The sequence below is a fragment of the Bidens hawaiensis genome, unplaced genomic scaffold, assembly GCF_021521415.1.
Source record: "Bidens hawaiensis isolate Kalapana, Puna unplaced genomic scaffold, B.hawaiensis_p1.1 tig00035109_1, whole genome shotgun sequence".
In the NCBI taxonomy this organism is placed as follows: Eukaryota; Viridiplantae; Streptophyta; class Magnoliopsida; order Asterales; family Asteraceae; genus Bidens; species Bidens hawaiensis.
The window spans coordinates 2,218-74,306 of record NW_027496113.1 but is presented as its reverse complement, the minus strand read 5'-3'; positions in this window follow the sequence as shown (position 1 = coordinate 74,306).

Below are 72,089 nucleotides of genomic sequence, written 5' to 3'. Positions count from 1 at the left end.
ACTTTATGTTTGCTAACTTGTGTATAGGTAAGCATGTCAAGATCACGAAGTTTATCGGTAGAGGAGGACCCGGAGGAGGCCAGTTCCGGGGACTCTAGGAGTGTGCGCTTAGCTTCCAGCACCGAGCCTACTGAGACTAGCCATAGGAGTGCTAGCTTGTCCTCCCCTGCTAGGGTTACCAGATCTCCCACCCCACCCGCACCACAGGTCACCCTTGCCCCTCCCAGACCCGGTCCCCGCCTCACGGCGCGGATCAGTGACCCGTATGTCCCACCTACCTTTACCCCACCCAGATCCACTTACTACAGGGGCGAGTCCTCCCGCCCCCAGCCCGGGTTTGTGCCTCCACCCGTGTGGGGTACCCCCAGGCCGGTGAGGGATGAGCGTCCCTCTGCCGAGGCTGCGTGGCTCCGAGTGCTCACCGAGCAGATGAATGAGCACACCACCGCCTTGACAGTGGGTATTCAGAGGAGAAATCACTTGGCGGATTGCATACTGGACAGCCAGCATGCGATCGCGCAGCTGAGGAGGGAGGACGCCTCTCCCAGTGGATGATGGACCGGATGGAAACACGGATCCGGGGTTTGATGGCAGTGTTAGTGGGGATGGTGGCAGTGTTGGTGTGGTTGGTATACCACCGTTTTTAGATCATGTTAGGGTGGTGGTAGTCAGGGGCCGCTTTTTGATACTCTGTGTTAGCAGTTAGTGACAATGCTAACATAGAGTGAATCTTGGGTAGTTATAGTACAGTCACTAGCCCATAGGGGGTCTTTTTTTTGGGGATACCATTGTAGATATTTTGATGTATCATTCAAGCACTGACCCATAGCGGGTTATGTCGAAATGATGCCGATGTAGAACTGATGTATGAAAACGTAATCTATGGGCTGACGTTAATGTAATGTGTACTGATGATTATGTAAAATGTACTAATGTTTATTAATGAATGGAATATGTGTTGTGTATCGAGATTGGATGTGTATTAATTATATGTATTTTTCTTAATGTTGTGTAGAATGGCACCTAAACGGTCAGCTCAATGTCAGAAGTGGATGTGAGTCGTCTGATTGCTCGACAGTTAGAGGCGGCGATACCGGATATAGTATCGCGCATCGCCGCCAGTATTAACAATACGACCAATCCAGACCCTGCGAGCAATCAAACGACCACCAATAATGCTGGGGAGCAAAATGTTAATCCTCCACCGAGCGGTAACCCGATCCCGAGTAATGAAGCGCCGCCTAGGGTGGTCGTTACAGACAGTAATGGCCCTATACCCAGTGTAGAAACGAACCGCACTAAACCGACTCCTGCAACAAGGGGATGTTCAATTAAAGATTTTATTTTGTGCAAGCCCCTAGAATTTAGCGGGTCTGAGGGACCCAATGGGTTGGTTAAGTGGATTGAGAAAATAGAGTCGGTTGTGAACATCAGTAACTGCCCTGAGGAGTACATTGTTAAGTATGCTACCTGCACGTTCACGGACCATGCCTTGACATGGTGGAACACAATAGTGCAAACTCGCGGTCAGGCAGCGACAAACCGCATGACTTGGGCAGAACTCAAAGCCCTTGTACTGGAACATTTCTGCCCGAAAAACAAACTGCAGAAATTAGAAAACGAGTTGTGGAACTTGGAGATGCAGGGGGCAGACCACTTGGGTTATACGAACCGATTTAATGAATTGTCGTGATTGGTGCCGTGGTTGGTCACCCCTGAGTCAAAGAGGGTGGAGCGTTATATATGGGGACTAACTCCGGTAGTAAGGAGTATAGTCAATGCTGGGGGACACCAGACGTTTGAGGGTGCGGTGACGCAAGCTGGTATTGTCACATACGATTTCGTGAGGAGTGGGTCACTGAAGGTGGCAGGAGAGTCTGCCGGAGGAAAGCGAGGTACGTATGATAATAGGACCCCGGGGAAGCAGCAAGACAAACGTGCTAGGCCCGCTGCCCAGAACTACGCCATGACTAGTTCGGGCGGAAGGCAGGAATCGCAGAAAGGGACGTTCCCTAAGTATGGGAAATGCGGTTACCAGCATGGTGGCGAGTGCAAGGGGGTAGTGTGCCACCGGTGTGGCAGGATTGGGCACTACGCACCGAGTTGTAGGACAAACCTGAACAATCTGAACCGACAACCGCAACCTATCCGTGCGCAGCCATTTAGGACCCAACCAGCCCGACAACAAAACCCACAAGGAAACCAAATGATTACCACTAGCCGTGCTTGCTTTGAATGCGGCAGCACAGATCACTTCAAGAGAAACTGTCCGAAGCTGAACTAGGGAGGAAATGGGAGGCAAACTGTGGGTCAGGCATCGTCGTCCAATCCGGCGAGAGGCCGAGCTTTTGTGATGGGGGCGAACGAAGCACGCCAGGACCCCAGCGTAGTGACAGGTACATTCCTCGTCTCTGATCATTACGCTTCGTTATTATTTGATACAGGCGCCGATAGAAGTTTTGTTTCTGTTAAATTCCTATCGATAGCAAACCCTCCGATTAGTGAACCCATAGAACCTTATACCGTAGAAGTCGCTAACGGTAAAACCATGATAGTTAATCAGATAGTTCGGAATTGCCCTTTTATTCTGAACGATCAATCCTTCCTGATTGACTTATTACCGGTAGAATTAGGTAGTTTTGACGTGATAGTGGGAATGGATTGGTTAGCACGTAACAAAGTGGAAATAAACTGTGAAAAGAAAATCGTCAAGATCCGGATATCGGATGACGAAGAGGTGTTAGTGCAAGGAGAGAAGTCGGGCACAATGATACCATTTATATCCCACCTCAAGGTGTTAAAATATATACGCCAGGGATGCGTGGCGTATCTAGCAAGCTTGACGGCCACAGATTCCGATGAGAAACGGGTGGATGATATCCCGGTGGTACGCGAGTTTCCACAAGTTTTCCCAGAAGAACTTCCTGGATTACCGCCAACCCGACAGGTCGAATTCAGAATCGATCTATTACCTCAAGCTGGCCCTGTTGCTAAAGCACCCTACCGACTTGCACCGTCCGAGATGCAAGAATTATCCAATCAGTTGCAGGAATTATTGGATAAAGAATTTATACGTCCTAGTTATTCCCCGTGGGGTGCACCTGTATTATTCGTGAAAAAGAAGGACGGGAGCCTTAGAATGTGCATTGATTACAGGGAGTTGAACAAGTTAACAATCAAAAATAGGTACCCTCTTCCTCGAATTGATGACCTGTTTGACCAGCTGCAAGGGGCGAGCTATTTCTCAAAAATCGATCTTAGATCGGGATACCATCAGGTTAGAATTCAGGAAGAGGATATCCCAAAAACCGCATTCCGGACTCGCTACGGCCATTACGAGTTCTTAGTTATGCCTTTCGGGCTAACAAATGCGCCGGCAGTGTTCATGGACCTCATGAATCGAGTCTGTAAACCCTACTTTGACAAATTCGTCATCGTGTTTATTGACGACATTCTGATTTACTCGAGAAGTAAAGAGGAGCACGAGCAACACCTAATAATAATTTTAGAGCTTCTGAATCAGGAGAAGTTGTATGCAAAATTCTCCAAGTGTAACTTCTGGTTACAGGAAGTGCAGTTCCTCGGTCACGTTGTAAACCATCAAGGAATACACGTTGATCCGAGTAAAATTGAAGCAATTAAGAATTGGCAAGCGCCTAAAACGCCAAAGGAAATCCGCCAATTCTTAGGCTTAGCTGGATATTATCGTCGATTTATAGAGAACTTTTCCAGCATCGCCCAACCTTTAACTCTCCTGACTCAAAAGGATCGAAAGTATGAATGGGGTGAAGAGCAGGAGATGGCGTTTCAAACGTTAAAGCAAAAATTGTGTCAAGCGCCGATTTTAAGTCTCCCCAATGGAGACGATGGTTTTGTCGCATATTGTGACGCATCGCGTAGAGGGTTAGGATGCGTGTTGATGCAGAATAATAAGGTTATAGCCTATGCTTCCCGACAGTTAAAAGTACACGAGAAAAATTACACTACTCATGACTTAGAACTGGGAGCGGTTATCTTCGCACTTAAAATCTGGAGACATTATCTCTACGGTACAAAGTGCACCATCTTCACCGATCATAAAAGTTTGCAACACATTTTTGATCAGAAAGAACTAAATATGAGGCAACGAAGATGGGTCGAGTTGTTGAGCGATTATGACTGTGACATCCGTTATCACCCCGGCAAGGCTAACGTTGTAGCCGATGCCTTGTGTAGGAAAGATCGGGTTAAGCCATTGCGAGTGCGAGCGTTGGGGATGATAGTCCAGTCGAACCTTTCGGACCTGGTTCGAGTCGCTCAACGTGAGGCGTTGAAAGAGGAACAATTGGAAAAGGAGGGACTTTACTGCAATGAGAAGAATTTCGAACAGCGCGTGGACGAAATTCTCTATTTCAAAAGTCGGATTTGGATCTCGACCCTCCCTGATCTTCGTGAATTAATCATGGACGAAGCACATAGATCAAAATATTCCATACATCCGGGATCGGATAAGATGTACAAGGATGTGAAGGAGTTCTACTGGTGGCCGGGTATGAAAAAGGATATCGCAATGTATGTCGGTAAATGTACGACTTGTGCGAGAGTTAAGGCGGAGCACCAGAAACCCTCGGGGATGTTACAACAACCGGAAATTCCCGAATGGAAGTGGGAGCAAATCACGATGGATTTTGTGACACATCTTCCTAAAACGTCCCGAGGACATGATGCAATTTGGGTAATCGTGGATCGATTAACCAAATCAGCACATTTTATCCCGATTAGAAATAATTATAACACAGAGAGACTTGCGCAGATTTATATAAATGAAATTGTGTCTCGTCATGGGATACCCATCTCAATCATCTCCGATCGGGATAGCCATTTCACATCCAAGCTTTGGCAAGCTGTGCAAGAAGCGCTGGGAACGCGTATTGATCTAAGCACAGCTTACCACCCTCAGACCGATGGTCAGTCTGAGAGGACCATCCAAACCCTGGAGGATTTGCTTCGTGCATGCGTACTGGATTTTAAGGGAAATTGGGATCAACATCTCCCACTCGTTGAATTTTCCTATAATAACAATTACCATAGCTATATAAAGGCAGCGCCTTACGAAGCATTGTATGGTCGGAAGTGCCGATCACCACTCTGTTGGACTGAAGTGGGCGACACTCAGGTTATTAGATCAGACCTGGTCCAGGAAACGACCAGCAAAATCCTTGAAAATAGGAGCAATCTGAAGGCCGCGCGGGATCGGCAAAAGAGTTATGTCGATACCCGTAGAAAACCGTTGTCATTTGAGAAAGGTGATAAAGTGTATTTGAAAGTATCACCTTGGAAGGGTGTAGTCAGATTTGGAAAGGCGGGGAGGTTAGCCCCGAGATATATTGGACCCTTCAATATTACTGCAAAAATCGGTCCCGTAGCGTACCGATTAGAACTACCCGATGAATTGAGTGCAGTTCACAACGTGTTTCACCTATCGAACTTGAAAAGATGTCTGGCGGATGAGACATCGGTGTTACCTTTAGAGGGTGTCCAAATAAATGATAAACTCAATTTCGTAGAGGAACCCGTAGAAATAGTAGACGGAAAAATCAAGCAACTTAGACACAACAAGATTTCATTGGTCAAAGTTAGATGAAATTCGCAACGAGGCCCAGAATATACCTGGGAGCGAAAGGACGAATTCCGGAAGAAATACCCCCATCTATTTCTTCAAAAAGAAGTAGTCGTCGCGTAAAAATTTCAAGGACGAAATTTATTTTACGGGGGGAGAATGTAACAATTCCGGCAAAATCAGGTATACCCTAACCGGTATATACTATTTATGTGTTATTTAATAATGAATATGTGAATTATGATGCGTTTATACGAGTATGTATGATTCATAGTACGAATTATACTCGATTATACAGTAAATCGTATTGGAAATACGATTAACCGATTAACGGTTATTGAAGCCCGAACGATCGGGGATTTCATTATAGACGAAATATATAATATTTAGTGATGTTTACGAAGTATTAAAGCTTCAGGATAAGTGAATTAAAGCACAGAAAAAGGATTTCGATTTAATGATACGTCGGTACGTTAAACGAAACCTTTAATACCAAACCGAGCAAGAGACGATCGATCAAGCCGAAAAAGATGCACAATTATTAATACTATGATGTTTTAAGTCAATAAATGTCATGGTTTAAGTTTTAAATCGGTTTTCTATAAATTTCATTTTTAAGCCGAAAAACGACCGTTTTAGCCTCGTTTTAAGCCGAATTAAACGTTTAACCGAAAAACGAACTGAACCAGATTATCCAAAACATTATCCAGATTACGAGAATCTGAACATGTGGCCACAAATGAAGTTGTGGGCCCCCCCATCCATCCAATAGGTCCGATCGGACCCCCCCTCACCAAACAACATCTCATTTTTTTTTTCACATCACACTTCAACAATATACATATTCTCTCAATAATTCCATCCAAAAACCGACAATTCTAGCAAGAAAAACCGAGGTAAAATTGTGTTATGTACGTGTTTATGTTCGTTTCTTGAGTTCTCTTTCAAGAAAATGAGGTTTCTAAGTGAAAAAAGGGTGAAAACCCGAGATGGAACCGATTCTTGCATGATCAAGTGATGTATACGGGTTATACAAGGGATCTTGGTCCAAGAAAGGAGTTAAACGAACCAAAAACGAATTTTTACGGTTAAATCTTTGTTTTTAAAGAATAACCGAAACCATGAAAGAAATGGCTTGATTGTGGGTGTAACTTGCTTGGTGTGGTGTTATTGTGCTTGTAGGTGTTGTATCTAGTTGCTAGCAAGGGCTAGAAAGCGAGATTCTTGCGGTTTGAAGCTAGAAACTCAAGGTAGTTCGGTTTTGTGTGATGTTTGTATATTTGGACAGATTGTGTTTTGTGTAGAGTTAGGTCATGAAATTTTACAGGGATGATCTACACATGAAAATATGAGTTCTGTGAATTTTTGGTAATTTTTGGATAAAGGATGAGTATTTGGTGAATTTAATGCTCTCTTTTGGCCAAAAATTGTGAAAAATAGTTAAATATCATGAAAAATTCTGGAAAATTGCAGATAAGCTTTTTATAACATGTATAAGTCACACACAAAATTTGAGGTCATTTGGAAAAGTCTAAGTAGGCTTTTCGGTTAAACAAGTTCTAGGGTTTTCTAGCTCGGTTTTAGTGAAAATGGCATTTAAAAAGGGATTTTGGTTCTGGAAAAATTACAGGGTACTATGGAGATGGCAGGGGTCATCCAGGAAAAATTTGGGATTTTTCTAAGATCGTTTGGTATTTACGACATATTTAGTGTTTAAATGGTGTTTAAAAATAGATAAATAAATGTTAAATATAAAAATTAATTCTGGAAATATTTTTATTAAATTCCCCACTGTCAAAAAGTGATTTAGGAAAAATTTCAATATTCGAGACTAAACGGATAATTATTTGTGCTAAAACAAACTTTTAAAGCTTAAAACGCGTAAACCGGTAAAGTTCGCATAAGCGAGCTGACTGATGTATGAAAACCCTAAAAATGAACTATTTTCATATAATTGAGTTAAACAAGTAAAAATGAATCATCCGAAAATAATTCGGTTGATTTGAGTGTTTTTAACCTATTTAACAGTTTCCGGTACGATAATGACGGAAACGGGTCCCGCGGCCAATCGGGACATCTAAACCGAGCCCTAATTTCACAACTTAGTTAAATTATCAATTAACAACTATTTTCGGGTCGTGTGTGACCAAACTCATTTTTGAAACATAAAAATGGATAACCGTGCTAGGCACGCAAAACGGGAAAAATGACTAATAGTAAATCTGACTAGTGAGCTCTAAACGATGTCATAATCTGAGTCCGGTGAAGTGTTTGTGGGTTAACATTGCCCCCAGAACGGGTACAGTACTGGGTTAACTGTGTCCCCAGATGTACCGGTTAACACGGTTAAAGTTACGTTAATAGTGATTGTATAGTAACGAACTTAGGGATCGTATTACAGATTTGTACTAGTAGCTGGAGTGTTGTATTACTAATTTGCCTACAATAAGGTGAGTTTCAAGAGCCCCTTTTTCTGAATTGTTTTTAAATATTTTCCCGGGGCGGAAAGCATGTTATTATTTAAATGATTAAGTACATACTGAACGCATGGATTTGCGTGTAATTATAAATATTTGATTGTACGGGAATCGTACGGAATGAGTACATTACTGGGTTAACAGTGTCCCCAGATGTCCCTGAAAGTGTTTCTGGGTTAACATTGCCCCCGGAATGGGTACAGTACTGGGTTAACAGTGTCCCCAGATGTCTCTAGAAGTGTTTCTGGGTTAACATTGCCCCCGGAATGGGTACAGTATTGGGTTAACAGTGTCCCCAGATGTCTCTAGAAGTGTTTCTGGGTTAACATTGCCCCCGGAATGGGTACAGTGCTGGGTTAACAGTGTCCCCAGATGTCTCTAATATATGATTATCATAATGATTTATCACTGTTTATTTAAATTAGTGAAACTCACCAACTATTCGTAGTTGACCCGTTTTCTTTACATGCTTTCTAGGTACTCCCAAACTGGAGTAAGTGCTACATACTTGCTGATGCGTGCTATTTGTGGAAGTTTAGTGATCGTTTTGTATTAAATACGATAATGTAATGTTGGTAAAACTTATGTGCTATCGCCTAGACGGGAACTAAACTCGGAACAATGTAATATGATGTAAATTAATGTAGTGGTGTTTTCTTTATAAGCAATGCTGTTGATATCAGATGTGTCTATTGCATCCCGTTTACGTTTCCGCTGCGGTTACGGGGTGTTACACCTCCCATCCTGTCTGCAATCGAAAAACGTTAAAGAAAGTAAACTAAGAACCCGGAATATTTCAAATAAAAACTTACTCCCGTCGGTATTCTCGTAATAAGGTTCCAAAGCGGGAAACAGCCACAAACGACTCATTTTCGCACAAACCATCGCTCCTTCGTGAATAGGACGGATGGGTGTCGGTGTCTTGGTCAAGGTGCCAAACCACTTGTGACCCTCATATTCGATGACGGGAATTTCGGGAGCCACGTATTCCGGCTTCCGTCGAGACATAGCAAACAGGATGACATCTTCCCGAATCCAAAAGAACTTGGATTTCCATCCGTGAATGCTCCGGATCCATTCGAAACCGATCAGACCTTTTCCGGTGGTAGCAAAACCGTACTACCCGTCACGGTATGTCATCTTGTAGAAAATGGCAAACATGTTAACAGATGGTTCATAATCGTGGGATTGGCAACAGAATTCGAAGTGCCGAATCCTCAACATGCCGAAGAGGTGAATTTGGGATAAGTGGAGCCCATACTTCCCTAGTACAGACCGAACAAACTTCGTCACGGGTAACCGGAAGTTACCCGTAGTGAAGTGGTCTAGGTATACGGCCATCTTCTTTGACGGCAGCGCTGTCCCAATGGCCCCTTTCGCAGGACGTTCAGCTTCCCATTCTGGAGGGAAGCCATACACGTTTTTGACATCCTCAAAGTCTTTTTCTTTAATGTCACATACGACTTCATTAATAGCGGGAGGATTTTTCTTCTGGTCAGCCATTAGAACAGATTATAGAGACGGATGCAAGAAAGCAAAGTTCTCTGATATGAATGAAGGCAAAAATATGTAAGTGATAAGAATGGATTGAAGACATAAGGCCTATTTATACTCATCGCAATTAATACGACCGTCTGACTGACAGAAGAAAGAGAAAAAATGGACCACAGAATGACTGACACGTTAGGCGGGAGATTCGAAAAAGCATTTACAGGCTGTCAAGTAGGCGTTTTACACGTCTTGTCAGCCACCGCCTAAAATTATCTCTCCGCCACGTCACCAATACTATCCAATTTACACAAGTACAAAATTCAAAAAGAAAGGATATCTTACAAAGATATTATCAACATCAAGTTCTTTTCATTAAATACCAGAAGAGTGATTACAAAAACACGAAAACAAATTACAAGTTCAACTTTAACTCCAATATTTATCCTAAGAATTAGGAGCCGAAGTACTCTCCGGAGCATTGGGGGAAGCTTCCTCAGACTTGTCATCATCAGACTCGTCATCATCAGATTCATTGTCAATATAGACCCGCAACTGCTTCACGCCATCCTCAGAATAGGCAAACTCCGGAAGCATATTCTGCAGCGGAAAGACAAGGCCATCATATTCTTGAACCCGCATGTCTAACTCTTGCTTCGCGTCAAGACCATGAAGCGGGTGGCTCTCAATAGGTTGTCCGGATTGGGTAAACGCCAATCCTTCATTAAAACCCTTCACCCGGTCAACACTTTCCGAAGTAGTTGTCAAATTCACGAAGCAATCGGTAAGCTCCGTGCTCCTCTTGATATGACGGATGACCGGTGAACGAGATTTCGTCAACATCATGAGATTAAAAACACAAAAAATAAAGAGTATACGAGAAAGACTTACAGAGTCAAGGCCACGATTGAGAAAGTATTGCCTTTCCTGCTCAGCACGCTCCGCCCTACCACGAAGTTCTTGCAACTCGGTGGAGGCGCGGTTTCCTGCTTCAGTATGAGATTGCAAAAGGGAGTCGTATGCAGACTGCATATTAACAATAGTTTTATCTTTCATCTCAGATTGCTCCCCTTGCAACTTTAAAGCCTCCTCAAGCTCTTGGATTCGGACGTTATGACGAGACACCTCGTCTTGTGCCTTCGCCAACTCGTCCTTCTTCTTTTGAGTCTCAGCTCGAGCGGCATCCAGAACAGTGTTCTGCTTCTCGCAGGCCTCTTTCCACCGCTTAGCAGCATCATCGTTTCACTCTTTTTCCTTCTTGAGTGCAGCTTCGGCATCATTCTGTTTCCACCTAGCTGCACTCGCTGCTTTACGGTGCTCCTCGGCTTCCTTCTCCGCAGCCTTCACGGCCTCGGCAGCCACACCAAGCTTCCTACCCATTGTTCGCCACTCCCGCAAGATCTCCTGACTACAGGCTAAGCTGTTAGTCAACGAAATAGATAAATCAGAATGAAGTTCTTGACGGGAGCGGGTCCGTTGGTATGCCACTTCAGCAGGCGGCATACAATGCTCAACAAAGTTCATACAGGTCTTGGGATCTGAAACCCGCTACCCATTGACAATGTCCCAAGACGGGACAAACAAGTCATAGTCTCCCCTCAACTGTACGTTCCCGAAATATTGGGAACTGGAAGCTCCGAGACGGACATGGGTGGAGGAAGACTGTTGTTGAGCGCCATGCGAAGAACCTCCCCCAGCTTCATGGGTAGCAGCTCCAAACAAAAGGTCATTTCCCCTGCCCATGTAAAAGGCGAAGAAGCAGAATAATATTGAGGAAGAGGTCGCGTCGGAGACTCATTAACCCTGAAGCCTTCGGCAGTAACTTCAGGGTTACCATGAGGAAAGCCAGTGGTATCCCCACCCTGGAAAAGGTAATCCAGGGATCCGGTAGTCGCCGGCTGAACGTTGGACCCCTCCACAGTTGTTTCTGTAGGAGGGGTAACGGGTCTATCTGCCTCTTTCTCCGGTGGAGGTGACGGTCGTTTCTCAATAGTTGGCGACAGGTTCGACAGATTTCCAGCAGCAGGACGCTCAGCAATAGACGGATCTACATAAGAAAATTGTAATCAGAGCAAATTTTCAAAGAATAGTAAAAATTAACAAAAATAAACTCACCAGATACCGTCCTTAGACGCTCCGCAAGGTTGGGCGGTAATGATTTCCTCAGACGATGTGTCCGACGTTTCTTTGTTTTTGGATCCTTCCCGGCATCTGCAACACTGGTACCTGTGTCACTTGCCTAGGATGCACGGAGAGAAATCTTCCGGTAAAGTTCTGCCAGTAAATGAGAGACAGATGAAATCTCAGGGGCATCATCTGAGCTTTCCTCCTCAAGGAAGGCGGAATCGTCACTTAGAGTGACGATTGTCCCATCAGAGGTAAGCGCGTTAAGAGGCAGAGGGTTCAGGATATGCGCACCTGATTCGAAGATGGCCTCCGAGACAATCGGTTCAACGCGTACTTTGACCAGAATCAGAAAGTATTTGGCAGTCTTTTCAAGGATAGGCGTATCCTTCACATCACGGATATTCCTGTCCACGTAGCCTTTTCCATCATCTAAGGCGTTCAGCATTGATCCAAAACCTAATAACAAACAAAAAACGTCAACAATATAAACTAAGGAACAGAAAGGAAGAGGAATAACATAATAAAACTTGCGGCCGTCTAGCTCAATAAAAACAGGATCCATGAAAGGAGACGGCCACAGGCGGCTCATACCCGCCCATACAAAGGCCTCTTCCGGAAGCGCCCGCATTGGAGTCGGTGAAGCAGTTAACAGACAGAACCAATCACGCTTCTCGTGAGCAGCCGAGGTAATATTAGTAAGAGCGTCATTGGGAGCACGGCGGATCATGGTTTCGGGCACCACGTCCTCAGAAATCCAGAAGATATTTTTCTTCCAATCCTTGGAAATATCCTCAGTAACATTGCCGATAATCCTATCAGGAAAAATATGGCACGTAAACCACCCATTTCGGTTAGCCATCTTGTAAAATACCACAAATCGGTCCAACCGGGGTACTATGTCTTGTGCCATACAAATGAACTCGAAGTGGCGAATTCGCATGACGATGCGTGGGTGAACTTGAGATAAATGAATCCCAAACGCTTTGACCACTCGTTGGAAAAACTTTGTAATAGGAAGGCGAAAGTTCCCATGGTCAAAATAATCAGCATATAAAACCATCTTCCCTGGAGGTGGGAAACTGGCAATAGAACCGGCAGCTGGGAACTCCGGTCCCAATTCCGGTGGAATACCATAAGTCGTAATAAGTTTTTGGTATTCCTCTTGATCCCAACAGACTTCTACCTCATCAACCTCAGATTGAGCAGACGTCATCATAAACACCTGATAAAAAATATTTGGATTTGTTCAAAGGAATCAACGAAAAATCGAAGGATTCAGAAAAGAAAAGCAAGTTCGTATTAAGAATTCAAAGGCGATAAAACTTCAAAAAGAAGTTAACTCCCTCTATTTATACCCACCACAATTAACGCGATGGTATGCGAACAGTGGAGAGAGAAAAAACCGCCCAGTAACAGATCGCCACATCACGCGGGAAATTCAAAAAAGGGAAAAAGTTGTACAGTCGGGTCCAGTAACAGCCGTCACAGACATCCTGTCACCTGCACACGCGCCTGCGAGTGGTCAACTTGTCCTTTTTTCATAATTATCCACAACAACAAAAGATATTTCCCACCAACTTGCAAAGTCAAAAATCCCCAAATCCACATTAAGTCCAGAATTTCACCCGCATAAAATACTTCACACGGAAGAAACACTGGAATGGGGGGAACTATAGAGGTAGGGTACCAAAAAGACCCAAATACCCTTAAGGAATACCCGCGGGTCAATCAAAAGTCCCTCATAAGGCACCCGCGGGACATAAGAACCGTCCGCATAGATCATCTGAGGAAGAAACACCCTCGTAGCACATGCAGAAGCATCCTGGCACCCTCAAGAGTCATCCGCAAGAAAGAATACCTTTCGGCGTAAATAACCACGATGTAATGCTCCGGGACAGCTGTCAATAACCAACTACCTTCTAGAAGAATCACCAAGATGCTTTCTTGGGCAATACGTGATCCATCGGCCAATTAGCTAGTGACACGTGACAAGGTCGTTATAACCATGCACATGGCCAATATTAACCCGTTAACCAATAATGGAGCGACACGTGTCCAGGTTGTTATACATGCACATGCAACGTACAGGTCGAACCTATCATACGAGGACGCGTGTCCAGGCGGTTATGAAAGCATCTTCTAAAGGGACAGCTGGCCTCTTAATACCCTCTTAATCATCATGAGGTATTCATTCATTCCCACTGTATTCTCTCAATTTACTTAAGTACTTTATCTCTGTCAGAATTGTACTTATTCTTACGCTGAAGGGTGGTTACGGGAAAACCCCCCACCTTATCCTTCCCGTAACGAGCTCACGGTGTTCTGTTTGCAGGATTCACGTCATTGGACTTTGGAAATTGTGTTCATATCGTATTGGCAGTTAGCCGTATACTACCCTGTGGACTCATTGGATCCAGGACCCGTAATCGGGGCGCTGATTCGTGTTTCTTCAGTAGCCTATCGAATAAGTTATAGATAGTCTAGTCTGTATATTTAATGTAAAATGGCCACTCTCTATGAATTATAGCAAAGGTTCCATTCGTTAGTTTACTAGGATATTCGTTAAGTTAATACAAGCCCATTCGCTATGGATTGTATAACGAATGGAGGCCCATTCGTTATGAAGGCATAACGAATTATGGCTTATTCGTTAAGTTATTACCCATTCATTGTGGAGGCATAAAGAATGGTGTCTCATTCGTTACTACAGTATAACGAATGAGACCAACTTAACGAATGGGAGCTGATGGCATATAAATAGGCAGTTCCTATTAATAATTTAGTAGAGATCCGTGTCTAAGTTATTTTTTCATGTCATTACCATGCCGGATTCTCTCTAGCTTAGGTTATCCACCATTAATGTATTCATTCATAACTTATTAATAAAGTAATTATTTAACGTATTCGTATTCGCTTAACGTATTGATGTATCGATGTTAGCGGCTAGATCTTGGCTCATATAGCGTTTTCACAATTGGTATAAGAGCAAACGACTACTCTCGATGCATCAAATTAAGATATGAATCTGGTCAGAAAGGTGTTCTTCGTGTTCATCAAGTTTTGGTCAGATTTGGCTTAAATTAAGGTTTTATTGATGGAATTGTGGGCTGATTCATGTTTATTGATGAAATATGAAGCTTCCTGTGCAAATTGGTGGTTAACTATGATGTATTGAAGGATTCACCATTGAAGAGTAGGCCATTGTTTGATTAGATTTATGATGATTCATTGGTTGTTTAGTTATATTGATGATAGAATCGTAATTGTGATGAAAATCTGAGTGTTCAAGTTGATTTTCATGGATAATTATGGTGTTTTGATAATTTCACCATTGATGAAGCTTGGATTTGCAGAATTCGGCGGTGTAACAGAATTTTCCGGCTTTGTAACTGTTTTTTCCGGTGAAAACCGTTTTCTGGTGAACAGTTCAGATCCAACAACCCATTCGTCATGCTACTATAGCCATTCGTTACTGGAGTTTAACGAATGGAGACCATTCATTGTTGTGTTTAAATTATGGCTATGACGAATGGAGTTTCATTCGCTACCAGATCAAATGAATGTGGGCTCATTCTTAATTGGATCATGCGAATGTGAAGGAGCTTAACGTATGAACCTTATTCATTATTCTGACTCATTCGTTACTGAATCAAGATTCATTCGTTACTATGTTCATTAGTTGTTTTTTTGTGACATCCGTCAGTTTCATAACGAATGAAGTATAACGAATGTGATCTTATTCGTTCAAATGTGTAACGAATGAGGGCTGTTAATGTATAAGCTCATTCGTTAACAAGGTTTAAAGAATGAGTGTGGTAATGTATAAAGAATGTGGACCATTCGTTAATGTATGTGGACACTGTTTTAACGAATAGTGATTAAGTTATAGTAAGGATAACGAATGAAGCCTCATTCGTTATTGGGTTTAAGGTAAATAAAAGAGTATTTTAGAAAAATTTTCTTAAAAGTAATTTTTCTGGGATGTTCCTAATGTATTGAGTACTCTTTAAATTTTAGTGATATATTTTTCGGCCGACTTTTTACGCGTTTCTACTGGCCTAGGGGGAGACCACGAGTAATTATTGGAGGAGTTGTTTATAAGTATTGAAGATCGTTCAAGACCTTGCTAAATTTGTCAAGAAAAGGGGGAGATAGAACTTTCATTTGAGTTTATTTGGCTTATATTTTTCTACCTTTGCAAGGATTTCTTGAAAAATACTGAAATTCGGGTGGTAATTCATGATTGCAAAGCTATGTTTGATAGAGTTCAAGACTACAATAGTTCTTCGATTGATGATTGATTTGTTCGAGATTGAAACCTGACTATGTGGGATACGGGTGTTTGTCCGTTTAATTCTTCCTGAGGGAGTTTGATCCTGACTATGTTGGCTAAGAGTATACGTTGGATTACTTCTGTTGAGGGGGACGATTCTCGAATGTGTTGATCTTACTGAAGAATATACGAGTCTTGTCATTGGATTGAAGAATTTGATAATTCAAGGTTTAGAAATAGAGGTTGGAACTCTGAATCATATGCCCAAACATTAGTGCATCTTTGCGAATGGATGTATAAGAGCTTCAAATAGTATATTTGGGATACACGTTATCAAGGGAGGGAAGACTGCAGTGAAAGATGTTGAATGATTGGTAGTTCACGAAGATGTGTGAATAGGTTAAACGTAAAGATATGTTTGCTTTACCGGTGCTGACAGATAACTGATGACTTGCTGTTGATTGTTGAAAGATTAAATCATATCATATGCCAGTGAATGATCGGGATGATCTCCAAGAGTTGCTCACTTTGAGGGGGAGATCTGATATGAGAGTCTACAAGTTATTGGTTTGCTGAGAAGACTTAAAGCTTTGTCTGTCTGCACAAGCTAGAAAATCATCAGTCAATGGGGAATCTGTTAGTCCATGATTTGTGACTGATGATTTGCAGTTAAAGTGTTCAAGGTTAAAGTATTCGATAGCTATGAAAAAGGGGGAGTCTGTTAGTGCACGATTTGATGTCCGTAGCCAATCAAATAAGTTAGAGATAGTCTAGTTTGTATATATATTGTAAAATGGTCCATTCGCTATGGATTGTATAGAGAATGAGTTCCATTCATTATAGACTAGCTATTCGTTAAGGTATAAGCCCATTCACTATGGATTGTATAGCGAATGAAGGCTTAATCGTTAAGTTAATCCCCATTCGTTATGAATATGTAACGAATGAGAATAAGTTAACGAATGGGAAGCCATTCATTAATAGGATCACCCCATTCGTTAGTCTTATATAACAAATGGGGTCCATGCCTATAAATAGGCTGACCATATTCATTGAATGAGAGAGATCCAAGCCTTAAGTTAATCCATACCGTTACCATGCCAGATTCTCTCCATAACTTATTGTATTCACCATAATGTATGTATTTCACCATTAACGTAATGAATGGTATTTAACGTATTCGTGTCGTATTGATGTATCGATGTTAGCGGCTAGATCTTGGCTCGTATAGTGTTTCTACAGGGTTCTAAAGATAACTAACTAGGGATAACCAAGGGGAACTAGATCTCCGGGTAGGTCTCACTAATAACCCCTAATCAAATCTAGAAAGCTTGTAACAATGACCTGTGAAAACTTAGAATACCCTAATGCTATATCTCCTGGCAGGTCTCAATAACACAATTTCCTCTAAGACTCGTAATCTTAACAGGTCTAGGGAAAAAGGGGTAGTTCAGCTTAAACTGCTAAATAACTCAACTTACAAGTCAACTTAACCTAATAAAGATAAACCGATCGATGTCTCGCAACGGTCAACCTAAAACGGCTAGGAAACAAGATAAGTGACTCTAATTATCTTGGTAGGACTAAAAAGAGGTGGACTACCGGGCTTAAACAAAATTAGTCAACAAATCCTATACCACAATTCAACCGCAAACACCAAGTAAACGATAAAACATGCAACCCTAAATTGACACAAAACTAATCCATGTAAGACAAGATCACATGAGATTCACTTTGACAAAGATAATATCAAACTTACCAGTATGTCATAGAATAAATCGATAAAGATAATACTTTACAACTAGAAAATCAACATATGTTCATTGAATAAACATAAATAAACCCATCATCAATCATTACTCAACCAAAACTTAGGCAATTCTAACAAGTTTAGCCTTTCATAATCATAAAAACAAGAATGAAAGTCTTATTAATAGAGTTCATTGTTGAAAGTATAAAACTTAAATTAATGTCTAGAACACGAAATACAAACAAAATAATGCTCCAAACCAAACATTAAACTCCAATAATCCTCTTTGCCTTCCATTCCTTCTTCCTTGCTGTCTTACGTCACAAGTTGTCCAACCTTTCTGTATTGAGTTCCCTTTAATTATCGCCTCATATGACCGACTTCTCAAGTTTCTTTCTATTTTATGGCCTGGCCCACTAATAATCAAACTCTAGCCCTTATCTTCTGCTTTATTTTTTTTCTTTTGTTCACGAAAGCTCTCCTCCAAAAACCTAATGCGATTTATTTTATTCTTGTGAGTACGAGCCACCCATGATCAAAAATCCACAAAGTTTAGAAGTTACAAACTTGACCCAATTAATTATTTTTATGGTGAAGTGTTCCAGATGCATAACAAACAAATACTAATAATAATTAATAATATATAATATATAATGTATAGTAATATATAAAACAGGTTCGACCTTTACTCATTAGTTTCAAGTTTAGTAAAGTACTCAATTTTAGCTCGTTATCTCATTAACCCTAGAAACCTTTAAAACCCAAATAAGAACCAATTAGAATGCTATTAAATAAAAAGTTTGCTCAAAACACTTAAAGTGTAGGAATATTTATATAATAATATGTATATTTTAGAAAATATCAAATATTCTCACACTTAAACCTTTTTTTGCCCTGAAAAAACTATTTCGCAATGCAGTTAGAATTTAAAACTAATTTTTAAAACATATATGTTATATTTTAAGCACAGATAAACACAAAACCGCGATTGCTGGTATTTTTGTCCAATTAAACCCAACCACCGACCTATCAGGCCCCGAATTACATTTAGCATTGTATTTAAGTGTATCAAAAACATTATCGATCCCATACTCAGAAAGCCATAACTAAACCAACCCCATCTCAAGCATTTCAAAACTAGGGTCATATATAATGGTTGGTCTATCACCTATCACCGTATGGCAAGAACTCTTTAATGGTAAAAATAAGAATAATTTGCACTTGGTGGTATTTGGATGGATGAATGGTCAAGTGAAGGTCGTACGAGCTTATCCTAAGTATTATTGGACTTTGTCCTCAATACTCCCTACATTTTATTTATTGACTAAGAACCTCAAACCCCTATAGTGTACACTCAGAGTCACCATCCCCATGGTAACACGTAAGCCTTCGGTCTCGTCTAGTATGTGCCTTATGGTATCTTTTTCTATTTTTTGGATTCTCATTCGCATCTTTTGCGTAACTTAATTCTCTATTTTTTAAGTAAATGAAACTTCCTTTTTCTTTACTTTCCTTTGTTTTTTTTTTTGAAATTGATCAGTGCTCTTAGGCATCTTCATCCTAAAAATATACTAAATTCTAAAGCTCGCATAAAATATGGACTTTGTGAGGCGCCACCACTCTTTAATTATTTTCATAAAACAGAATGATGTGATAGTTTAAGTGCATTTAATTCTCACCACATTAAAGTTGTTGTATTACGGGATTAATTTTAGTACCTTATTGACTTTTGGCTTCGCCACTTCTCCTAAGATGGGAACCCACGAAGCTTTATGATTTTATTTGGTATATTTAATAATGATTTCAAAATACCTTTCAATGTCGGTTGGGCCTACCAACACATCACAAGTTAAGTGCATTTTCTTTATTTTTAACTCTTGTATATTAGTAGTTTTGAAAACCGATCTAAAAATTTTCTATTATTTTCATTATTTGCAAAAAATTTCGTTAAATTCTCGGGACTTTTTATTTTATTCTTTTCAAATTCTTATAAGCCTTTCTTTAATTTCCTTTTTTTAATTTTATTTATGTTATCATTAGTACATTTACAACATCAATTTCCCATCCGCACACTTAAATTTCACATTGTCCTTAATGTGAAACAGGAAAAAGACATGAGAAACCATGTCCGTACAATTACGAATTATAAGATTAAGATCAAGATCTGGTCACTTGATATGATCAGATGATTATGATTAGGTTTACTTGAATACGTGTAGGCTAATGTGTGAGAGAATATATGGGCAGCATAACGAGATGAAATCGATAATAATAATAACTGCTTACATTAGTGATAAATTACAGGCTATTTATAAAAGATGAAGCCATTCGTTATACAGTCCATAACGAATGGATTTCAGATCATTCTCTGAGCCTATACGTTAAGACATATGAATGTACCATTTGTTGTTCTCATTCGTTAACAACTCTAACGAATGGACTTAAATAAATATGTATGAGCTCATTCATTATTATCTACTCTAACGAATGGCTCATGTTACATAATGAATGTACATCTGTACATTTACCAAAATGTCCTATTCACTATAAAGACCAAATACATTATAAAAAAAGACCGAGACAACAAAACGTGTACTAACAAACTCCCCCTCGTCTCGAGCTCTTTGTCCTGGTCATTTAAAGCGCTTGGTCTTCCAATCGGCACATCTATGAATCCCGAACGCATGGTAAACACGCACCGCACGCTGAATTTGCATAGAAAGATCATAATCTTACATCTCGGCCCACATGATCTGATTGTTGAATAACATGTCGTTATCAGATTAAGATAAATTAATCAACCACATTGGGTCAAGTACACATATGTAATTCATCTTCAGCCCCAATCCAAGCACGATCACGACTTCACCAGTACGGTTACCATAATACTACCTATTAAGTTTCTTATAAATACTTAGAGGAAAAGTCTTAACAGGAACCCTTTTCAACGTATGCGGCAGCTTTATCTTAAGCACAAGCTTCCTCCAGCCGGTTCTCGGGGTCAATCTCATCAATATATATCTGATTTGGAACCTGTGCCTTGAAAAAATTAAACCCATGACGTACCTATATAATAAATGCCTATAAAACCAATCCGCCATCTAGATTCCACCATGATTCAGAAATGGTCTGTTGGCTAGTGTACGCACGTCCCATCTTGGCAAAGTAAGAACATCAACAATATGTTGAAAATATTGAATGTCGTGTTCCCACTTGATAATACAAACCTTCAGCTCGGTATCATATAACCTTGAGACTATATCACCCTTCACCGTCTTTGAAGCTTTAAACTTAATCATCTGATGAGAAATAGCATGAGCTTTCATCTGCTTGTCGTCTTCTGCACAGCATACCTTCGAACATCAATAAGCTTAGACAAACGCGCCTTATTGTGTTCGAACATCCCCTCGAATACATTAATACCTGAATCCTTCAATCCAGTCCAACTTCACTTACTTTATCTTACTTAGATGTTCTTCAGCGCTTTAACATGTTCAATAGTGAAGAATGGAACTCCTTCATCTGTATTCGAGCAAGTATCGGCTGCACATTAGTAGTATCAGTATAAACTACTAACTGCTTGCCCGATCCTTCAACTCCAGCACTACTACCATAAGCACCAACACTTGGTTGCTGCTCACCACTACTCGCCCCTGCCTCGAGGTCTTTGTCATCATCATTCCCCTTCAGTTTCTTTAACATATTTTCTTTGCATGTCAACTGAAGTATGATCTCATCTTGTTTCTTGATATTCCCCCCTGAGCAGTAACCAACACGCACAATTCACGGTTTTCACGTTGTACATACGATTTGTGGCTCACTATCTTCCTTTGATCCAAGCTTGTTTGCTCTTGAAACTGACGATCATCAACCATCTGGTTCTCCTGTAAATGTACCAAATTCAACAACTGGAATATTTGTTGTTGAAGTTGCATGTTGTGAAAGGACGGAGGAGCCAGCTGCGTCGAACCTGTTTGACGGTTGAATGACATAAATGAAAGGTCTAGTGGTTTCATAGGCATTGATGTAGGACTTGTAGCAGAAGCAACTTGTTGAGGAGTCGGCATATGTGATAATATAGCTTGTGGAATTGATACGAAGCTCAGATCTGATGAGACTGTTTGTCACACCCCGATTAAAGGCGGCTGAACATGCCGGGGCATAACGTATTGATTCGACAATAGCTCAAAAGACATTAATTAAAGAGACAATAATTATTTAATTTCATTAATATTAAAAAAAGTACACAAATTCAATAATAAGAAATAAATAAATCATGTTTTTTGAATTTTGAATAATATCCTAAGGTATAACTAATTTCTTTGATCTTGAACAATGTCAGTTAGTTATACATTTAGCATATATAAAAATAGAGTTTGTCAACACAAATGTTGGTGATAATACATAAGGTTTAGTTATACATATAGATAGACAAATCACAATTCATATGTGAATAGTGAGCATTAGAAATCGTTAGAAAATGTAAACAACAAAATAGATGTGAACCCATTCCTATTGATACAAATTCAATGTACTTGGGTAATTGTATGATTATACTATATGATAATAGATGAGGATGAGATACCAACCACCAAACATAAAATAAATATTTAAGCACATAGAGCATAATCATAGAGCATGCAATAATCAAACATAACATATATTGAATTTTGTTTTGAATAGATGTGGTAATAAAACATGAGTAAAGTGAATAAGGTATACATGCAACCCCCAAAATATTAATGATGGAAAAATGGGTATGTAAACTCACATTGAATTTGATGGGTTGAAAGATTAAATCTTGGTTAAGCGTGTGAATGTCCTAACGTGTAAGCCCTAAATAAAAGTAATAAAGCTAGTTTTAGTTTGTGTTTGACGAATAATTAACTAAGGGTTATAATGGTAAGATGATATGATAACTTGTACTTGAAAAAGGAAAAGAAGGATGAAAACATAATTTGGACAGCTTGCTGTCACAACATAGATAAATTATTAAAAAATATGAAACAATTCCCAAAAATTATAAAAACACTCTATTCAACTAAATTAATGTTTTAGGAACTATTTCCATTTAGAAAGTTTGGTAAGATTCTGACCGAGATTGGCTAAAGCAACCATTCTTCTAAAGGATACAGATCTGTGCACTAATTTTAGTTTGACCACTATGGAGTCATAAAAATGAATTAAAAAGTAAATAAAATGTCATTAAAACCAAAAATCAATTAATTTAGTCATAGGCTTTGGTATTGCACCATTTCCAAGAATTTTGTCAATTCTGAATCATTACAATTAGTAATGTCCTTTACAATTTGAAATAGTTTTTGATGGAAATAAATTATAGGCCATTGATGGGGTGATTAATACATCATATAAATAATACGTATCATCAAAACCTTATGGTTATGTTATAAGAGAAAAATCAAAATAAAACATAAAGTTACAAGGAATGTAAGAACTTTGTTAAGGTATGACCATCGAAGATCCTTTAGTTCTTTGTCTCCTCCACAACACACACCATGGTGTATAGATTATGTGGGATCCTTGACATGAATATATGATTACTTTTCATCCATGAAAATGAATAAGATAAAAAAGAATAAAACAAACCTTAAAGATAGTACAACTAGTGTTACACGACAACTTGATTACCTAAATTTATAACAAAATATTAACAATAAGAAAAATGAAGATGGAGATGAGAGATAGAGGGAGAGGGAGAGTAAGAGAGAGAGATAGGGGGGGGGGGGATATATTATTTTCTGAATTTCAAAGAATAATAATAATAATAATAATAATAATAATAATAATAATAATACAACAGAAATAGAGGGAATGATAGTCTCCTATAAATAACAAGATTTGGAGAAAGAGAAAAGGGGTGTGTTGAACGGTTTTGAAGGTGTTTTGTGTTGGATTATATTGTATTTTTAAGATATGTGAAGGAATATTTGCTACAACAAATAATCAGATATAGTACTAAGGCTAGTTACATGTTTAAAGGTCCATGTAACAACTTATTGTGGTATAAAATGAAAGAAACATAGTTATAAGTTATAACTTATTATGTATAGGCAAAATACATATACATAACTTATTAGGGACTCCGAATATCGAGTTAGGTCATACGAGTTTCCAAACGCTTTAAATATGTAACACCGTATAAGTAACGATGTGAGGTAACAGTTTTCGAATCATCAAAACTTGCGAATATGTTAGCATAGTAAATATGATATATCTTTAGTATAAATGACCATTAACATGATTAAAATATATACATACAAAATTTCATTGATTATAAATGTTTCAAATCACATTGAAAATTAAAACGGGCCGGGTTTGAAAATTAACGAATGTTACACTGTCGTTGATAAAGTAACCACCGGGGTACTAATAGGAGTAGTAGACACCGATGTATGTTGCGGTGATACAAAGTCACCAATATCCACACATGAACCCATATGGATTATAGTCTTTGCAGGCTTATTAGAAACTTTAGCCTTTCCCTTACGCTTACGTAAAGTAGCTACTGCATGAGCTGCCTCACCGCCATCACCTCCATCACCACCATTTCAACCATCTCCACCCTCACCAACATCGTTCTCACCTTCTGCACCTTCACGTTCAGAATACGAGTCATTGTGGATCCAACGATCATCAGAAGAACATACATAATCACGTCGAGCAATGTGACCTATCAACCTTTTAAACTTTGGCCTATTCTCCAAAGTTTGACCACAATATGTTCTCAAACGTTTCATGGTTTCTTCAGTCATGTGTTCTAACACCATAAAATCATCCATTAACTCCAGATCTCACACCAAATTCGGATCCATGTGGTCAATAATCAATTGCAAGAAACTCGGGTACATGAGGAACTTAATCTTCCTGTACGTGTGGTTCAGTTCTCCTTGAGCTGATAAAAGACAAGCTCGAAGGAGTTGAATGGCTTGTTCAATACCAAATCTACAAATGCAGATTGTAACATAATCCTTCACTTGTCGAATCCTCCTTGTCGTCCGTCGAGATAATGTATAAGTACGCGGAGTAGGTACTTATAATGCTCGCATAAATAAGCTTAATTTGTTGTACCGTGACTTCTCAAGTTCACCCTTGTACTTCAAACGCTTGAACAAACCTTTAATAAGCTCCTTATCAAATTCACAATGGTCATCTACAGTATCTGAAAACTGTAGCACCTTGCGTATAACATCCACGTCATTATAAATCTTCTTATTCTGGATCTCTGCCTCGATCTACTTCTCTGCATCATTATTCTTAGGAGAATCCCAAAATGGACGGATAATGCTAAAGTATATCGGTGTATCAGCTGAGATAGCATAATTAATCCTCGAGCACTTCAGAAAATAGATCATGCTCCCGAACATAGACCTTCCAAAGAATTCCTCGACCAAGAACGCAAAAATGTTGTGCTTCTTGTCGTAATGTAGCTCGGCAACCTGAACCTCTTCTACAACTTGTTGCTCGACAGGTTAAGGTTCTTCTTGAGCTTGAACAACAGGTTGCTTCTGAGCCGGAGCCTCGATATTAATGTCCTCTACCATATTTGTAAAAACCGAACAATTAATATCCAATATGTACTTCAAATTCTATAAAAAAATCACCAAAACTTAGTGAATTTTCATTTTATTTAAATTTAAACCAACTGTTATTCGTTATTCATTCGTTACACTAGACTAAAGAGTGATCATATTCGTTGTAAGCAGTTAAATGAATGAGGCCATTTGTTAAGATTAAATTTCAAAGTTAACGTATGATTCTTATTCTTATAATTTATAACGAATGAAGTCTCATTCGTCATCAATATCAAGAATGATCTTCTCATTCGTTACACAGAACGAATGTGAAAGAACGAATGAATCTTTTGACTTCAATTGGTCAAAAGTCAGAATTGCAAAGAACACTCAGAAAGTCAACATGCAATTTGAATTACCAATCAAGATCAAAAATCAATTTTATACAATAAAATTTATATCACTGTGACCGTAGAGACATCGAAATCAACCCTAACACATTAACTGATTCAGTTGAATCATTTAGGTTGTAAATTAATCCGTTTTAGGGTCGTTCAGATATTTGTCTAATTAACACATGAACCATGGTTCAAAATTAATGAATCTTATTTCATTGAACTCGCCGTTACCTGTAGATCACAATACTAACACTCAAGAGTGGATTTGGTAAGATCTGGCATTTTAGAAAATTGTTGTAGAGTGACGTTTGGTTTGCTCTCTTTTCTAGGTAAATAGTACTGAAACGAATGAGACTTCATTCGTTGGATCTGGGTTTATATATGTTGTACTGGCATAAAACCCTAGGTGAACGAATAAGCCCATTCGTTACATTTAGGTACACGAATGATCTCTCATTCGTAAGCTCACTCGTTAATAAAATTAACGAGTAAACTCATACATTAAATCCTAACAAATAGTTATTTAATCGTTAGTCATACGTTATACTATTTCAACGAATCAATGCCCATTCGTTTGTCAGATAGCGGAAGGGAATGTGCATGGATAACAAATGTACCACATTCGTTATCATACATTAACGAATGTATACTAATTCATTAATACAGTGTAGCGAATGATGAAGTTACTTTAAAAATGAAATTTACCGTTTCTAATCCAAATAAATAATTATCAAAACCAATGTTTTGATAAAATTACTTTAAAACTACATTAAATCTTTACCCATAAGGTAAAAGGTATTACGTTGAAACAATTACGTTAACAAACTTAACTTAAAAACGTAAGGAAATCTTTTCTTTACGAATCTTTTATACACACAGCCCGGTAATTGAAAATAATCCAGAAATAAAATTTTTTTGAATTTTGAATACATCCAGATTAAAATCGAAAATAATCTTGAAATAAAATATTTTTGAATTTTGAATATATCCAGATTAAAATCAAATCAAAATAAAGAACAAAAAATGTAATCTACTACAACGGCACATATTTTTGTGAGTTGAGCATGGAATCATATTGATCAAGAAATTGATCCATAACATGTTTATCTTTCGGCTTTATTATGACTGACGTTAAGTCAGTCATTGGTACTGTTATCCACCTAAATTTTATAACAATTTTTTCAAGAATTTTTGTGATATGTTCGAATTTTAGTTAGGCACAAAATATCATAATCTATCGGCCTCTAATCTCGATTCAGGTTTAACTTGATTTTTTACCATGTCATCCCAACTCGACTTAAACCTTAGAACCAGCACATTAAATATTTTATTTTTTTTAGCTTTTACTAAAACCAACCTTCACAACAAGATATACCCCCGTTATCAAGAAATACCCCAAATTTCCTTTACCATGAATGAATATGCACGATTTCATCTGTATGGCTTGCATAAATTGTATCCCCTAGGGTCCGTTCTTATTTGTATGCGACGCGCACAATGGAGGAACAATGTATGACTGACATCGTATTTGATCAAGTCAGTAATGAATTTGTACAAAGTACATTAGTTATCAAGTTTATTGACTTATAAAGGGTTCGCTCTTAAAGCAATTTAATATTCACAATGGTGAATACCCAAATGATAAACCTCATAAAGACTCATGGTGTCCCGGAACTTGAAGCATCCCATAAATACAGGATTTAAGGCCATAAGACCATACACCATTGACGATCCAATTACTACTAGAAGCTTAAAACATGTCAAGATTTTAATTTTTGTGATCATACTGAAACATAAGGCTTGAGTATGACAGGCTATTTACATTTTGTCTTCATCACCAAGACTTTTGTAAGAGACTAACACCTCTTTTAATTTGGCAACATTATGTTTAAATAACATACTCTACCTTACTCGTTTGTTTAAGACCTACCAATGCACCAACACAATTAAGCACATAGCCTTTTATGCCTATTTTTATACATAAATTTGGAATGTAACTGATCATTGTACTATCATTTTCCCTTTTTGATTAAAAACTCATTTTTAGGAGCACATTTTTAGTGTTTTTGGATTTTCAAAATATTTGAATGGTTTGGATTTATTTGTACAAATAGAAAGCACACTATTTCTGTACTTTCCATTTTTCTCCCCATAAAAACCAAAATATTAAAGAAAGAAAAAATAATAAATCTGTACAAAAACATAAAAATGATTACCCGAGCTTTGGGGTATCAGCAAGTGATTTTAAACCATTTAAACCAAGAAAAAATTGAATCTCATTTTATCAAAATCTTTGGTAAAAAGGTCTGCCTTTTGATGATTTGTGTGCACTTTTTCAATATTAATTAATTTCTTTTCATAACAGTCACGGATAAAATGATAAGGAATTTCAATATGTTTCATTTTAGAGTGGTGCACGTGGTTCTTCATTATGAAAATGGCAGCAGAGTTATCAATAAAAATAATAGTAGTAAGAAACTTCAAACCGTAATCCCGCAAATGCTGCTTGATTCACAAAAACTGTGAACAGCAACTCGAGGCTACCACATATTCAGCTTCTGCGGTTGAAGTAGAGAATGTTGTCTGCTTCTTACACTGCCATGAAATGAGCCGGTTTCATAAGATCTGACAACCCGTCGTTGTTGACTTGAAGTTGTTCTTGCATCCTCTATAGTCGGAATTTGAGAAAACATTAAGATCGAAACTATCATTCTTGGGATACCATAACCTGATGTTAGGATTACCCCTCAGATAGTGAAAAATATGCTTCACAACCGCCAGATGAGTCCCTCGAGGACTCTCTGGATACTTGGAACACAAACAAACAACAAACATTATATCAGGACGCGATGTTGTTAACTACATTAATGAACCAATCATTACTCGGTAAAGGATTGGATCAACGGAGTCCTCCGATTCATCTGGTGAAAAATTGTGACCCACTAGAAGAAGAGTAGAAGGGACTTTCCGGAAGTATTATTGAATCGGCTCAAGACATCGTTCACATATTTCGTCTGATGAATAAAGATCCCGTCTTCAGACTGATGAAGCTGCAACCCCAAAAAGAAACTCATTTCTCCCATCAAGCTCATCTCGAACTTGGTCTGCATCGACTTCTCGTAGTCCTTACATAACATATCGTTTGTTGAGACAAATATGATGTCGTCACATAAATCTGGACAAGGAGCAAATCTTCTCCAACAGTGTTGTAAAAAGGAGTACAATCAACAGTCCTTCGCTTGAAACCACTATCGATCAGACGGTCAGTAAGTGTGTTATACCAAGGTCTTACAATACAGAGCCTTATTTAAACGATAAAAACGCTCGGGATAGTCTAAATCTTCAAAACTAGGAGGCTGCTTCACATACACCTCTTCATGAAGTTCCCCATTAAGAAACACAATCTTAACGTCCATTTGATAAACTTTGAAATTCTTAAAGGCTGCGTAGGCTAGAAAAATACGTATAACCTCCAATATTGCAATGGGAGCACATACTTTGGTGTAATCTACGCCTTCTTGCTGATTGAATCCTTGTACAACCAACCGTGCCTTATTTCTAAAAATAACCCCACCATCATCCTTTTTACACTTATACACCTATTTTGTCGTGGTAGGCTTCTTAACCCGTTCCGGTGTATCAATGAGATCCGATACACCCAGCCGCACAAACTGTTGCAACTCTACTTGACATAAAAAGCAAGTGTATCGGGAGATACTCGTGATTCTTGAAGCATGCATGTCAGCGTACGCACATAATACTTTATCTTCACATACATACGCGACCTGTTGTCGCGTACGAACGCCATCATGAAGATTACAAATGATATTTCCTGAGGATGATACGTATTAATCCGAAGATTCGGATTCTCAGAAACAACAACATTGTCTTCTAAGTTAGTGATATAATTCTCAGCTGCAACCTCGTTCACTATTTGAGATGATTCTCCGACAAGTACCTCAGTAACTTCTGGAGTTTCAACAAATGGAGAAGAAGAAGAATCTTCAAAATGAGAATCATCTAAAGATATGGAAACATCATCGGATGTTTCAGGTTGATCTTGTACCACATCATCATCATAAATAGAAGATCTTGGTATGGAAAACATTTGTTCTTCTAAATAATCACGAACCAAGTCTTCATTAGGTACTTCAATGGATGGAGTAAACAACTTAAATAACTTCTCGTAGTCGAACATCCAATCAGGTCCCTTGCCTGTAGATGGTGTAATGTATCTTTGGCAGTCACACATGATACCATTCTTCTACACATTCCGAAGAAAAGTTAAAGAACCCGTTTCTTAGGTGAAGCATAGTCAAGAAAATAGCCTTGAGAAAACGTTATTTTACATTATACTAACATGATCCAATTGCATAAGATGATACGTACACACGAGATCAATACTTTAACGATACTTTATTGACTACGTTATGGTGAATACTTTATGTCTAGAGAGAATCCGACATGGTAATGACACTTGAATAAATTAAGCTCGGATCTCTCTAGACATAATGTATTCACCATAACGTGGTCAATAAATTATCGTTTAAGTATTCATCTCATGTGTACGTATCATGTTATGCAATCGGATCTTGTTCGTATAACGTAAAATAATTTTTTCTTAATTGGTATCAGAGCGGGAATTGCTCTTGATACGTACCAATTCATTGTGATTTAGATCTGAGACGTGTATGTTCATGTTATTCGGGTTTTGATATTGTTTGATCAAAATCAGTTTGAATCTATGGATGTTAATGTAAATTGAAGATTGATTTGTGATTGTGATACAATTCCAAATCTTCGTAATGAATTTTAGCGGTTATTTATGGTGATTGATCAATCCGCCAATAATAAGAGCTTGATGAAGATGCTACTATTTTTATCAAAATTGAATATGATTCAGTGTGTTACTGATTATATTGATGATTGCATCAAGTTCATAACATATATTCGATGCTTCGTTGAAGATCTGGAATGTTATCTTTAAGATCTGATACCAATTGAGAAAACGTTATTTTACATTATACGAACATAATCCAATTGCATAACATGATACATACACACGAGATGAATACTTTAACGATACTTTATTAACTACGTTATGGTGAATACATTATGTCTAGAGAGAATCCGACATGGTAACAAAACTTGAATAAATTAAGCTCGGATCTCTACCTAATGTGAATAGGAACTGCCTATATATATGCCTAGACCCCATTCGTTAACATCTCTAACTAATGGGGTATTCCCATCACGAAGGAGCTCTCATTCGTTATATCTCCATAACGAATGAGGATTAACTTAACCAATGAGCATCCATTCGTTATATCTCCATAACGAATGAGCTCCTAACTTAACGAATAACATAGTCTATAATGAATAGAACCATTCACTTTACAATCCATAGAGAATGACCTTATTACATTAAATATAAACACTAGACTACCGCTAGCCTTTTCGATAAGCTACGGACAACAAATCATGCACTTACAAGCCTTCAATTGCCTTTTCATTGATACTACCCGTCTCTCGTTTAAGCTTAGTACAAGGACACCCAAATGGTTCGAGGAACTTTAAGTTAGGCAAATGGTAATTGAGTAACTCATACCTCATTTTCTTGAGCATTTTAACCGTTAGAACACGATTAAGCATATAGCAAGCGGTGTTCATAGCTTCGTTCCAGAATTGAACGAGAAGCTTCGAATCCGCCAACATATTTCTTGCTGCTTCAATTAGTTTTCTTTTCTTTCTCTCACCAACACCATTTTGTTGTGGAACATATGGAGCACTGTATTATCTATGAATTCCATTTTGAATATAGAAAAAGTCAAACACATTGTTCTTGAACTCCGTGCCATTATCACTTCGAATTCATCTCACTTTATGTTTGTAAAGTGATTCGATCTTGGTGATTAAATTTTGCACAAGAATTAGTGTATGATCTTTGGAACTTATAAATAAAACTCATGAATATCTTGAATTGCCATCTGTAACAACTAAACAATACTAATCTCCCGCAATAATCGAACGATTCACTGGACCGAATAAATCCATATGAAGACGTTCCAAATGAGTATCAATGGAATTGATTTGCTTCATCGGGTGTTCTTCTGTTTACCCTTCCTGCATGCAACACAGTGACTGGTCAATTTGAAATGTTTTAGTGAAACACCGTTCACTGAATCATTTTACATTAAGTGATTCATCGTTCGAACATGAATATGACCCATACGCCTATGCTACAAGATTGAGTCTTTCTCGGTGCTTTCGAGACAAAACATGTTTATGTAGAAGAAAATACGATACATTAGAACTCATGTTGAGTACATAAATATCATTAGATCGGGGGGGATCTCATAACTACCATATCTTCAGGAATAACATAACCCGGTTTAAGGATTACACATTCCTTGTTAGTGAATAAGGTGGTGAATTTCTTATCACAGATCTGTGACACCTCAACAAATTGTGATCCACCTTATCATAATAATTTACCCTTGCAAATTTAATGCTACCATTTATAACTTCACCTTCTTTAGTAATCATCCCACCTTGATTACCAGAAAACGCTACATACCCTCCTTGAATATTTTTGACATTCGTAATAAGATGAAGGTTACTAGTAATGTGTCGAGAACATCCACTATCCATTATCCATTTATCACCAGAAATAGTCTTGGATGAACTCTGCTCAATCAAAGTAAATGATTAGTTCAAAATGGCCGCCCATGCCTCAGTCTTGGGAACCTTTGTTATTTCCTTTTCAGACTCGATAATCTTAGGTTTCGAATGTTATTGATGCACTTGAGTATATGTGATTGCTTTATTTGACTTTCTGCGAAGGTAAGCATCTTTAATCACATTTAAGTCCTGGTTTTGATAAATTGGTTGAATGAGGTCAAATAACTTGCTCTTTAATTTAATCGTGTTTACATTAACATGAACCACCTTACGTGGGTTCACATCATGAAACATGATGTGTGTATCATCAAGCTTAATTTGTGGTGGTTTTCTTTTTAATATTTCTTTAACCAATGGAACCTTAGGTGATTGTTCCTTGGTTAATGATTTTTTAATCTTGTTTACCCTAGTTCCACATTGACGTGCAACATGACCATGTTCACCACATTAGAGACAAGTTCTCATGTCCACAAAGATGTGTGGTGAGTTAACACTAGTATGCGAAACCTCAGGTTGAAAAGATTTAACCGATACTTTAACATCATCCAAGTGAATCATTAGTTTTTTCTTATAAAATTCAAGATTTGAACAGTTTGAATTTGTAAAGTATCAGTTCCAGTTGAACTGACAAACTTTATAGGTTCCACAAATTTCAATTGTTGTTTTACTTTTGGTTTAGAGACTGGTTTGTTCAACGACTTGAATTTTGCAAAAGCTTTTTCAATATCTTTTAAGCTTGATGTCTCATTCTGAAAGACACTCTCAATCAACCCAGGTTTGATCAAGTGTAATGGAATTTATTTTTCATCAAAAACCTTATTCACACCTTTTAATTTAGAAACTCTTCCACTTTTTACTTTTCCTGTAAACGGATTAATGAATTTCATCAAATCCTCATCAAAATTACTTGGTTTTTCTGATTTTTTGTTGCTTACATTAGATATGTTTGACCCGTACACAACTTCCTCAAAGTCATGGGGTTCATAAAGAATGTGGTTAGAATGAGGAATTTTTTGTTCTTTGTGAACCTCCCCGGGTTCAAATATATCTTCAATCACTACCTCATCAACAGTCTCAACAAAAATTTTGTTGCTTTAAACATGAGTTTCTTGAGTTGAGACTTGAAAAACTGGTTTTTCTTGTTTAGTTTGTTTTGGTTTCTCCACATTGATTATAGGTTCAACCATTTTGGGACGATCAACAGTCAAAGTATTATCAATAACAACTTTTTCTTTTTCTCTCGAAAATGGATTGCTTGAATAATCGTTATGAAATGGTGGAGGAATTTCAACAAATCCAAAACCGTTTTTAGAACCTTTCTTTTTACCAGATATTTCAATTATCTCATTAAGTAGAAATGAAGAATTTCTAAACTTTCCAAGTTTTGTTTTCAACTCAAGTATCTCATTCTCGAGTTTAGAAATCTTAGTTCTTGACTTTATGATTTCCTGAAACTGTCGATCGATGATTAATATTTGTCCTTAAAGTTCAGCCTATAGATCATGATTAATATTTGACAACCCCTCAATATTAATTTTAGATATTTTTTCAAGATCAAATGCTTGCCGATAGTTATCACGAACTATCGCTAAATCTTTCATCAAAGTATCATTGTGAATATGGATCAAGGCAAACTTAGAATTATATTAATCACATTGAGAACATGATGAACTCTCATATTCATTCACACTTTCCGATTTAACATTAACATGTTCAACACAAGTAGGATTAGGACTAACCTCTTCGATCTTAGCCTTGCAAGCAAAAGAATTTTGAGGCTCTTGACTAGAAACATCAGAATCATATTCAGTTTCTGATTCGTCACTATCAACAGTTAATCCAGCACCATTTTCATGTTGAAATTGTTTAAAAGTCTCGAATATGGCCAGGTTCACTTGAGTACCATTAGAAGAATTTCCTAACAGTCTTTGATTCCAGTCGATACCCTCAACAGCAACTAAAGCTTGTGACCCACCGGTTTTCACTGGTTCACCCCCAGAATTCTTCTTCTTAGATTCAGAAAACTCTTTGCCAGAACATCTATCTTGATTACGGGGTCCCGAATACTCTTTCTTCGGTTTGTCACACTCTTTAGCAAAATCGCCATAATCTTGACAATTGTAACATCGAACCTTTAATTTATCGAACCCAACCTTCTTGTTCAAAGTAGGTAAATCTTTCCCTGTTATTAGCATGCATTTCCTCACTATCATTTCCATATTCCACTTTTAGGTCCATAAGCTCCAAATCATCCGGGTCAATATGGTCATAATCTTCATCGGTCAATTCACTAGTGGCAATCTTCGCCCCCTCACCAGTTGTTCATACGACATCATGAATGCACTTAAGAAAGAAAAATGTTGTTCTGTTTCTTTCATATTGACTTGTGGAGGTTGAGAAGTAGAAGAAGTACTTGCACTAGCAAATAAAATACTTGACCCACCAGATGAGTTGTTTGAGCCAGATGCCAAAAAGCAAACAATAGGCATTGAATTACTAGCTTGTGAAACTTTTTGAATGTTCTGTGAGTAGAAAGTAGAAATAGGACTTGTCTTGCTGCTCAAGGGAAGAGAACCACCATAAAGAATAGGGTTTTGGTTATCTGTTAGGCCATGAATTTTATAGTGAGGATCCTTTATCCTTAACTGTCTTATGGATAGATTATCCTTGAAATATGTATCAGGATATAAAGGATCGATGATCCTCGGTATTACTTGTTTACTAATGATTGCGTTTAGTATGGTGATGTGTTAGACAAGTGTGGCAACTTTAAGACGTATTTGTATCAACTATCTTCGTAGAGCAACCTCTAGCTGGAGCATGGATCCAGGATCCTACTTCAACATAGCTGATTATGGATGAATTCTCTAGAAGATTGATGTTTAAATAACAACAACGGTATTTAGACTTGGTCTACCGCTTATATCGCTGCTGGATGGCTAATGGCACGTGGTCAAAGATCGTGGAGCGGCTAAGTGGAAGACTTCGGGATAATTAGGAGATATTGTTATTGTTATTATCTTATTTAAACGAGCTATGATCGAGCAGAAAAACACACATATACTGACACACACTAGAGCAGAAGTAAATAACTCTCTCTACACACTAGCAAACTTTGTAATCTCGATCATAAACTCCACCACATTTGTAACATGATTTTTACCATTAATAAACTTGACGATGATAAATTTCACCGTCCGGGGGTTTTTTTTATGCCGGAGATCACGATAATCATATACTCCTCGACCAAAGGTTATCTTGTTGATCATTGACTAAAGTAATTCGACCAAAGATTATTTCATTAATCCTTGATCGAAGCTATTTTACCAAAGATTGCCTTGATAAGTTTTGACCGATGTAAGGCTATCTTGATTAAGGGCCTTTTCCCTCGTGATCAAACCTTTGTGTTCACCAATATTACGATTACACACTTGTCATTATTAAGTTAGCTCCTTACCTCACTTAACAGATTTGGATACTTGATCCTTTGCAGTTTTTTATCCAAAACAATTTGGCGCCCACCGTGGGGCAATTGGTGCTATAATCCATATTTTCTTATCATTCTCAACTTTTTCATACCCATATCACTATCAACGGCCTCTCAATCAACCTCTGCTTCATCAACCATGCCGGCTACGGTTCCTCTCTCATCAAGGACTTTTCCACCGATGCCTCCACCAATCACGGGAACGCAACGACCTGCTGCTGCTGGGAGCAAGACGCAACTACCAGTCTTGCAGAGCTCGAAAAATGCTGTTGCTGCCCCGGTGGTTAATTCTAATAGTGATGTTTCATCTATGTTTTTGCAGGTTAAAGCATACATGGAGCAGTAGAACAAGACTAATAAGAGGATCCTCCGTGAGATAGAGGATCTCAAGAAGAACAAGAGGCCAGCAGAGGATCTCACCCCCCTGATGCCAAGGATGCTGGATTTCACCAGTCCAGAATCCATGGCTCAGTTCTCTCAAGGATCATCTATCCTTCAACAGGGGTCCATGGGTCAATAGACTCAAGGATCCTCGCTATTTCAGCCAGGATCATCTATCCTTCAACAGGGGTCCATGGGTCAATAGACTTAAGGATCCTCGCTATTTCAGCCAGGATCATCTATCCTTCAACAGGGATCCATGGGTCAGCAGAACCAAGGATCCTCATATTATCGGCAAGGATCAGTCATCCTTCCACAAGGATCCTATGGTACCCAACCTCAAGGATCCTTCATCCCGAATCAAGGATCCTTCTTTCCAAATCAAGGATCCTCAGGCGTCCAACATCAACGATCCTCCGAAGTCCATGAAGGAGACATAATCCCCATGCAAACCATAGCCTCTGGAGGACCAACTCTTATCGCAGACTCCTCTTACCCCATCTACTCATCCGAGATGCCAACCTTCACTCAACAAAGAGGTAACTTGTACGATCCTTTACCCTTAGATGCTAACCGTGGTTTTGTGCAGGATGCAGGTATCAACCAAGCTATGGCCAAGGAGCTTCAGAAGCTCAAGGATATGATATTCAGTGTTCCCGGAGTCATAAGACCAATCCCCGAGATACCTGAAGGAAGCCACAGAGCATCCAGATTCGCCTCGCTTATCTGTGATGCTGAAATCCCGAAGCGGTTTCAAACTCCGAATATGAAGACTTATGACGGGACCATTGATCCTGAAGAACATGTAGCACGTATAGGGAAAGGATGGAGATCAATCCTATTCTAGAGAGACTCAAAGAAGCTTGCCTATGCAAGGGCTTTGGATCCACACTAACGGGAGCCGCTCTAAAATGGCTGCTAAGTCTTCCTCCTTTTTCAATTACTTCTTTCTCTCACTTAGTTAACTTATTTAACACTCAATTTTCCTGTAGTCGAAAATTTGAGAGATTAACCAGTGATTTATATCGTGTTGTCCAACCTAGTGATGAATCCCTTAGGGATTTCGTCACCAGATTCGGCAAGGAAGCTCTTGAAATCCCAAATCTTGACATGACTACTGCTGTTGAAGCATTCAAGATGGGAATTCAGAAGAGCTCTCCCTTTTATGATGATTTAGTGATGACTCCATGCAGGACATTAGACGAAGTCAGAAACAGGGCATTAAGATACATCCGATTAGAAGAAGACAAAAGGATCCAAGATCGTCTCGGAGGACAAAAGAAACAAGAAACTCCCGAGAAGAATAAAGGATCCTAGAATAGGAACATCAATTCAAAGCCGTACACCAAGTTCAATAATCAAAACGTGCGGGCAGTTGAAGAAGGAGATGGCTTGATCTGTGCCATGAAGGATCTGGGAGAAAAAGCAAGGTGGCCCCGAAAAAATGAGAAGGTTGTCGGCTTCAAGGACAAGTCTAAGTGGTGCGCTTTCCATGAAGATTTTGGCCACGCAACAGACGAATGCATCGGCTTAAGGAGGGAAATTGGTTACCTCCTGAGCAAGGGTCACTTTAAAGAACTCTTGGGAAGGAAGAAATCCAAGATCCGAGATTCTGAAGACCTTCCACAGAAAGCAACACCACCACCGCCAGATGCTCATGTGATCAACTTTGTCTCCAGAGACTACGAATTATTTCAAGATTCTTGTGCCATAAGAGAAGATTTCGTAGTAGAAATTCGAACTGGACGACGAGAGAAGACCGCTCATCCCCACTACTCGAGTGACTGATCAGAGAGTCTTCTTCAATTCAAGGATCCAGGATCCTCACCAGGACAAGATGGACGTGCGAACGGTTAATTTCATCTCAGGAGGTTCTGATATATGTGGAACTTTTTTCTCTGCAGCAAAAAGACTCGCTAAAGAGATAAAGATGGATAACGGAGATCAACCAATCGTGTCAACCACCCTAACAATAGACAAGAGAATATTCTTCGATGAGGAAGACAAAATGAACATACATGATCCTCATCATGACGGTTTGATTATTACTTTATTTATCTCTAACCATTATGTACGCAGGATCCTAGTAGACGGCGGCAGCTCGGTCAACATTATCCAACATGATGTCCTTAAGAAAATGAACATCCCGGATTCAGAAATCATCCCTAGAACTTCGGTGCTAGTTGGTTTCAGTGGCGAAACCAAGAAGACACTGGGGGACATCAACCTCCTAATTTATATCGAAGGGTTAAATTCATACCAAAAATTTTGTGTTATAGATAACCTTTCCTGTAGCAATGTTATTTTAGGTAGGTCGTGGCTCCATGGAATGAAAGCTGTAGCCTCAAATTATCACCAGTGCATCAAGCTACCTACTCCTTGGGGAGTTGTAAAGATAGTAGGTGACTAAGCGGAGGCCAAGAACTATTATTCATCATCAATGAAGCCAACAGCCAAGCCAACCATAGCATAGCAACTACAGCAACATCCTAGGGACGTGATGGAAGCTCGGGAGAAAGACCTTAAAGAAGTATCATTGGATCCCGAGGATCCAGAAATAAAGGTGTACCTAGGATCCAGTATCCCCAGTAAGATTGATGAGGATATAATATCCTTATTAGGTCGAAGAAGATCTACTTTTGCCTTCAAGCACTCGGACATGACAGGTATTTCAAAAGAGGTAATCACTCATAAACTCGGCCTTGATTTATTTATTAAACCCGTCCATCAGAAGCGAAGGAAATTCGCTCCTGAGAGGAACAAGATCATACAAGAAGAAGTTGAAAAACTTCTTAAGGCCGGTATGATCAGAGAGGTTCAATATCCTCGATGGCTAGCTAATGTGGTCGTTGTTTCAAAAAAGAATGGAAAGTGGAGGGTGTGTGTCGATTTTACTGATTTAAACAAGGCATGCCCCAAGGATCCTTTCCCATTAACACATATAGATTCCATGGTTGACACAACGGCAGGACATGAAATGCCTACCTTTATGGATGCTTCCTCTGGATTTCAACAAATTCAGATGGAACCATCTGATCAAGAGGATACAACATTCATGACTCCTACTGGTATATACTGTTATACTGCTATGCCGTTTGGCCTAACAAATGCAGGGGCAACATACCAAAGATTAGTCAACATGATGTTCAAGGATCAGTTGGGTAGGACAATGGAGGTCTACATAGATGATATGGTGGTAAAATCAAAGAAAGCTGAGGATCACCTTAGAGACCTCGAGGAAGCGTTCAATATCCTCGACCAATATAACATGAAATTGAATCCGTCAAAATGCCACTTTGGTGTTAAGGCTGGAAAATTTCTGGGATACATGGTGACGAAGAGAGGAATTGAAGCAATCCCCGAGCAGATTGAAGCCATCCTCAATTTGAAATCTCATGCAAACACAAAGGATGTCCAAAGGCTCACAGGAAGAATAGCTGCCCTCAATAGATTCATCTCAAGATCCTCCGAGAAGTGCAAGGACTTCTATGACATTCTTAGGAAGAATAAAAAGTTTGAATGGATGGAAAGGCATGAGGCTGCGCTTACAGCCTTGAAGGATTACTTATCCTCAGCTCCAGCCCTAATGAAACCGGTGGATAGAGAATCCTTATACCTATATTTAACCGTCTCAGGAAACGCAGTAGGTGCCGTCTTAGTGAAGGATCATGAAGGTGAACAAAATCCCGTTTACTATGTAAGTAAAAGTCTTCTAGATGCGGAAGTCAGGTATTCTCATTTAGAAAAGTTAATTCTTGCACTCATTATGGCATCCACTAAATTAAGACATTATTTTTGAAACTCATCATATTATTTTGAGAACTAACTATCCCGTGATGAATGTTCTTAGAAAACCAGAGTTATCAGGTAGAATGGCCAAATGGGCAGTGAAATTAAGTGCATATGATATCCAATATGAGCCAAGAACAATAATCAAATCTCAAGCACTAGCGGACTTTGTGGCTGATTTCACTAGTGATCTACAAAAAGAAGCTAACTGGGAAGTCCAACAACTGGAAAAGACCAAGGATCCTTGGATACTCTTCATAGCATAGATGGAGCATCCAACGTAAGAGTAACAGGATTAGGGATCCTACTGAAATCTCCACAGGGGGACATATGTAACACCCCGTAACCGCAGCGGAAACGTACACGGGATGCAACAGACACATCTGATATCAACAGCATTGTTTATAAAGAAAACACCACTACATTAATTTAAACGTATTACATTGTTCTGAGTTTCATAACCATCTAAGTGTTATCACATAAGTGTTACCTATAGTACATTAACATATTTAATGAAAAATATAGATCTCTAGACTTCCACAAAATAGCACACAGCATCAAACACATATTACTCATTCCAATTTGAGTGTACCTAGAAAGCATGTAAAGAAAACGGGTCAACTACGAATAGTTGGTGAGTTTCACTAATTTAAATAAACCATGACAAATCATTATAAAAATCATAAATAAGTGATGTAATTATACTGAGTTCACAAGTGAAAACTCTATTAACCCCAAAACATATCGATTAACCTCCGGGAACTCTGTTACCCCAGAATACTTCCAATAATCTCTAGGAACTCTGTTACCCCAGAAACACATTTAATAACCTCTGGGAACTCTGTTACCCCAGAAACACATTTAATAACCTCTGGGAACTCGGTTACCCCAGAACACATTTAATAACCTCCGGGAACTCGGTTACCCCAGAACACTGTTTCGGGCCTTACAATATTAGCAACTCAGTTAATTACCATCTTAATACATTACCGTACGATTTTCGTACAATAAACATTATATAAATACATTCGTTTCCATGCGATTAGCATGTACTTAAACACTTTGATAGAAACATGCTTTCCGCCCCGGGAAAATATTTAAAACAGTTCAGTAAAAAGGGGCTCGTGAAAACTCACCTTCTTGTGAGCAAGATGTACTACGGTGCACGGCTACTGGTACAGATCTGTAATACGATCCCCAAATCGTTACTACACAATTTCTATCAATATAACTTAAATTCGTGTTAACCGGTACGTCTGGGGACACTGTTAACCCAGTACCGTACACGATCCGGGGACAATGTTAACCCCGAAATACTTTTCAGGACTTAGATTGTGATATCACTTAGAGTTCTTTAGTCAAAACTACCGTTAGTTTGTTTTCTCGTTTTGCGTGCCTAGCACGGTTATCCGTCTTTATGTTTTCAAAAAATGAGTTTGACCACACACGTCCTGAAAATAGTTGTTATTGATATATTCATTAAAGTGGTGAAATTAGAGCTCGGTTAGACACCCCGTTTGGCCGCGGGGCCCGTTTCCGTCTTTAATACACCGGAAACGGTTAAATCGGGTAAAATTACCCAAATCATCCGAATTATTTTCGGATGATTTATTTTTACTTGATTAACTTAGTTTCATGAAAATAGTCCATTTTTAAGGTTTTTATGCACCAGTCAGCTCGCTTAGGCGAACTTTGCCGGTTTACACGTTTTAAGCTTTAAAAGTTTGTTTTTAAGTTCCATTTAGCACAAATAAATATCCGTTTAGTCTCGGACCTTGAAATTTTGTACAAACCATATTTTGACAGTAAGGAATTTTATAAAATTTTTCCAGAATTAATTTTTATATCTAAAATTTATTTAACCATATTTAAATGTCATTTAAACACCAAATATGTCGAAAATACCAAACGACCTTCGAAAAATCCCAAATTTTTCTGGGATGACCTCTGTCACCCACATAGTTCCCTGTAATTTTTCCAGAACCAAAAACTCATTTTTCATGCCATTTTTACCAAAACCGAGCTAGAAATCCTTAGAACTCGTTTTTACCGAAAAGCCTACTTAGACTTCTCCAATGAACCTGAAATTTGTGTGTGACTTTTATATGTTATAAAAAGCTTATCTTAAATTTTCCAGAATTTTTCATGATGATTAGCTATTTTTCACCATTTTTGGCCAAAACCGAGCATTAAATTCACCAAATATTCATCCTTTATCCAAAAATTACCAAACATTCACAGATCTCATATTTTCATGTGTAGATCATCTCTGTGAAATTTCGTGACCCAACTCTAGGTCTATCACAATCTGTCCAAATTATCTAAATCACACGAAAACCGAACTATCTTGTGTTTTCTAGCGTTAGATCGCAAAGATCTTGGTTTCTAGCCTTTGCTAGCCACTAGATACAACACTTACAAGCACAACAACACCACACCAAGCAAGTTATACCCACAATCAAGCCATTTCTTTCATGGTTTCGATTAAAACATCAAAACAAAGATTTTGACCGTAAAAATTCGTTTTTGACTCTTTTAACTACTTTCTTGGACCAAGATCCTTTGTATAACTTGTATACATCACTTGATCCTCCAAGAATCGGTTTCATCTCGGGTTTTCACCCATTTTTCATTTGAAACCTCATTTCCTTGTAAATGAACCAAGAAAAGAAGATAAACACGATCACAACTCGGTTTTTACCTTGTGTTCTTGCTTAAAAACTTGGGTTTTGGATGGATGTTCGAGTGTTGAGAGGATTTGGAGAGTAATATTGTAGAAAAAAGAAAAAGTGAATGTGTATGTGTGTAGCATGGACCGATCGGTCCATGTTATGTTAGTGGGGGGGCCCACATCTCCAACCATAGCCACACATTCGGATTGTGTAATCCGGATAATGTTGTGGATAATCTGGTTCAGTTCGCTTTTCGGTTAAACGTTTAATTCCGCTCAAAACGAGGCCAAAACGGTCGTTTTTCGGCTTAAAAATGAAATTTATATAAAACTGATTTAAAAACTTTAAAAACTTAAACCATGACGTTTATTGACTCAACAAATCATATTGTTGGTAATTGTGCATCTTTTTCGGCTTGATCGATCGTCTCTTGCTTGGTTTGATGTTAAAGGTTTCGTTTAACGTACCGACGTACTAATAAATCGAAATCCTTTTTCTGTGCTATAATTCACTTATCCCGAAGCCTTAATACTTCGTAAACCTTACTAAACATCATATATTTCATCTATGACGTAATCCCCGATTCGTTCGGGTTTCAATAACCGTTCATCGGTTAATCGTAATTCTAATACGACTAACTGTTCATTCGAGTATAATTCGTACTGTGAATCTTATATACTCGTATAAACACATTATAATTCATATATTCAGTATTGAATAACACGTAAATAGTATATTCCGGCTAGGGTATACCTGAATTTGCCGGAATCGTTACATTCTCCCCCCGTTATAAAAATTTCGTCCTCGAAATTTTACGCATCAACTACTTCCTTTTGCCGAAATAGGTGGGGATATTTCTTCCGAAATTCGTCCTTTCGTTCCCATGTATATTCTGGGCCTCGTTGCGAATTCCATCTAACTTTGACCAACGAGATCTTATTGTGTCTAAGTTGCTTGATTTTCCCGTCTACTATTTCTATGGGCTCCTCTACAATGTTGAGCTTATCATTTATTTGAACACCCTCTAAAGGTAACACCAATGTCTCATCCGACAGACATCTTTTCAAGTTCGACACGTGGAACACGTTGTGAACTGCACTCAGTTCATCAGGCAGTTCTAATCGGTATGCTACAGGACCGATTTTTGCAATAATGTCGAATGGTCCAATGTATCTAGGAGCTAACTTCCCCGCCTTTCCAAATCTAACCACACCCTTCCACGGTGATACTTTCAAATACACTTTATCACCTTTCTCAAATGATAATGGTTTTCTACGGGTATCGGCATAACTCTTCTGCCGATCCCGTGCGGCCTTCAGATTGTTCTTAATTTCAAGAATTTTGCTGGTCGTTTCTTGGACCAGATCTGATCTAATAATCTGTGTGTCGCCCACTTCAGTCCAGCAGAGTGGTGATCGGCACTTCCGTCCATACAATGCTTTGTAAGGTGCTGCCGTTATACTGCTATGGTAACTGTTATTATAGGAAAATTCAACGAGTGGGAGATGTTGATCCCAATTTCCCTTAAAATCCAGTACGCATGCACGAAGCAAATCCTCCAGGGTTTGAATGGTCCTCTCAGACTGACTGTCGGTCTGAGGGTGGTAAGCTGTGCTTAGATCAATAGGCGTTCCCAACGCTTCTTGGACAGCTTGCCAAAGTTTGGAGGTGAAATGTCTATCCCGACCGGAGATGATCGAGATGGGTATACCATGACGAGACACAATTTCATTTATATAAATCTGCGCAAGTCTCTCAGTGTTATAATTATTTCTAATCGGAATAAAATGTGCCGATTTGGTTAATCGATCCACGACTACCCAAATTGCATCATGTCCTCGGGACGTCTTGGGGAGATGTGTCACAAAATCCATCGTGATCTGCTCCCACTTCCATTCGGGAAATTCCGGTTGTTGTAACATTCCCGAAGGTTTCTGGTGCTCCGCCTTAACCCTCGCACACGTCGTACACTTGCCGACATATGTGGCTATATCCTTTTTCATACCCGGCCACCAATAGAACTCCTTCACATCCTTGTACATCTTATCCGAACCCGGATGTATGGAATATTTTGATTTATGCGCTTCATCCATGATTAATTCACGAAGGTCATGGAGGGTCGGGATCCAAACCCGATTTTTGAAGTAGAGAATTTCGTCCTTGCGCTGTTCGAAATTCTTCTCGTTACCGAAAAGTCCCTCTTTTTCCAATTGTTCCTCTTCCAACGCCTCGCGTTGAGCGACTCGAACCAAATCCGAAAGGTTCGACTGGACTATCATCCCCAGCGCTCGCACTCGCAATGGCTTAACCCGATCCTTCCTACTCAAGGCATCGGCTACGACGTTAGCCTTGCCGGGGTGATAACGGATGTCACAGTTATAGTCGCTTAATAATTCGACCCATCTTCGTTGTCTCATATTCAGTTCTTTCTGATCGAATATGTGTTGCAAACTTTTATGATCGGTGAAGATGGTGCACTTTGTACCGTAGAGATAATGTCTCCAGATTTTAAGTGCGAAGATAACTGCTCCCAGTTCTAAGTCATGAGTAGTGTAATTTTTTCTCGTGTACTTTTAACTGTCGGGAAGCATAGGCTATGACTTTATTATTCTGCATCAACACACATCCCAATCCTCTACGGGACGCGTCACAATACACGACAAAACCATCGTCTCCGTCGGGGAGACTTAAGATGGGCGCTTGGCACAATCTTTGTTTTAGCGTTTGAAACGCCGCTTTCTGTTCTTCTCCCCAATCATACTTTCGATCCTTTTGAGTCAGGAGGGTTAAAGGTTGGGCGATGCTGGAAAAGTTCTCTATAAATCGACGATAGTATCCAGCTAAGCCTAAGAATTGGCGGATTTCCTTTGGCGATCTAGGCGCTTGCCAATTCTTAACCGCTTCAACCTTACTTGGATCAACGTGTATTCCTTGGTGATTTATAACGTGACCAAGGAATTGCACTTCTTGTAACCAGAAGTTACACTTGGAGAATTTTGCATACAACTTCTCCTGATTTAGAAGCTCTAAAATTAATCTTAAGTGTTGCTCGTGCTCTTCTTTATTCTTCGAGTATATCAAAATATCGTCAATAAACACGATGACGAATTTATCGAGGTTGGGTTTACAGACTCGATTCATGAGATCCATGAACACTGCTGGCGCATTTGTTAGCCCAAAAGGCATAACTAAGAACTCGTAATGACCGTAGCGAGTCCGGAATGCGGTTTTTGGGATATCCTCCTCCTGAATTCTAACCTGATGGTATCCCGATCTAAGATCTATTTTTGAGAAGTAGCTCGCACCTTTTAGTTGGTCGAACAGATCATCGATTCGGGGAAGAGGATACCTATTTTTGATTGTCAACTTGTTCAATTCCCTGTAATCGATGCACATTCTAAGGCTCCCGTCCTTCTTTTTCACGAATAGTACCGGTGCACCCCACGGGGAATAACTAGGACGAATAAATCCTTTATCCAACAATTCTTGCAACTGGTTGGATAATTCTTGCATCTCAGATGGTGCAAGTCGGTAAGGTGCCTTAGCAACAGGGCCAGCTTGAGGTAACAGATCGATTCTGAATTCGACCTGTCGGGTTGGCGGTAATCCAGGAAGTTCCTCTGGGAAAATTTGTGGAAATTCGCGTACCACGGGAATATCGTCCACCCGCTTTTCCTCAGAATCAGTGGCCGTCAGGCTCGCTAGATACGCCACACATCCCTGACGTATATATTTTAACACCTTGAGGTGGGATATAAATGGTATCATGGTGCCGGATTTTTCTCCTTGCACTAATACCTCCTCGTCATCCGACACCCGGATTTTGATGATTTTCTTTTCACAGTTTATTTCTACCCTGTTACGTGCTAACCAATCCATTCCCACTATCACGTCAAAACTACCCAATTCTACCGGTAACAAGTCAATCAGAAAGGATTGTTCGTTCAGAATAAAAGGGCAATTCCGAACTATCTGATTAACTATCATGGTCTTACCGTTAGCGACTTCTACGGTGTAAGGTTCTATGGTTTCACCAATAGGAAGGTTTGCTATCGAAAGGAATCTAACGGAGATAAAACTTCTATCGGCACCTGTATCAAATAATACAGAAGCGTAATGATCAGAGACGAGGAATGTACCTGTCACTACGCTGGGGTCCTGGCGTGCCTCGTTCGCCCCCATCACGAATGCTCGGCCTCGCGCCGGATTGGACGACGATGCCTGACCCGCGGGTTGCCGCCCATTTCCTCCCTGGTTCAGTTTCGGACAGTGTCTTTTGAAGTGATCCGTGCTGCCGCATTCATAGCAAGCACGGCTGGTGGTCACCATTTAGTTTCCTTGCGGGTTCTGCTGTCGGGCTGGTTGAGTCTTAAATGGTTGCGCACGGATAGGTTGTGGTTGTCGGTTCAGGTTGTTCAGATTTGTCTTACAATTTGGTGCGTAGTGTCCAATCCTGCCACACCGGTGGCACACCACCTCTTTGCACACGCCACCATGGTGGTAACCACATTTCCCACACTTAGGAAACGTTCCCTTCTGCGGTTCTTGCCTTCCGCCCGAACTAGTCAGGGCGTGTGACACCCGGTAAATTTCTCAATCCTATAAACTAAGTAATCAACCTAATAATTAGGTGGTTGTAAATATTAAGCGCGCTATGTTAGAATCAGCGCGGGCACGTTATGTGCGCCCTGCGCGAGCGCGCCATATTAGTCAGCGCGGGCATGTTACGTGCGCCCTGCGCGAGCGCGCTATGTTAGAATCGGCGCGGGTATTTGTTATGAGCACCCTGCGCGAGCGCACCATGTTAAGAACCTGCGTGGGCATATGTTATATGCGCCATGCGCGAGTGTATTGGTTTTATGTTTCTATAACTTAATGTTGTCTAATGTGTTGACCGTCTCGCATGATGCTAAGGCGGGTGCATCCCAAATCGTTTATGCGCGTGCGGAAGGGGGACTAACCTTCCCGCATGGCGGGAACAATGAGAGCTAGTTTGCCTGAAGCTCCAAGATGGAATTGACTTCAACATGACTGATCACTATGTTGAAATACCAAGACCACCTGGAGAATCTACAAATGAAACTCAATGTCCCTGACTGCGAGAAGGTCACGCACCTACCCGCAGCAAAGAAATGTCCTTCACGCAGAAAGCTATGCGCACAAAGTAATACGCGCAGAACACTTAGTCTATTCTCCAGTTGTAAGGAGATTACTCCCGCCCAAAGGGAAACAGTAGCGTGTTTCAGAGATTTTCCACTTTTTACTGTACACTGACAAAGTACCTGAAAAAGCACACTGTAACATGAAAAGTCAACTGTCAGCCACCCTACTCCCACCAACCACAGACCTGCATGTCCTGTCCAAATCAAATCAAAATCTTTTATCCACTACTCCACTCTTAAATAAATAATAATAATTTCCATACTTTATCATCATTACACCTAGATATGAAGAGATTACAATCCCCTAAAGCAAGGGATTGTGTTTCCTTGAGTTTGCCTATAAATATGTAACCTAAATTATCACCCAAAACACACTTCAAACTTCTCTCTTAAGAACTGCAACTTGCACTAATCATCTCCCAAGCATCCGTTGTTTTCGTTTGCGATCCTGTTACCAGGTAAGCCAAGAATATAACCTTGAGATCTGCTTTCCAACCCTTATATTCTCCTAATTCTTGATCTTAATATATATACTTCTTGTTATTTAATCGCATTCTAGACCTTCAATTCCGAGGCCAACACCAAGAAAACCCGAATCTCGATTAATCCCTTAACAAGAACCACAGGTGAGTCTCACAGCCCCTATTCTCGCTGTTTTCACTGTTTTTAAACTGTTTTCGGGGCGAGGGACACGTACTTAAATAATGTTTTATCATGGTATACTTACAAGCTATGCAAGCGATTATGTGTTTAAATTATATTTCATGATGAGCAATGCGAACGGTTATCTAAGGTTTTCGATGTATGTGCGCTAGAACTCGAGTAAGTGATCACTTTACCATTGGAACTCTAAGGGTAGGGACTGCTGGTTTGATCCACCCACTCGTAGGGGTCGCACCTCTTTGCATGGACGAGTGCCTAGTATGGTCATGGGGCAGTACTATGGGTTTGAGCCCGCTCGTAGGGGTCGCGCCTCTTTGCATGGACGAGCGCCTTGTTTTCCGGCACAACGTCCGCGCGTAACCCGCGGGACGGAATTATTGATTAGCTCGTAGGGGCAGCGCCTCTTTGCATAGACGAGCACGGTTTTTTAGAAATGTCCACGCGTAAACCGCGGGACGGCATTATATTATTTAGCTCGTAGTGGCAGCGCCACTTTGCATGGACGAGCACACTTCCAGTAATGATCGCGCGTAGCCCGAGGAACGACTTTTATCAGAAATATGTGTCAGATCTATGTTTTCATACGGATTATCAAGTATATGTTTAGACATGAAATCAGAAATGTGTTTCAATATGATTTTATCAAGACTATGATGCAATGCGATTTATATAGTTACTAAAACTTGTGAACTCACTCAGTTTATACTGATTCAAATGTTTTTACGTGTCTTTCAGGAGATAACTAGGTAGCGCATGGAGTCACACTTAGAGCACCTCACGCTGAACATCTAAAACTAGCTTTTTGGAAGATTTTAGTTCTATCCCTTCGATGCGCGTGGTTGTTCCCGCCGCGCAAGGGGATATGGCGTGCAAATCTTCAACAGTTTTATACTTGGATGTTTTTATGTAATTTTTAAACAATGTAATGTATTTGTATTAAACATTTCATGCGCAATGAAAATCTTACTATGAATGTTTGCAATGGCCCGTGCTTAATTATCAATCCCCACTCGCGCGCGCCCGGCTGTTTCCGCCGCTCAGGGCCGGGTGTGACAGATTGGTATCAGAGCACTGGTTATAGCGAACTAGGAAAAGAAGTTTTAACCTAGACTATAACCGTTGGGGGAAATCGCATGAAATATTTTCAAAAGAAACTATACACACACTTAGGAACACGGGTCACACAGTGTCTAGTAAATAATGATAATATTATGTGCTCAGAATACATGCGCTAAGATTGATATGTTTTCACTCTTTTAAAGCGAGAATGCCTCCAACTAAAGCCAAGGGAATTACCATGACACCCGAGGAACTCGCGGAAATAATCGCGCAAGCAATCGCAACACATGAGGCCAGCAAGGCCGAATCAAGTCAGGGTCGTCAGAATGAGACCCCAGAACCCGAATCAGGAACCTTGGACAAAGGATGCTCCTACAAGACATTCATGGCCTGTAAGCCTTGGCCATTCAAGGGTACCGAAGGGGCCATTGGGCTCTACAACTGGATTGACAAGATGGAGACAGTTCTCTCCATTAGCGGATGTAGTGAGAACCAGAAGGTCCTTTACGCGACCTGCATGTTCCAAGAAGCAGCTTCGTCTTGGTGGAAGCTTCAAACGAAAACATTGGGGCGAGAAGTTGCTCTCCACAAGACCTGGGAGGAACTGAAGGAAATGTTGATGAGAAAGTTCTGCTCTCGCGCAGAAATTCAGAACCTACAACAGGAATTCTGGAACCACACCATGGTAGGAACGGATATCGACGCCTACAACAACCGGTTCAACGAGCTTTGCCAGTTGGTGCCAGACATGGCAAACACGGAGGAAAAGAAGATCGAGAGGTATATCTTTGGGTTACCTCCTGTTGTTAGGGTTCCGCTCAACGCCGCAGCGCCTCCAACCTTTGATGAGGCGGTAGCGCGGGCCATCACCCTTACAAGGGATACGGTCCGTGCGGGTATGTTAACTACGCGCGGAATCGAGCAGCGAACCTCTGATCCCAAGAGGAAGTGGAACTCTCACCACCGAGGGTCCGACTCCAAGCAACCACCGTTCAAGAAGCAGGAGAGCGCAAGGGCTTACGCGATCCAAGCCGCGGAGCCATCAAGGAAAGGATACAGCGGGCCTCGCCCATGGTGCAACAAATGCAAGTATCACCACGAGGGTGAATGCGCAAGAATCGAATGTGCCAAATGTGGCAGACCAGGGCACAAGACGATGAATTGCCGTGTCAGAGAAGCTGGAGCGAGCGACAACTGCTACGCATGCGGGAAGCCAGGGCATTTTAGTCGGGATTGCCCGCAAAAGGGAAACCAAGCTCGCGGGAGAGCTTTTGTGATCGGCGCAGGCGAAGCTAAAGAAGAGCCGAATGTGGTAACCGGTACGTTTTTGCTTAACGGACATTTTGCATCTGTCTTATTTGATACTGGCGCTGACCTAAGTTTTATATCCGCTGAGTTTAAAGACTCCCTAGGCCTAGCAACCAGTAGGCTAGACACACCTTATACTATAGAACTAGCCAATGGTAGGCAGTTATGCGCGAACGAAAGAACTGAACAATGTGTAATAGTCATGGGAGGTCACGGGTTCAATATTAACTTGTTGCCAATAGACTTGGGAAGTTTTGACATTGTGATAGGTATGGCTTGGTTAGTCGAGAACCACGCGGAAGTTATTTGCCATGAGAAGCAGGTTCGGGTCCCACTGTTGAACGGAGAAACCTTGGTAATTCAAGGGGAAAGAAGGGGAGTTGCGACAAAACTGATTTCGTGCCTAAAGGCGCGCAAGTGCCTAAGGAAAGGGTGCTACGCCTTCCTGGCGCATGTAGTAGAGAAGAAAGGAGATGAGCGAAGAATTGAAGACTTACCAGTAGTGCGCGAATTTCCAGAAGTTTTTCCTGAAGATTTGCCCGGATTACCGCCGCCGCGACAAGTCGAGTTTCGTATTGATTTGGTCCCAGGAGCTGCGCCAGTAGCTCGAGCGCCTTATCGACTAGCTCCATCTGAGATGCAAGAGCTATCCAATCAGTTACAGGAACTATTGGATAAGGGTTTCATACGCCCAAGCTTTTCACCTTGGGGAGCTCCAGTACTGTTTGTTAAGAAGAAGGATGGTTCGTTCAGAATGTGTATTGACTACAGGGAGCTGAATAAGCTGACAGTCAAAAATCGGTACCCCTTACCGAGGATTGACGACTTATTTGACCAGTTGCAAGGATCCAGTTATTATTCGAAGATAGATCTACGGTCCGGATACCACCAACTTAGGGTCCATGAGGAGGATGTGCCGAAAACAGCCTTCCGAACTAGATACGGTCATTATGAGTTCTTAGTGATGCCTTTCGGGCTAACTAATGCGCCGGCTGTATTCATGGATCTGATGAACCGCGTGTGCAAACCATACTTGGACAAGTTTGTGATTGTATTTATAGATGATATTCTGATTTATTCTCGGACCAAGGCCGAGCATCAGCAACACCTGAGATTGATTTTGGAATTGTTGAGGAAAGAAAAGTTGTATGCGAAGTTTTCCAAGTGCGAGTTTTGGCTTAGAGAAGTTCACTTTCTCGGTCACGTTGTAAACGAGAAAGGAATACACGTTGATCCTTCCAAAGTCAAGGCCATCGAAAACTGGGAAGCGCCAAAAACCCCAACTGAGGTGAGGCAATTCGTAGGACTAGCTGGCTACTATCGATGCTTCATTGAGAACTTCTCCAAGATAGCTCTACCTCTGACCGCGCTAACTCAGAAAGACAAGAAGTTTGTTTGGGGCGAAAATCAGGAAGCAGCGTTTCAAATGTTGAAACAGAAGTTATGTAGTGCGCCAATTTTGTCTCTGCCCGAGGGGTCGGACGACATCGTCGTTTATTGCGACGCTTCACATCAGGGACTCGGATGTGTCCTTATGCAGCGAGACAAAGTCATAGCGTATACCTCGCGCCAACTCAAGACCAATGAAAAGAACTACACAACGCATGATCTGGAACTTGGAGCGGTTGTCTTCGCGCTAAAGATTTGGCGCCATTACCTCTATGGTACAAAGTGTATAATCTTTACGGATCACAAGAGCCTTCAACATATATTTGATCAAAAGGATTTAAACATGAGGCAACGAAGATGGGTTGAATTGTTGAACGATTATGATTGTGAAATAAAGTATCACCCTGGAAAGGCGAATGTGGTGGCAGACGCGCTAAGCAGGAAGGAGCGAATAAAAACACTACGAGTCAAGGCTCTAGGGCTGACCATTCGCGCAGATCTCTTTACCAGCATCCGAGACGCTCAGCAAGAAGCTTTGAAACCAGAGTTTGCTAAAAACGAATCCCTTGGGGGTATGATTAAGAATTTGGAACTTAAGAACGGCAATCTATATTTCGCTAACCGCATATGGGTCCCTCTCAAGGGAGGATTGCGCGAGCGAGTATTAAACGAGGCTCACAAGACGCGGTATTCCGTACATCCTGGCGCAGACAAGATGTACCAAGATGTTAAAGCACTGTATTGGTGGCCCAATCTTAAAGGCGCCATCGCGACGTATGTCAGTAAGTGCCTGACGTGTTCAAAAGTAAAGGCTGAATATCAGAAGCCGTCGGGGTTACTTCAGCAGCCAGAAATTCCCATGTGGAAGTGGGAACAAATCTCTATGGACTTCATCACCAAACTGCCAAGGACACCTGGGGGTTATGACACGATCTGGGTTATTGTAGATCGGCTAACTAAGTCAGCGCACTTCCTGCCGATCAAGGAAACCGATAAGATGGAAAAGTTAGCCCGACTGTATATTCGAGAAGTAGTTTCAAAACATGGAGTCCCAGTGTCCATCATTTCTGATAGAGATAGTCGGTTCACATCAAGGTTTTGGAGATCGTTACAAGGGGCTTTAGGTACTCGTCTTGACATGAGTACGGCATATCATCCCCAAACGGATGGGCAAAGCGAGCGAACAATCCAGACATTGGAAGATATGCTGCGCGCGTGCGCAATCGATTTCGGTGGTAGCTGGGATACTCATCTCCCATTGGTTGAATTTTCTTACAACAACAGTTATCACACAAGCATCAAGGCTGCGCCGTTCGAAGCTTTGTATGGGCGCAAGTGTAGATCCCCACTGTGCTGGGCTGAAGTGGGTGACAAGCAAATGACTGGTCCAGAATTGATCCAAGAAACAACAGACAAGATTTTTCAGATAAGGGATCGCCTTAAGACAGCGCGCGATAGACAGAAGAGCTACGCAGATGTGCGAAGGAAACCATTGGAATTCCAAGTAGGGGATAAAGTACTTTTGAAAGTCTCTCCATGGAAAGGAGTCCCCCGTTTCGGCAAGCGAGGAAAGTTGAATCCGCGCTTCATCGTACCATTTGAGATCCTGGAAAGGATCGGTCCGGTTGCTTATAAACTCCGTTTACCCGCCGAACTCAGTGGAGTTCATGATACGTTTCATGTGTCCAACCTCAAAAAGTGTTTATCTGATGAAACGTTGATTTTACCGTTGGAAGAGATTCACATCGACAAACAACTGCACTTCGTAGAAGAGCCTATAGCCGTAACCGATTGGAAAGAACAAAAGTTGCGCAGAAGTCGAATCAAGTTAGTAAAGGTTCAATGGAACTCAAGGCGTGGGCCTGAATTCACTTGGGAAAGAGAAGATCAAATGCGCCAGAAATACCCACACCTCTTTCAGAACATGGCTTCTGCCAGCAACGTCTCCTAAATTTCGGGACGAAATTCGCTTAACAGGGGGAGAATGTGACACCCGGTAAATTTCTCAATCCTATAAACTAAGTAATCAACCTAATAATTAGGTGGTTGTAAATATTAAGCGCGCTATGTTAGAATCAGCGCGGGCACGTTATGTGCGCCCTGCGCGAGCGCGCCATATTAGTCAGCGCGGGCATGTTACGTGCGCCCTGCGCGAGCGCGCTATGTTAGAATCGGCGCGGGTATTTGTTATGAGCACCCTGCGCGAGCGCACCATGTTAAGAACCTGCGTGGGCATATGTTATATGCGCCATGCGCGAGTGTATTGGTTTTATGTTTCTATAACTTAATGTTGTCTAATGTGTTGACCGTCTCGCATGATGCTAAGGCGGGTGCATCCCAAATCGTTTATGCGCGTGCGGAAGGGGGACTAACCTTCCCGCATGGCGGGAACAATGAGAGCTAGTTTGCCTGAAGCTCCAAGATGGAATTGACTTCAACATGACTGATCACTATGTTGAAATACCAAGACCACCTGGAGAATCTACAAATGAAACTCAATGTCCCTGACTGCGAGAAGGTCACGCACCTACCCGCAGCAAAGAAATGTCCTTCACGCAGAAAGCTATGCGCACAAAGTAATACGCGCAGAACACTTAGTCTATTCTCCAGTTGTAAGGAGATTACTCCCGCCCAAAGGGAAACAGTAGCGTGTTTCAGAGATTTTCCACTTTTTACTGTACACTGACAAAGTACCTGAAAAAGCACACTGTAACATGAAAAGTCAACTGTCAGCCACCCTACTCCCACCAACCACAGACCTGCATGTCCTGTCCAAATCAAATCAAAATCTTTTATCCACTACTCCACTCTTAAATAAATAATAATAATTTCCATACTTTATCATCATTACACCTAGATATGAAGAGATTACAATCCCCTAAAGCAAGGGATTGTGTTTCCTTGAGTTTGCCTATAAATATGTAACCTAAATTATCACCCAAAACACACTTCAAACTTCTCTCTTAAGAACTGCAACTTGCACTAATCATCTCCCAAGCATCCGTTGTTTTCGTTTGCGATCCTGTTACCAGGTAAGCCAAGAATATAACCTTGAGATCTGCTTTCCAACCCTTATATTCTCCTAATTCTTGATCTTAATATATATACTTCTTGTTATTTAATCGCATTCTAGACCTTCAATTCCGAGGCCAACACCAAGAAAACCCGAATCTCGATTAATCCCTTAACAAGAACCACAGGTGAGTCTCACAGCCCCTATTCTCGCTGTTTTCACTGTTTTTAAACTGTTTTCGGGGCGAGGGACACGTACTTAAATAATGTTTTATCATGGTATACTTACAAGCTATGCAAGCGATTATGTGTTTAAATTATATTTCATGATGAGCAATGCGAACGGTTATCTAAGGTTTTCGATGTATGTGCGCTAGAACTCGAGTAAGTGATCACTTTACCATTGGAACTCTAAGGGTAGGGACTGCTGGTTTGATCCACCCACTCGTAGGGGTCGCACCTCTTTGCATGGACGAGTGCCTAGTATGGTCATGGGGCAGTACTATGGGTTTGAGCCCGCTCGTAGGGGTCGCGCCTCTTTGCATGGACGAGCGCCTTGTTTTCCGGCACAACGTCCGCGCGTAACCCGCGGGACGGAATTATTGATTAGCTCGTAGGGGCAGCGCCTCTTTGCATAGACGAGCACGGTTTTTCAGAAATGTCCACGCGTAAACCGCGGGACGGCATTATATTATTTAGCTCGTAGTGGCAGCGCCACTTTGCATGGACGAGCACACTTCCAGTAATGATCGCGCGTAGCCCGAGGAACGACTTTTATCAGAAATATGTGTCAGATCTATGTTTTCATACGGATTATCAAGTATATGTTTAGACATGAAATCAGAAATGTGTTTCAATATGATTTTATCAAGACTATGATGCAATGCGATTTATATAGTTACTAAAACTTGTGAACTCACTCAGTTTATACTGATTCAAATGTTTTTACGTGTCTTTCAGGAGATAACTAGGTAGCGCATGGAGTCACACTTAGAGCACCTCACGCTGAACATCTAAAACTAGCTTTTTGGAAGATTTTAGTTCTATCCCTTCGATGCGCGTGGTTGTTCCCGCCGCGCAAGGGGATATGGCGTGCAAATCTTCAACAGTTTTATACTTGGATGTTTTTATGTAATTTTTAAACAATGTAATGTATTTGTATTAAACATTTCATGCGCAATGAAAATCTTACTATGAATGTTTGCAATGGCCCGTGCTTAATTATCAATCCCCACTCGCTCGCGCCCGGCTGTTTCCGCAGCTCAGGGCCGGGTGTGACAGGGCGTAGTTCTGGGCAGTGGGTCTAGCACGTTTACCTTGCTGCTTTTCCTGGGTCCTATGGTCATGTGAACTCCGCTTCCCCCCAGCGGACTCTCCTGCCACCTTCAGTGACCCGCTTCTTACGAAATCATACGTGACGATACCAGCTTGCGTCACCGCACCCTCATACGTCTGGTGTCCCCCAGAATTGACTATACTCCTTACAACTGGAGTTAGCCCCCAAATATAACGCTCCACCCTCTTCGACTCTGGGGTGACCAACCATGGTACCAATCGTGACAACTCATTAAACCGGTTCGTATAACCCAAATGGTCTGCCCCCTGCATATCCAGGTTCCACAATTCATTTTCTAACTTTTGCAATTCGTTTTTCGGGCAGAAATGTTCCAGTACAAGAGCCTTGAGCTCCGTCCAGGTCATGCGGTTTGTCGCCGCCTGGCCCCGGGTCTGCACTATCGTGTTCCACCATGTCAAGGCATGGTCCGTGAATGTGCAGGCAGCATACTTAACAACACAATCCTCGGGGCAGTTGCTGATATTCACCACGGATTCTATTTTCTCGATCCATTTAACTAATCCATTTGGTCCTTCAGACCCGCTAAACTCTAGAGGTTTGCACAACATAAAGTCCTTGATCGAACATCCCCTGGATGCACGAATCGGTTCAGTACGGTTCGTCTCTACCGTAGGTATAGGGCCATTACTGTCTGTAATGACCACCCTAGGCGGTGCGTCATTACTCGGAATCGTGTTATCATTCTGCGGAGGATTAGTATTTCGTTCCCCGTCATTATTGGTGGTCGTTTGATTGCTCGGAGGGGTTGGATTGGCCGAATTGTTAATACTGGCGGCGATGCGCGATACTATATCCGGTATCGCCGCCTCTAACTGGCGAGCAATCAGACGGCTCACGTCCACTTCCGACAATTGGGCTGAACGTTTTGGTGCCATTCTATACAACATCAAGAAAATATATATAATCAATACAAGTTCCAATCATAAAACACAACAAACATTCCATTCATTAATAAACGTTAGTACATATTACACAAACATCCGTTCATATTACTTTCCTGTCACTATTACATTAGTTAAGTTTTCATACGTTGGGCCTATGTCGGCATCATCTCGACATAACCCGCAACGGGTCAGTGCTTGAATGATACCCAAAAGTATCTATACTGATATGCCCCAAAAGAGACCCACCCTAAGGGCCAGTGGTTGTATTATAACTAAACAAGATTCACTCCATGTTAGCATCACCACTAACTGCTTACACAGAGTATCAAAAAAAAACGGTCCCTGTCTATTCCCATCCCAACACAACTAAACACGGTGGTAAACCAACCCCACCAATATCGCCACCAACACCACCAACACAGCCATCATAACCCGGACCCGCATCTCCATCTGGCCGAGCATCCATTGGGAGTATGAACACTCCCTCTTCAGCTGGGCAATCGCATACTGATGGTCCAGTATGCAATCACCCAAGTACATCCTCCTCTGGACTCCCACCGTCAGGGCGGCAGAGTGCTCATTCACCTGTTCGGTGAGCACTCGGAGCCAGGCCGCCGCGTCCCGTTCCTGTCTAGGAAGACCCCACACAGGTGGAGTCGCAGGCTCGGGCTGAGAGCGGGAGGACTCGCCCCTGCGGGTAGCAGGTCTGGGTGGGGGCGAGGTAGGTCGGACATGTGGGATACTGATCCGCGCCGTTAGGCGGGGTCCGAATCCGGGGGGTGCAGGGGCGGCCTGTGGTGCGGGTGGGGTAGGGGATCTGGCAATTCTAGCTGGGGAGGACTGGCCGGAACTCCTAAGGCTAGCCTCGCTAGGCTCTGTGCTAGATGCTACGAGTGGGCTCCCCGAGTCCCCGGAGCTGACCTCCTCCGGGTCCTCCTCAATCGACAAACTGGGAGTTCTTGACATTTTACCTGCACACAAGTTAACAAACATATAGTTCTTTCCATAGTGTAAATCATAATCAAATTAATATACACTTACTTATACAACTTGACCACATAACAATATTATCACATATTTGCACGTATGTTGCCAATTTTACCTATTAAAGTCCCCCGTGACTTTCCCTGAATTCCCTCGTGCAGACAAGTCTGTTATTATGTCCGGACCATAATAACCCACTTGTCCATCCAAGTTCATCCCGATCTCGTCACAATATATTATTAGTTGATATTCAGATCCTATAATACTTGAGCTACTGGTTATATTTTAGGTATCTTTTAAAGACATCCTAATTCTTTATAACCAATGGCTCTGATACCAAGTTCTGTAACACCCCGTAACCGCAGCGGAAACGTACATGGGATGCAACAGACACATCTGATATCAACAGCATTGTTTATATAGAAAACACCACTACAATAATTTAAACGTATTACATTGTTCTGAGTTTCATAACCATCTAAGCGTTATCACATAAGTGTTACCGATAGTACATTAACATATTTAATGGAAAATATAGATCTCTAGACTTCCACAAAATAGCACACAGCATCGAACACATATTACTCATTCCAATTTGAGTGTACCTAGAAAGCATGTAAAGAAAACAGGTCAACTACGAATAGTTGGTGAGTTTCACTAATTTAAATAAACCATGACAAATCATTATAAAAATCATAAATAAGTGATGTAATTATACTGAGTTCACAAGTGAAAACTCTATTAACCCCAAAACATATCGATTAACCTCCGGGAACTCTGTTACCCCAGAATACTTCCAATAACCTCTGGGAACTCTGTTACCCCAGAAACACATTTAATAACCTCTGGGAACTCTGTTACCCCAGAAACACATTTAATAACCTCCGGGAACTCGGTTACCCCAGAACACATTTAATAACCTCCGGGAACTCGGTTACCCCAGAACACTGTTTCGGGCCTTACAATATTAGCAACTCAGTTAATTACCATCTTAATACATTACCGTACGATTTCCGTACAATAAACATTATATAAATACATTCGTTTCCATGTGATTAGCATGTACTTAAACACTTTGATAGAAACATGCTTTCCGCCCCGGGAAAATATTTAAAACAGTTCAGTAAAAAGGGGCTCGTGAAAACTCACCTTCTTGTGAGCAAGATGTACTACGGTGCACGGCTACTGGTACAGATCTGTAATACGATCCCCAAATCGTTACTACACAATTTCTATCAATATAACTTAAATTCGTGTTAACCGGTACGTCTAGGGACACTGTTAACCCAGTACCGTACACGATCCGGGGACAATGTTAACCCCGAAATACTTTTCAGGACTTAGATTGTGATATCACTTAGAGTTCTTTAGTCAAAACTACCGTTAGTTTGTTTTCTCGTTTTGCGTGCCTAGCACGGTTATCCGTCTTTATGTTTTCAAAAAATGAGTTTGACCACACACGTCCTGAAAATAGTTGTTATTAATATATTCATTAAAGTGGTGAAATTAGAGCTCGGTTAGACACCCCGTTTGGCCGCGGGGCCCGTTTCCGTCTTTAATACACCGGAAACGGTTAAATCGGGTAAAATTACCCAAATCATCCGAATTATTTTCGGATGATTTATTTTTACTTGATTAACTTAGTTTCATGAAAATAGTCCATTTTTAAGGTTTTTATGCACCAGTCAGCTCGCTTAGGCGAACTTTGCCGGTTTACACGTTTTAAGCTTTAAAAGTTTGTTTTTAAGTTCCATTTAGCACAAATAAATATCCGTTTAGTCTCGGACCTTGAAATTTTGTACAAACCATATTTTGACAGTAAGAAATTTTATAAAATTTTTCCAGAATTAATTTTTATATCTAAAATTTATTTAACCATATTTAAACGTCATTTAAACACCAAATATGTCAAAAACACCAAACGACCTTCGAAAAATCCCAAATTTTTCTGGGATGACCCCTGTCACCCACATAGTTCCCTGTAATTTTTCCAGAACCAAAAACTCATTTTTCATGCCATTTGTACCAAAATCGAGCTAGAAATCCCTAGAACTCGTTTTACCGAAAAGCCTACTTAGACTTTCCAATGAACCTGAAATTTTGTGTGTGACTTTTATATGTTATAAAAAGCTTATCTTAAATTTTCCAGAATTTTTCATGATGTTTAGCTATTTTTCAACATTTTTGGCCAAAACCGAGCATTAAATTCACCAAATATTCATCCTTTATCCAAAAATTACCAAAAATTCACAGATCTCATATTTTCATGTGTAGATCATCTCTGTGAAATTTCGTGACCCAACTTTGGGTCTATCACAATCTGTCCAAATTATCTAAATCACACGAAAACCGAACTATCTTGTGTTTTCTAGCGTTAGATCGCAAAGATCTTGGTTTCTAGCCTTTGCTAGCCACTAGATACAACACTTACAAGCACAACAACACCACACCAAGAAAGTTATACCCACAATCAAGCCATTTCTTTCATGGTTTCGATTAAAACATCAAAACAAAGATTTTGACCGTAAAAATTCGTTTTTGACTCTTTTAACTACTTTCTTGGACCAAGATCCTTTGTATAACTTGTATACATCACTTGATCCTCCAAGAATCGGTTTCATCTCGGGTTTTCACCCATTTTTCATTTGAAACCTCATTTCCTTGTAAATGAACCAAGGAAAGAAGATAAACACGATCACAACTCGGTTTTTACCTTGTGTTCTTGCTTAAAAACTTGGGTTTTGGATGGATGTTCAAGACTGTTGAGAGGATTTGGAGAGTAATATTGTAGAAAAAAGAAAAAGTGAATGTGTATGTGTGTAGCATGGACCGATCGGTCCATGTTATGTTAGTGGGGGGGCCCACATCTCCAACCATAGCCACACATTCGGATTGTGTAATCCGGATAATGTTGTGGATAATCTGGTTCAGTTCGTTTTTCGGTTAAACGTTTAATTCCGCTCAAAACGAGGCCAAAACGGTCGTTTTTCGGCTTAAAAATGAAATTTATATAAAACTGATTTAAAAACTTTAAAAACTTAAACCATGACGTTTATTGACTCAACACATCATATTGTCGGTAATTGTGCATCTTTTTCGGCTTGCTCGATCGTCTCTTGCTTGGTTTGATGTTAAAGGTTTCATTTAACGTACCGACGTACTAATAAATCGAAATCCTTTTTCTGTGCTATAATTCACTTATCCCGAAGCCTTAATACTTCGTAAACCTTATTAAACATCATATATTTCATCTATGACGTAATCCCCGATTCGTTCGGGTTTCAATAACCGTTCATCGGTTAATCGTAATTCTAATACGACTAACTGTACATTCGAGTATAATTCGTACTGTGAATCTTATATACTCGTATAAACACATTATAATTCATATATTCAGTATTGAATAACACGTAAATAGTATATTCCGGCTAGGGTATACCTGAATTTGCTGGAATCGTTACAACATATTACCCCAGTCTATAGCCTGTGAGTTTCAAGCAACAAACAATGAAGCCGAATATGAGGCTTTGATCGCAGGTTTGCAACTAGCTAAGTGCATGAGGATCAGGTATCTTCAAGTATATATAGACTCATTATTGATTGCTAACCACTTTAATGGCTCATATGCTGCTAAAGGAGAAAAACTAATCAGATACCTAGATGATGTTAAGGAATTGGAAAAATCCTTCGAATTATTTAGCATTATACAGGTACCAAGAGAAGAAAATGCCGGGGCAGATGCTTTGGCAAATTTAGCCTCATATTTGAAAATTCCAGAAGATACGGAGATTCCAATCATTCATGTTCTCTCACCAACAATAGGAGAGCAAGAAGTTGGGGAAATAACAAGTGATAAGCAGATTGTATTTTGGGATCCTTTATCCTCAGACAATCAAGGATCCTAGATCCTCCCGATCAAAAAATATATCCAAATAGGAGAAATTCCAACAACAGAGAATCCCAGATCCTTCAAACTCAAGGTATCACAGTACTTTTTATTAGATGATATACTATATAGAAAATCTCTTGCAGGTCCATACTTGAGGTGCATTGAGGATCCTGAGATCAATGAAGTACTCAAGGATTTTCATGAAGGAGACTGCGACAATCACACAGGTGGAAGAGCATTATTTTCTAGAATACTTAGAACTGGATACTTCTGGCCAACAATGAAGAAGGATGCAGTGAAGTATTCAAGGAAATGTGATGCTTGTCAAAGACATGCAAACATCCTTCATCAGCCAGTGGAGCCTTTATATCCTATATCCTCCTCATGGCCTTTCATGAAATGGGGTATGGATATTGTAGGCAAGCTACCAAAAGCACCCGGTGGAAAAGTCTTTATGCTTGCTATGACTGACTACTTCTCCAAATGGATTGAGGCAGAAGCATTTGTACAAGTCTGAGAAAGGGAAGTAATATCTTTTATTAAACGAAATATTATAACTAGATTTGGTATTCCTGCTGAAATTGTTTGTGACAATGGTTCCCAGTTTATCGGGAATAGAACCACTAACTTTTATGACAGTTGGGGCATCAAAATGATTACTTCCACTCCGGTTCATCCCCAAGCCAACGGTCAAGCTGAGTCTAGCAACAAGATCATCAACAACAATCTAGAGAAGAAGCTAGGATCCAAGAAGGGAAAATGGGCTGAAGAACTTCCTTATGTTCTTTGGGCAGATAGGACAACTCCAAAGAATGCAACAGGTCAAACACCCTTTTCATTGGTGTTTGGATCCGAAGCAGTAATTCCCACAGAAATGGTGGTTCCTACTGCGAGAACTAGCATCCGTGATCCTCAAGCCAATGAGGAAATCCTTCTTGAAGACTTGGATACCATAGAAGAACTCAGAGACCTAGCAAAGATCAGAATGGCAGTTTATCAACAAAGGGTAGCTGGGGCATATAACAAAAATATCAGAATCAGAAGATTTCAAGAAGGAGATCTAGTATTAAGGAAAGCCTTCCAAAACACAACAAATCCAGTTGATGGGAAGCTAGCGCCCAAATGGGAAGGACCTTATCAGATTGAGTCGGAAGCAGGAAAGGGGGCATATCATTTGCTCACAATGGAAGGCAATAGACTACCAAGAGCATGGAATACTATCCACCTAAAGAAGTATTTTTTCTAATTAGGATCCGGTATCCTGAGAAGATATATTATCCTTAAAGGATCAAGGATCCTAAAATTGGTAATATCTATCTGATTACTTATCTATTTTTTATTCTTGTTATTCTAAGGATAATATATTCTTAACATTTATCTTCTCCAAGTTTTTAAGTAACAATGCAGATTTCAATAAGAGGTTCAAAGTCTAAGAGGTTGGCCACCTCTCCTTTACATATAAGGTACTTTACTATTTCCCTTGGCCTTGCCCACGATTGGATATGACCCCCGATGGTCATATCCCATAAGGTTTAAAGGTTTTCACCTTTCTCACGATCGCCAGTTGCTCACGTTATCCGACGTATAGTTGGGGGCAGCGGGACCAGTACACGCTTAGTGGCTGACAATTTCGTTGTCTCCGGATATATGAAGGATCCTACGAATAATGGTATACGTACCATTTCCTAAGGTTTAAGGGGTTTTCACCTCTTCTCAGGGCCATGTCACCAGTTAACACCAGTATTTGGACTTGTCCCCAGTTTAACACCAGATTGCATGGGCTTGTCACCAGATTACACGGGCTTGTCCCCAGATTACACGGGCTTGTCCCTAGCTGCACGGGCTTGTCCCCAGTATATTATTTGGGCTTGTCCACAGCTTAATGGGTTTGATCCCAGTTAACCTTATAAATTATTTGCAACAGACTTACTAAGTTCTTTGTGAAGATCAAAAATCTAAGGATCCCGAATCCTAAAGCTATTCCTTCAAGGATCTTCTGGTAACTTAGGTCGACCTAGACCCTCTGGTATGATCTCTATTAATTTATGTATCATATTTGTTGCAATAGTTTTGAATATTTCAGTTTAGAAGGTTATTCACTTAAAGTTGTTTTACTACTAAAGATATTTTACCATATTTTAAGGATACTATATCCTAATAACTTTTACCCTATTTTAAGGATACTTTATCCTAAAAACTTTTATCAACCTTTAAGGATATTCTATCCTAAGAAATCGTAATAAGGATCTTTTATCCTAAAAATCTTTTACTTAAGATTATATTGCAAAACTATCAACAATGTTAAGATTATATCTAATAAAATTTTGAAAATAAATAACAAGTAAAAAGTCAAAAGATTTATATATTAATTAAAATAAGCCCCGAGGTCTTATCCAAAATTCCTAACCCAGACTTCACCATACGAAAAGATGGACCATCCATCCGGGTAAGTGAAAGTTACTAATTGTTCATAAAGTGCAGGGAAATTAAAAAACAGGGGCAAAAAAGGCTTCATCCCCACAAACAGAGGATCCCTTCACCTTTGTCACCCCCGCCAATTGTCTTAAGGATCATGGATCCTTTATCCAAATTTCTATTGTTTATTACAAACCATGGATATTTTCCTTAAAACACCATAAAAGCAAAATAAAACGGGCTTGGGCATTGTCTTTCGTATCCTTCATCGCCCGTTCATACGATTGTCTTCACCTCCACCGGTGCCTCGTTTCCAACTTCAGCTTCATCAAGATCCTTCACACCGCTTGTTCCTGCTTCGCCCGCTTCAACCATTATAGCTTCAGTCTCATCCTCGCCTCCATCCAAGTCGATCAAGGCTTGCCTCCACTCTTTGATTTCCCATGAAGACTTGTCAAAAGATGGATCATTGGCTTCGGTAAACATTTTGATTCTGGCCTCGAGGACCGACTTGGCGGCCCATACTTTCGCTTCTTCGGCAACCCGGTTGATTTCATCCTGCATTTGGACGGCCAAGGCAGCAGCATGTGCCTCTATCTCTCTTTTCTCTTTGGTCATCTTCTAGAGGGCCTTCTCCTTAGCAGAAGCCGTTGATCTCAACACAGCGAGGGTCTTTTCATGCTCCGCGACAGTCTTATCATAGTGGTGTCGGGCAGAATTAATGGCCTATGAGTGAAAGCGGAATAAGCTTGGGAAGATGCTTGGAATAATAGGAATTTACAAAGATAAAGGATCCTTACAGTAGAAAGCATGTCCAGAATCTGCTTTTCGGCATCAAAGGGATTCTCCGTATCTGAACTCCTCTTTCTCTTGGATCCGGACTTTGTTTGAGTTGTGATCAGGCGAGGCTCGGATGTAGGGGTTGATTTCGGGGTCTTTTTCTTGGTAAGCATGCAATCAATATCCTTGAGGGAAAACTTGGAAGCAGATTTTCCTGATTTCGGAGCACCTATAAACAGCAATTGACAGAAAAGTTTTCATATTATTAATACTTTTTATACTAAGAGTTATTATTATTCTTACTTGACATGACTGATTCTGAGTTTGCTCTTCAAAAACCTTAAACAAACTTTTCTTGTAAGGTCCTAATTGCAGGATCCAGTGACAGAAACCTCTTCACTTTATCTTCAACTCCCGGAAGATCAGCCAACAATTCGAAATTTTCAACTGCACAAGTGATAAAAGTTATTCGCAGAAGATTAGAATATCTTGTCTTGGTAACTTAAGGATCCTGGATTCTACCCTTTGGTATCCACTTTTTGGGAAGATTAGTTCCACCCGGAATAGAATCTCGTCTTACGAAGAAAAATTGGTTTTTCCAAAGGGTACTATTAAGGGTGACTTTGAAAATGGGATTTTCTAGGTGAGGTTTCTATTTAAAGATAAAGCGTTGGGAACCGTGGGTAACAAGATTGTATTGATATGCTAATTCTGCTAAGCCGAACTCAACTCCTTCCTCTACGATTATCCTTTCTATGGTATGAAGGACTCTCCACAACATTGGCGTGGCCTGGATATAAAAAATTCCCGCTAAATTGAAGAACCTTTGAGTGAAACTGGGGAAAGGATACTTATAACCAATGAGAAACGGTTGGGCCGGAAAGCAAACCCAGTTTTTCGAAATGCTGTCACTACGAGCTGCAGGATCGAAGGGTCGAAAAACTGTGTCGGCTGGGAAGTATGATCGGATTTCATCATCCGAATATGTGAATTTACAGGTTTCGAAAGAGGGTGATTGAAGGATATTTTGTGAATAAAGGTCATCAGGATGGAAAAAAGAAGAGGAAGAAGATGTAGAAGCAGTTGACATATCGAAGGAAGATTAACAAAAAGAAAGAAGGATACCTGAAAGACGCTTGGATATGTGATTATAAGAATATTATAGTTATCACATATATAGGCGGCGCATAATTATGGTTTGTGGATACTAAACCGCTTGACACATGTCTAATCACCTTCTGTTTTGCAGTGATTTTGAATTTCAAAATGACAACTGTTTTCCACTGTCACCCGCCATTTTGGGGGCAATTGTTAGGCCATGAATTTTATACTGAGGATCCTTTATCCTTAACTGTCTTATGGATAGATTATCCTTGAAATATGTATCAGGATATAAAGGATCGATGATCCTCGGTATTACTTGTTTACTAATGATTGTGTTTAGTATGGTGATGTGTTAGACAGGTGTGGCAACTTTAAGACGTATTTGTATCAACTATCTTCGTAGAGCAACCTCTAGCTGGAGCATGGATCCAGGATCCTACTTCAACATAGCTGATTATGGATGAATTCTCTAGAAGATTGATGTTTAAATCACAACAACGGTATTTAGACTTGGTCTAACGCTTATATCGCTGCTGGATGGCTAATGGCACGTGGTTAAAGATCGTGGAGCGGCTAAGTGGAAGACTTCCGGATAATTAGAAGATATTGTTATTGTTATTATCTTATTTAAATGTGCTATGATTGAGTAGAAAAACACACATGTACTGACACACACTAGAGCAGAAGTAAATACTCTTTTTACACACTAGCAAACTTTGTAATATCGATCATAAACTCCACCACATTTGTAACCTGATTTTTACCATTAATAAACTTGACGGTGATAATTTTCATCCTCCGGGGGTTTTTTGTGCCAGAGATCACGATAATCATATACTCCTCGACCAAAGGTTATCTTGTTGATCACTGACTAAAGTAATTCGACCAAAGATTATCTCATTAATCCTTGACCGAAGCTATTTTACCAAAGATTGCCTTGATAAGTTTTGACCGAAGTAAGGCTATCTTGATTAAGGGCTTTTTCCCTTGTGATCAAACCTTTGTGTTCACCAATATTACGATTACACACTTGTCATTATTAAGTTAGCACCTTACCTCACTTAACAGATTTGGATACTTGATCCTTAGCAGATTTTTATCCAAAACATTATCTTTGGAAGAACTCTAACATCTCAAATCATACTCTCTTTCTTCAATCATTTTCATCAACTCCAATGCAGTAAGATCATCACTCTTGAAGATATTATTCTCTTTCAAAACCAGTAAGAAAGTAGAATATGAACTTGGAAACGAATTTTTATCCGTGTCAATTTGATCAAATTAAGTAAATTCCATTTTCAATTTGGTCATTTCAGCAATAAGATGGCATCTCATCGGCTGTTCACCTTTCAATAAACAAAAGTTTATGTATTGAAACTCCAAAATAACTTTCTTGCTTTCCAACGTATTACCCATACTTCTCAATCTCAAGTGCTGAAATAGAGAAGCACAAATCTTGATACTACCGACTTGATGAAATATGTTATCGGGTAATGCCATCGTCAAGGTAGAATAGCTTTTGTCTCAATCTCCAAAGCTTTCTTCTCCTCCACCGAGTAAGTATCAAAAGGTTTTCTACATAGTTTGTACTAGGATCACCAATCATTCGAGGACTATATACATTATCAAGACTAAGAGAACAGTTGGGATGTACAGATCCCAAATGAGCTCTAAACCTCGGTTCCCATTTTGCAAAATCACTCAGTTTCACCAGCCTTGGACACTTTGAATAAGACCCGATCTCAACACCCAAATGCAATATTTGTTTCATTATGATGTTCTAAGACGCTAATGCATAGAAATTTTCTTTTTTTTTTAAAGTTTTGGGTTAAAACTGTCAAATGATGAAAGTTTTGGTTAATGAATAACGCAAATACTTTAATGAATGAAACAATGGTTTTAGTAACAAATGGGTTTAAGTTTTGGATAAAGAATGGGTTTGTATGACTCACGAAGGGATAACGAATGATAAGGAATATGTATATACTGTTTATACAAATGATACTTTAACGAACGATCACACAAATGTTCAAACGAATAAAGTATGATCACGAATGGGGTTTAAAATGGTAACGAATGTGACACTATAGACGAATAAGTTGTTATAAGTGAATGACGCATGTAAAATTGGTCATCGTTGTTCATACGAATGAATAGTTACAAGTAACGGATGTGCATTCATACTATAACGAATGTGTCTTCTGTTAGTGAATTTTTTAGTCGTCTCGTTCTTTGATTATCTTGTAATTTATCTTTATTTATATAAAAGGTCATTTTGGTAATTACCAGTCCATTCATGTATATATGGTCATTCATTAAGCATGTTTAACGAATGAACCCATACGCTATATTTAATGGCCATTCGTTAAGGATGTTTAGCGAATGAACCTAATCGTTATTATTAACGTACTATTTGTTATGGAATGTTAACGAATGAGGTATAGCGAATGAGTCATCCGTTATACCATTTATTTAAGTTAGAGATTGAAGAAGAATGTACCATTCTCTATGGCATGTATAACGAATGGGACTCATCTTCTATATATAGTATGTATTCAAATGTTAATTTAACAAGTGTGATTTATTACTCTCGGAGTGTCGTTACGCTGCTAAATTTTTCTCTCACCACACACACACTTTACTAATGTATTCAATCACCTGTAACATATAAGAGAACTATTATAACTAGAAATTGATTCGTCCGTAATAGGTTTCTCAAGTGGTATAAGAGTATAGACGTTCAATTGTTAAGGTGAATTGATTTTTAATTGATATGAATTTCTAAGAATTCATAGGTTAATTGTTTGAGTTTGAATTTGAGTTCTGAAACTGTTTGATTGATTTTGAATTGATTATCACTGAGTAATGGATAAATGATATTAAATTGATTTGAATTTAGTTCGTAATCAGATCTACAAGCTTCGTGTTAGTTTAATTGGTTTATTGTTGGTTAATTCAGTGGAATTGATGTTTAATTGGTTATGTACGGGACAAAGGAATATGTTTATGTTTATGAGTGATTTCAGACGAGTTTGTTTGAGAATTGGAGGTTCGAATTAGTCAGGGTTGGTTCGCGGTTTGTTTACTAGTTGTTTAAGCTATTATTTGTTGATTTTGGAAATGATTCAGACGAGATTTACACGATTGATTGTGGTTTGGATTTATGTTTAGATATGAGAATATGAAAATCTGGAAGTCTTGTTGAAGATTTGAAGATATCATTCGTTTCGGATAATGACTCGTTCGTTATACTGTAGCTGCTCAGTCATTACAGACATATAACCGTTTTTGACACATGGCATGTTATTATAACTGCTCATTCGTGTACTGTAGACCATTCGTCATGAAAACACCATTCGTGAAAGTCTCATTTGCAATCAAGATACCCATTCATGAAAGTCTATTCGTTATGCTATTCATTTGTACATTCGGTTGCTGATTCGTTACTATCAACTGATCATTCGTTACTCAGAAACCAGACATTCGTTATAGCTATTCGTTACAATAGTGGTATCATTCGCAGTGATTCGTGATGCCATTCATTACCAGAACCGTCCTCACCCGTTACTTTAAACTTATACCATTTGTGTTACTGTTCATCATTTGTTACCAGAACTGATTCATTCGTTACAAGAAATTACACTTTACACCCTTAAGTTTTAAACTTGACTTGTTGATCATTAAAACCCATATTTTTGACATGGCTAACGTTTGCGTTTTGGTATCTCAAAATATGATGATGCAAAAAATGCTTCACTTAGATGCTGAAATTGGTTCACATTCCAAATGCCCCCGACTTACGAAATTCAGTGATTTTGCTAAGTGGGAACCAAGATTCCAAGCAAATTTAGGATCTGTGCATCCTGATTGCTCTAAATGTCTTGATGATGTTTATACTACTCTAATGATTGATCATGCAACTAGAGGCTTTGAAACAAAGTCATATTTTGCTTATACTCAAGAAGAGAAAAAGGTATGGGAGATCGAAACCAAAGCATACTCTACTTTGACAATGGCCTTACTATATAATATTTTCCACAAGGTGGGAAGTATTAAAATCTATGTTTCCTTATTCCAACATATTCAAATGAGAAGCATGGGTAATACACAAGAAAGTAAGAAGGTCATGCTAAAGTTTCAGTTCAGATACGTTTTCTTGTTAAAGGGTGAAACTGTAGAAGAGATGTTGACCAGATTTAATCACCTGATTGCTGAAATGAACAAACATAAATTGGAACAATCTGAATCAGGTCAGATTGACACAGTAGAGAATGCTTTGCCAAGTTCTTATTCTACTTTTCTACTTGTTTTGAAATAAAATTCATTCTTTAAATCTGAGGATTTAATGGCAATGGAATTTATGCAAAAGATAGAGTAAAGGGAATATGACATGAAGTGTCAGAAATCATCGAAAGATAACCAATATCCAACGTTGTATGGAGGATATCTACCATTAAGCAGCTCATCAGCTCTAATCAATGCTTTCCTATTTTAAACCTCTCAGAAAATGCCATCGTCTTTCAATGAGCAAATGCCAAATGTTTGTTTTGTGGCTTCTGGATCGAACAACAATTCAAGTGGATCAAATACTTCATTTTCGGGTGTTGGTAATGCTTCAACTCAATCACCAAATGTAAACATGAAGGAGGCAGAATAACATTTTGCCTTTCTAAGTGCTTTTATGAGCTCTTATAAGTACTTGGTGAGTATTAAAATTGCCACGAGTGAACTTACTGATGAAGATTATGATCAGATTGATCCAGATGATCTAGAACTCATGGAATTGAAGTGGAATATGGCCATGATTGTTAGAAAAATCAAGAGGTTTATGCAAAGAACGGGAAAAGACTTATCGACTTTGAACAAGAGGGTTGGTTTTGATAAGCTTAAGGTGAGATGCTATAATTGTTAGAACTTTGGTCACTTTGCCAAAGAGTGTGGCAAGCCAAAGAAAAAATATAATGGACCCCGTAATCAAGATAGAAGCTCGGGTAAGAAGTACAATAATTCAAATGAAAAAGCTTCTGGGGTGATTCTTCAAAGTATGCGGGTTCACGAGCATTGCTCACGGCTGATGGAATAGATTGGAATCAAAGGCTGCTGGGTAATGGTATTGGAAATCAAGAAAATATTGTTTTGTTTGAATATGTTTAGAATTTTCAAGATGCTCAAGGAGAAGGATTGATTACCGAGAGCGAATTAGAGACTGAACCGGATTCCGATATCTCAATCAACATGCAACCAACTTATTTTGCATATATGGCTAAAATTGATGAGGTTAGTCCTATCTCTATATTTCCTGTGTCTGAAAATTTAGTAGATGAATAAGTTAAATTAACTGAAATTGTGTCGTGTGATGTTTGTGAGGAATTTAAGCCAAAATATGAGTTGAGTCATGCTCAAAAGGAATCATTACTGAAAGAACTTGC